The sequence below is a fragment of the Musca domestica genome, unplaced genomic scaffold (genome assembly GCF_030504385.1).
Source record: "Musca domestica strain aabys unplaced genomic scaffold, Musca_domestica.polishedcontigs.V.1.1 12, whole genome shotgun sequence".
In the NCBI taxonomy this organism is placed as follows: Eukaryota; Metazoa; Arthropoda; class Insecta; order Diptera; family Muscidae; genus Musca; species Musca domestica.
This window is the reverse complement of record NW_026712155.1, coordinates 4,658,880-4,717,876: the sequence shown is the minus strand read 5'-3', so window position 1 is coordinate 4,717,876 and position 58,997 is coordinate 4,658,880. Positions and strand designations below refer to the sequence as shown.

The following is a 58,997-nucleotide window of genomic DNA, read 5'->3' as shown; positions in this document are numbered from 1 at the left end:
AGATGAGTTTTCCAAGAAAAATCTCGTTAAATCTCCCTCCACTCCAATGCCATTCATGTCACTTGGACTATTTGTGTTCACCGCCAATTGTGGAGAATATAAACGCATGTTTTGAAGTTTCTGAGATGGTGACATGGATCCGTCATCATGCGCCACACTCTGCACAGGTGATGAATATTGATGCTGATCGTTGGCATTTTTGCCAATACCTAATTTATTACATGATTCCACAACAATGTCATCAATGGCTTTGGTCAACAAAGCCTGATGTTCATTTAATGTAGACCCAGGCGATTGGGTTGGTGGTAATGGTGTTGTGGCCGGTGGCAGAAGTTTATCATTGATTGCGGAAATTTCATTGCTGGCTGGAGAATTTTGTTGTAACGAATGTTCGTGTTGTTGCTGTTGTTGTATTTGTAAATTATTTGTATTTGTTGAATTTTCCAAAAAGGCTTTTATGAAATTCACCGATATATGATCTAATGTAGCAGCTGCATCATTGGCATTTTCGGGGTTCGATTCTCCATTGCCCAAGGGCTGACATTTGTGGGTCCGCTGTGACACCTTGTAGCGAAAACTTTTCTGACAAAATTCACATTTATAGGGCATAACGCCGGTATGTATCCGAGTGTGCACAAGAAACGAGACACGTTGACGAAAACTTTTACCTGGAAAGAGAGAAGTTTGGAATTTGATTATTTTAGATTATAAAGATATGATTGATTTTTTTTTTCAATTCTAAAGATTTTTAAAGAAGTCCGATCAAGAAAATATATGGTCAGTTAAATTTGGTGTTTTAAGTTCATGATAGGTACTGTCCCCTCTGCTAGAAATTGACCTTATGATTTTCAAAGTGTTACTTTCTAAATGGTGGAGGGAGGGTCTGGCTGAACTCAATTATTTCGTACCTATTGCCTTTAAGTCCTTAAAAATCTGCTTGCAAAATTCATGATTTTTGATGAAGCCCTTGAAAAAATAGAAGATTTTTTGGTAGGACCATTTTGAAAGAATGTGGAGAGATTAAAAATGCCCACACTTTTTTGACAAGAACTCTTAAAACATTCTTTTAATCCATCTTTTTTTAAGTCAGGGGTTCCTCGAAACAATTTTCGTTGAAAATCTATGATTATTTCCTGAAGCCTCGAAACAATTTTCGTTGAAAATCTATGATTATTTCCTGAAGGCCGTAGTGAGAGAGCTACCAGAAGGAGTAGTCCACTATATCGTATATTCACACCAGATCTTATGTTGGTAAAAACATGGGGAGGTGCTCTTTTGCATTTATTATACTCTACACCGCATAGTGGTAAGGGTATTATGTCTTTGTGCATTTGTTTGTAACAGGGAGAAGAAAGCGAGATAGACCCATTGCTACTTTTGAGGATCTCCATAGAATGACTTTCTGAGTCGATTTATGCCTGTCAGTCCGTCTGTCCTGTATGTATTCGTCAGCAATGATGTTTGATACCAGATATCTTATAGAGCTCGGAAATGCCTTTTCCAAATTTTATAGAAATCGGCTAAGATTTGGGTATAGCTCCCATATATTACTTAATCCGATTTCAGGTTTATTGTGCAAATAACGACTAATATCAGCCCAAATGGAGTGAATTTCGGGACGTCATTTTTCATTTTGTGGAACTCGGTTCCGATATATATTTTTAATATAAACCTTCTCGTGATATCATGTACCCTATAGCAATGTTATTTGGTATAAAAGATTAAAATGTATCCGTCCAATTTAGTGAAAATCTCTTCAGAATTGGATATGGATATGAGACGTGCGAAGTTCAAAGAAAATCTAAGAGTTAAAAGCGTTATGTGGGCGAGGCACGCGAATTAGTCTGATATTTTCATGTTCACTCCTGATTTTAGCCTATTAGAATCATTAAGACCTGCGAGGTTTGGAGTATTTCGGAAAATCCCTTCCCTTCATACATAAGTTTTTGAAATAATATCCCTTCACAAACCCTACTAATGGACGGACGGACATCTCTAGATCGATCCTAATTACCCCGACTCGGATAGCATCCAAATAGACATTTGGCCTAAAACACCCTCATTATACACCCTGTGACTATATGCACCCTCTGTGGCTCAGGTTTTTTAAGTCTATATCTTACCACAAACATCACACTTAAATGGCTTTTCACCACTATGGATTCTCTCGTGGTTGTGCAGCGTTGAGAGTTCTTTGAAAGCTCGACCACAGGTACCGCAGACATGTTTCTTTTCATCGCTGTGATAGAGTAAATGCTTGTGATAGGATTGTTGAAAGGTAAAGCTGCGACCGCACGTCTCACATGTATATGGCATTTCACCTAATTCAACAAAAAAAGAAGATTATTTCTGTAACCATTTTGAAAATATTCGAATAAGTCAATTTCACCTGTATGTAAACGCTTGTGTTTCTTCAAAAAATATTTTGTGGTAAATGCTTTCGAACAGACATCACATTCCCAGATTTTGGGATTATCAGAGGATGATGTATTTAAAGTTATGGTGGTGGTGGTGTTGTTGCTGGAGGTGGGAGCTATGCTGGAATTCATTTGTGAAGATTTATCTTTGTCCAAATTGCTGGTGTTACTCGTTGTATTCGCTGGCATGGAAGGACACTGGTTGCTGTGATTAAATACTAAAAGTACATTGGATGCTGGAAGCGCAGTGGAATTACTTATGGCGGCTGCTGGAACAAACTCAGCCGTTGGTGTAATGTTTATCAAACTCAAATTCCCCAAAGATCCTGAGCTGTCTATGGAAGCGGCCATGGTTGGCAGGGTTGAGGAAAACACAGCCGATGCGGGTAGTATTGTTTGAGGTAAATTATAGATATTCTTTTCACTTTGATTTAATGAGTTATTACTTGTTGTAGGCATATCCTGCGACTGGCCGGAACTTGTGGACGCTTTTATTTGCTTATTCTCTTTGTGACGTATTCGCTCACAAATATCCAATTTGGGTATATTATTTACATAGGGCAAACCCATGAGATGTACCACTTTCAAATGTACCCTCAGCGAACCTTTCATTTTGAATACTTTTGAGCATAAATGGCATTTGAAATCGGGTTCCGTTTGCTGGGGATTTGCACTGCAGTTGGCGGATGATGGAGTATTGTAGATGAAGTTCTGATGCACCAATCGAACATGCATATCCCTTAACTCTGCATTGCGAAAGGTGAATTCACAAATATCACAAGTGGCCAAGGATGTGGAGGTATCATTCACCATGACTCTGCCATCGGGGCCCACCAGTGTATTGGCTGCCTCCGTTAGCTCCGTTTCATTCAGTATGGCCACCTGTAATTTTTTACTAATTTTCTTGGTCTCCGATTTTCCCACCTTGGATTTTCTCGTATTCGCCCTTAATGGTGGGGGTGGTGGCAGCTGTTGTTGATTGTTGTTGTTGCTGTTGGCCTCTGTTGTGATATTTTGTTGTGGGGTTTTTGAAACTGTCCCCTCTGCCGATACTGATGTTGCAGATGATGGGGTAACCTCTTGTTTGATTTTTAATATTTCGTTGTTGTTGTTATTATTATTATTGTTATTGTCAGCTATTCTGGCGGCAGCGGTCGTCGTTTTTGTTTCCGACTCTTTGTCGTTGCCGTTATTGCTGGGGCTGTCATTGGCATTCATAATGCTCGTGTGACTAAACAAATGTATGGTCAATTTATCCAAACCCAAAAATAGTTCATGGCATATGGGACACGCTAATGGACCGTTGGCAGCCTTGATCAGGCTACAGCGCAAGGCATCAATGCTCGAGAAACTGGTGCGATGGCACAATGGACACAGCACTGACATTGAACACATTTTAGTTTGATTTGTAGTAATTATTATTTGAAATTAAAATTCCGATATCACCACCTTTTTATTAATTAATTATATAATTTTAATATTTCCACAATAATTTCGTTTGCAGTGTAGTTTTCACTTCTCCATTTTTCTTCCCCGAAAACTTTTCTTTTAACATTTTATTTCATTCGGTTTTTTTTTTGCGTTTCCATTTCAAAATTCTTGTTCTTGTTGAATTTTTATCTTTGGACCATAACTCACGGCGTGTTTTCACAACAATTTATCGTTTTTAAATGAAATGCCTAGCATAATTTTTTATTTTCAACTTGAAATGCATGAAAAATCAACAACATTAACATTCAATTTTTGTATTTTGTTGTTTAGTACAACGAATATTGTTTTATTTTTTCTCAATATTCTAAAAATAATACAAAACTTAAGTACATATTTTCTTCTTCGCGTTCACTGTATTTTTTTCGACACAACACAACCGAAGATCGGAATCATACCAACCAACCAGCCCACCGTTAACGGAAAAAATAATGAAAAATCCATTCTCCTTGCAGCAATTTCGTTGCTCTCTTCATCTACTTCGATTATTTGGGAAAATGTGCAGAGCATTTTCCTTGTTTCTTTATTTCGACTCTTTGGCAATGAGAATTTGTGGTGGGCAGACAGCCGCCACCTTTGGGCCTCCCATTCATTCATTGAATTTTCCTCTCTGTCAATACACGATCATCTGTGTAGATTCATTCGTTTCCACTCCTTGTTAGTTTGTTATTTTCTTGTATTACATTTTCATTGTTTTTCTATGCGTATTTATTTTATATACAATTCTAAGTTTTTCCTCTGCCATTTTTTGAGGTAAACAAAAGTCTTGTTCTTTTTATGAAACACAAGAAGAGGAGAGTGTGAATAGTTTTCTCATGCAAATGAGTGGTGAGAAGTTTCGTTTGAGAGCATTTGCTCTCAGCCACGAAACTAGTGAGGAGAATTTGTTTCTCAATTGTTTATCGAATAAAGGAATAAATAATTACCTCTCAACACTTACCCATTTATTAATACATCTTTTTTTAGGGGATGTACCATAAAGATTTTAACTTTATACCAAATCTTTACTATAGATCTAATGTAAATACAAATATTGCAACGCGGGAATAATTTCGCGTCGTATGATGATAAAAATGTTGGACCTTATTGGAAGAGTTTCCACATAGAGTCTCCCGCAAATCTTCATGGGAGGTCTTATGTTGTTTTACTGAGATATAAAGAATTTTAAAGAAAATCGTACACTGGTTTAAATATAAAAAAAATGGGTACAATATACCGGATATCCAATTCGTTTTAAGTTTTATTAATTTATTAATTTTATTTGACACTTATAAACCTTTGTGAGGACATATGTATTCTATTTTCACACTTGCTCTGATATAGACAAAACGAGTGGGATGTGTAAAATTTAAAGTGAACCGCATATTGGCTGTATCAAATTACACATGGTCTCTGTAGCCAAAAGTCTGAGGGTATAGAAATGGTGATAGACATAGAGATTGGAAGATGTTATTATACTCTCAGCCATATATCTAAGAGGGTATATATAATTTGATACGGCCAAAATGGGTCTCGCCGAAGTAACGTTTTTAGGCCATAGGTAGAAATCTTTTTCAGGACTGGTGTGCACGATAACTGTCGAAGGGAATATTCTACTTCGTCCAAACTTGAAATGTAAAAGGTCAACATATTCAAAGAAAATATATTTATATATAGAAGAAGAAAGATTCATCCGATGTTGGTCAAACTATTCCTAGTATTTGTATCACTGTTAGGTCAATATTGGCCTATCCTTTCTAATACCTCCATAAAAGGGGACCAAATTTTTGATTGGGCCTAATCCTTATATATCTATAAAAGACGAAAATGTTTGTACGTTTGATTGTTTGTTTTTAATTTACGGACTCAAAAACTGCTAAACAGATTTTCCAGAAAATGTCCATATACACATGGAACTTGGAAATGGAGATATGGCATTAGAATCGGAGGTGTCTCCAGAAGATTTAATTTTTAAATGCTTCAGACTTTGAATGTGTAAAGGAAATCTGTACAAAAATAAATTTGCCAAATTATATTGAAAACGATTAAGATTTGAATATAGCTTTCACATATATTTTCGACCGATTTCGTTTATTTGAAGAACCAAACACGATAGGTATGTCCGATTCCAATGAAATTTGGAATGACTGACGGAATTTAATCAGAAAATAAATTTGCCTCTCCTTCTCCACTGATTTTGTAGAAATTGTTAAAGAGGTCTTCAAAATTCGAAAAATGAAAATGTATCCTATCTAAAACTAAATACGGACCGATATAGCCCATTTTTTAAACCAAACATACTTCCTTAATAAAATAAATTGACCTCTACTTTAAATATACCCTCAGCAATATTGTAGTAACGTGCCTCATCGAAATAACCGTTTTAGACCCCAGGCCTCTTTGGACCAAATCTGTTTCAGGACATTTGGAGTCGATCTAGCTATGTCCGTCCGTCCGGCTGGCTGGTGCGCACGATAACTCTCGAAGGGAGTATCCGATTTGATCCAAAATTGTTACATCGTAATATTATTATCAAACTAAGATCGACTTCGCATATGGCAAATATCGGACCACTCCTTCTGGTACCTCCCACACAAAATGTCAACATTTAAAAAAAATAATTTGCTGCACTGAAAGAGAATTTTTGCATCAGTGCTAGGTCAGGTGCGAAAAATTAACAATATCGGTCCACTTTTGAATAATTATAACTCTTATAAAATGTGATGTAAGTGTCCGATTGACTTCAAATTACTGGAATCACAATTTTTTTATTAACCCAAGGTCTTGTACCTCCCCCACAAAGGGTCAAACTTTTTAACATCTGACTCCATTCAGATTTGGTACATCTCAATATTTCCATCAACTCAAGACCAGTTATAAAGATGGTATAGATTTCTGTTATGAGCCGCAATTGAAAATGCAATTTTCTTCTAGTTTTCAATTTAATAATTTATTTTCATCTGAATTTGTTTTTAAATTTACGTTTAATTTTATGTATATATACTTATATTATATATTTATTTTATATCGATATTTTTTATGTTATATAGACTGTATATATCGAAATGTGTTCCTTCAAAAAAGTTTATTTTATGGTCTCTGCATGGAAATTAAACTAAAATTAATATAGATCGGGTTGTATATTTTTTGTTTTGCTTTATATTTGTTGTAAGGATTATAATTATGTTATCAATTAGTTTATATCGGTACAGCTATTGCAAGTGAAATATCTCCAAGGAAATAAAAAATAAAAAAATATATTTTCACAAAAAAATGATAGCTAAAATAAATAGACTTGAAAATAAAACAAAATATAATTATTGAACAATAATTCATAGATATTAGTTGCTATTTTGTCTGTTTCTCCTATATATATCTATATATGAAGATAGGTTCTGAGCCGTTAGTAATATTTCATTTTCATTTTTATTTATAGTGAGTGAGTGAGTTTGTGTTGAGTTTTAAAATTAGGTTCTCTAAGCTTAAACGATTGCGTAGATAATTGTTACTAGAGATTGTATTTTATGTTCTTTTTCTTGTTGTTGTTTCCTTTACACTACAGCAATTGTATTAAGTATAGTAAAAGTCCTAAAATTATATATATTTTTTTATATATGCATGCATGTATTTAGATTAGTCGACACTAAATTTTGTTACTTTTCGGTACTATTGCTGATTTTTTTTTTTTTTTTTATTTTTGGTTAGAATATTTTTACGTGGCGGCTTTTTGAAGAAAAATGAAAATTTAGTCGCAAAATGAATAATTCAATTTTATACATTTTCAGATCCAAGCCCACTTTTCAGTAGTAAGCCTAGTCTGTAACATTTATCGATTGAAAAGTAGTTAAAATTTCTTTTGTTATTGTAACAAAAACGAATAGGTATGTCTGGTTACTTTTCCTGTAGTAATTGTCCAGCAATTTCTTTCTGAGAGAGTGAGGTAGTTTTATTCTCTTTTGCAAGAAAACTGTAAGAGAAACCAGACGAAATCCCTGCAAAACCTTGCAAGCAATTAGCTTATTTATCAAAACAAAGCAAAAGAAATTAAGAACACAAAAATTAAAAATGAATTTAAAAACAAAACAATTGTGCTCTCTTTTTTTCAAAATAAATATGTTTTAAAATTTCTTGCCCACATCACCCGAAGGAGAAGACGAAGAGTTGCAAGTGATTGCAAGAAAAAAATTGTCCAGCAAACTCTCAGTGAAAGAACTGTCAATATTGTTCTATCAAATCGCTCCATTCTACAGATCTCTTGTGTTACCAGACGACAATTTGCAACAATGGTTACAAATTTTAGGGTAACCAGACACTCCTAATACCTTAAAACATTTTTTTTGCTAACAGGATTGGGTTGATTCTATATCTTTCTCTAAGCAGAATCAAAAGTCGTTTATCCACAGGTCATTATCATTAGGACATCATGTTTCTGTCTGACGATACAAAAGTAAAGAGGAAAGAAACATGTTATTTCAAATGTGTTTTGGAGAAATTTCTTACTCTAAAAATCAATAATTTAAAAAAAAATCATTTGGAGTGGAATTTTTCTTTTCCAATAATATTCGAATCATCATTAAGAAACAAATATGTTTGGATTTCAAAAATAAAGTCGAATATTTGTCAATAACAAAAATGTTGCTGTTAGCTTTTATTCGAACATGGTTTTGTACTTGGATGCGTATACTCAATACGTCACTAATACCTTCGAGGCCATCACCGATCTTTAAATAAAACAAGAAAAAAACTGTAAGTTCGGTCGGGCCGAAATTTGAATACCCTCCACCATGTAAAACGAATTTGCCAATTCCCAAAAACAATAAAATCCGTTAAAAACTCTGTAAAAATCTTAAAAATGTCGCATGTAGCTGTTATATTAGGGTCTATACGACGAGATGGACCTGCATAGTTAACTTTTGTCATAAGCCATTACAATGTTCAAATGCGAAACTTAAAAAAACATCGGCAGTGAATAATGTAGCTATAATCGTCAAAATACTGAATATCGGGAGGTAACGTTATATGGGGGTTATACGAAGACGTGGACCTGCACAGACAATTTTCTTTCAGAGGCTGTAGTATCCATTATGAACATTAAATACCAAATTTGAAACATTTCCGGTGAATAATGTCGCTAAAATCAACAAAGAACCGAATATCGGATATCGAATATCATAGACTAAGGACCTAGAGGTCGCAGACTCATTGATACGCAATTTAACACTATCCAGCAAGTGATAGAAACCGAATTGCAGCTGTACAGGTTGAGATGAAAAAACTGCAACCAACTTCAGACAGCTGTCATTTCTAAGCCACTCGTCCGACAGCTGTTAAAATTATTCCAGTGACAGCTCATTATATTGTTTACAAGCGTACAAAAACATTTTGGTGAGAATTTTCCAGAAAAGAAGTTGATTTTTTTATATTTGGCTGGAGAACCACAAGTGGCTATCGTTAGACCACTCCAGCATTTAAATGTGAATAAATCTTTTGTGTCTCGTACCATCGCTCGTTACCATGATACTGGTAGCGTAGCCCGACGTCAAGGAAGTGGACGGAGTGGAGTGGAGCAACATCAGCAGAAATGATTCGAAAAGTAAAGAAGCGATTTGATCGAAATCTGCATCGCAGTGGCCTAAAAATGGCTCGTGAGCTAAACATATCGCAATATTCCCTTCGGCAAACATCGAAAAATGAGTTCGGTGTAAGTAAAGCCATTGAAATTCCAAAAAGTGCAAGAACTTACACCGCAACAGAAAGAAAATAGACTCATAAGAGCTAAAGAGTTGCTTCGCTTGGCGTAAAGTTGTGAATTTGGTTTTTTCCTATGAGAAAACATTCGCTGTCCAGCAACAAACATAATGATCATGTTTATTTGCCAAAGAGGTCAGCTGAAAATGTGCACCTTCGGTTGGCCACCTGGACTCAAGCGCCGGCCATGGTGATGAAGTGGCCCGTCATAACACCCGATGGTCGCTCTCCGCCCGCATTAATCGGCCGTGGCATCAAAATAAATGACGAATATTATCGCGAATATATTCTGGAGGGTGCATTAAAGCGATGGGCACGCAAACATTTTGGCCGCAGACTTTGGACATTCCAACAGGACTCAGCACGTGCCACCCAAGAATGGTTACAAAATGAGGTACCTCTCTTCATTTCCAGCGCACAATGGCCACCAAAAGCTTTGGATACCAATCTGTTGGACTGTTGTGTCTGGAGTATTTTGGAAAGAAAGGTTGGCACTAAAAAATACCAAAGTGTCGAAGACGTCAAGCAAGCGCTTCGCCGGAAATGGGCCAAAATGCCGCAGAGCAACATTCGGGCTAAACAAATTTAATGCTATTTCCGACATTTACATAATAGTTGTTTCTATCAAAATGTTCAATTAATCCAGTTAATATTTACACATTCAAATTCATTTCGATCCGCTTTTAGAATGTCCTCGGCAAACTTATGGCCTTTGTAAATTAAATAATTTCAAGAAATCGCATCTCACACCCCCAGCCAAAACCATAATATTTCCTAGCTAACTGTGCCCACATCCATCCATGGGGGAAAAATAAAAGTTCACATTCTTTTTCAGAATAATTTTCTTTTGTTTTAAAACATATTGAATTCTTATATTATTTTGCATAAATTGATAAATTCCATTTACAACTAAATACATTAATTTAAGTTTGAAGTATTTTTTATATATATGTATGTATGTATATTATATGTATGTTGTTACAAAAGAGAAATTGATTAATTTATAAAGCCACGTAACAAACAAAACGCTAAATAGAAAATTAAGAATAATGGTGTAAAAATAAGTAAAACTTAAAATAAATAAATGAATATGTATGTATTTTGTTTTAATTCTAAGTGAGAGAAAACCGGGGAGGTGTATGTAATTCAAATCAAACATTAATTCAGTTGTTTGGTTGAATCTAATTGTAATTTTTTTCATAAAAAATATAGGAGCTATAAACGACAAACAAAATATAATTAAATCGATTTTTTTCTTTTTGATTTGAGGAGAAAACAAGCGTAACAAAAATAAATTCAACTATTTGTTATTTTAGCGAGAAAACCAAACAAACAATAAATTGCATATTTATTTATTTATTTTTAGGGGATTTTTTTTTTTTTTGAATTTAGAAATTGGAGTTTTTACGTCGCAATTTTTTACTAAAGTAATTTATTTTACATGTTTGCGTTTATTATGGGAAAGGTATGAAGTTCTGTTTTCTTTATTTCTGAGGGGGAGGAGACAAAAATCAGCAACATGTGCCGGTTTAGTATAATTTAATATTATTATTATTAATTTTTTCCATTTATATTTATTATTTACTTATATTTGCTGTTGTATGTGTGTAGTATAACTATTATTTTAATATGTATAAGGTTAAATATTTAAATTTCATTTTCATAATATTTTTTTTTTTTGGGAAAAGGGGGGAATTGATTGGTGGCTGGTAGGATTTAATTTATGGTATGATTTTAAATTGTTATACTTTTTTTAATTTTTTTATTTTTGTATTATTATTAATATTTAGTTTTCTTGTTTAATATGTATATAGCAATTATAAATTTGCTCTAACAGCAACATCACCGTTTTTTAAAAACAATATGTAATTAAAAAATTAAATTAAAAAATTATCACCATTTCTTGTTGTTTTGTTTTTCTGTTTTTTTGTCATCTACTACTTTTACAACACCCAATGTAAGAAACAAAATCGATCATGTTCTCCATTTCTAATTTACCACAAAGAAAAAACGACGCGCTCAAGGCGACAGTGAGTGGTGTGTATGTGTGTGTGCGTTTCTCTAAGCCAGCGTGTACTTGATGCTGCATCATCCAACTGCTTTTTAAGACAAATGGAACGACATACTGCCCTCATTGGCAGCCACCTTTAGTTTTTGTCGCATCACTTCACGACTCGAATAGTCGGGTAATTTTAGATAATTTACACATGTCATTACCGAGGGCAAATAATCGTTGGGATTTTGATTTCCATCCAGGGTCTTACGTACTATAGTTAGCGGCGGTGTCAGAGCCTTAAAGCCACCGGTTGGTAGACGCGGTGAACCGGTGACAAATTGCAAAAATGCCCGCTGCTCATCACTGGTGTAGGTCGACAGTATCTCGTAGAGGAATTGTATGGCCTGTGACTCCTGATTGAAACCATGATCGGTGCGACAGCTTTCTTGTAGCATTTTGACATCCCATTTTTGGTAAGTGGCATTATTGCTGCCGCAGAAGACATTCTCCAGTTCTTCGGGATAGAACATGCGCAAACGATGTGTTGGGAATACGCTATCAAAGCCTGAAATAATGCATCAAAACAAATATAATAAGTAAATGGATTATTTTTTAATTAAAATGGAAGAGTTATTTAAATTTAAAAACAATATTTCCATTTCGGAATTTTGCTACAAGGTGAGATGAAAAAACTGCAACAACTTCAGACTGATGTCATCATTTCTAAGCCTCTCGTCCGACAGCTGTTAAAATTATTCCAGTGACAGCTCATTATATTGTTTACCAGCGTACAAAAGCTTTTTGGTGAGAATTTTCCAGAAAAAAAGTTATTCGTGATGGAAGTCAAGCGTGCGGTTATCGTTAGAGCACTCCAGCATTTAAATGTGAATAAATCTTTTGTGTCTCGTACCATCGCTTGTTACCGTGATACTGGTAGCGTAGCCCGGCGTCAAGGAAGTGGATAGAAGAAAACAGCAACATCAGCAGAAATGGTTCGAAAAGTAAAGAAACAACTTAATCGAAACCCGCTTCGCAGTGGCCAAAAAATGGCTCGTGAGCTGAACATATCGCAATATTCCATTCAGCAAATATTGAAAAATTATCCATTGAAATTCAAGAAAGAAAATAGACTCAAAAGAGCTTATCCGAAAGTAATGAACTGCCGAATTTGGTTTTCTCCGATGAGAAAACATTCGTTGTCCAGCAGACAAACAAAATGATCGTGTTTACTTGCCAAAGAGGTGAGCTGAAAATGTGCACCTTCGGTTGGCCATCAGAACTCAAGCGCCAGCCATGGCGATGGTGTGGGGCGCCATAACAGCCGATGGTCGCTCTCCGCTAGTATTAATCGACCGTGGCATCAGAATTAATGCCGAATATTATCGCGAAAATATTCTGGAGGGTGTATTAAAGCCTTGGGCACGCAAACATTTTGGCCGCAGACCTTGGGCATTCCAACAGGACTCAGCACCGACGCAGTCAGCACGCGCCACCCAAAAATGGTTACAAAATTAGGTTCTTCACTTCATTTCCAGCGCACGGTGGCCACTAAAATCTCCGGATACCAATCCGTTGGACTATTGTGTCTGGAGTATTTTGCAAGCAAGGTTGACACTAAAAAATACCATAGTGTCGATCACCTCAAGCAAGAGCTTCGCCGGGAATGGGCCAAAATACCGCAGAGTAACATTTGGTCAGCGTGTGACGGTTTCATTTGACGTTTAAAGGCATAATTCGTGTCAAAGGTGAACAATTCGAACAAATCTAAACTTATTTTAAAATTTGATGCAATTTCCGATAATTTTGCTTTCATTATGGCGTTTGACTTTGTTGCAGTTTTTTTATCTCACCCTATAAACTTATTTAATTTTGTTTTGTTTTCATTTTAATTCTCAAGTTTAGTTAAGATCTTTTTTCTGTTTCTATCATACATACCTTCTTTGAGGGCTTCAAATTGTTTCTGCACTCCTTCGACAAGGAACCAATATGTCACTAAACTAATATATTGATGTAAATTATGTACAGTTACTGGAGTATCTCGGCCGCCACGACACAGCTCGATATTTGCATGACCGGGCAAAACGAAATCTAACCCCAAATCGGCTATGGGACAACCATCCAAATCTAGTGTTTCAATCTGCAACACATAAACAAAAAGTTAGTAAATTGCATTTCTGTTGGTGCGGTGCGTACACGCCTACCTTTTCAGTCTTTTCCATAGCATCCAAACTAGTATCGGCTAAAATCATTTCGCGTTGATGTACCACGTCTTGCAGACGTACCAATGTTTGTTGCACCTCGGGAGCGACACGTGATAAATCTGCCAAACCGATGGAATGCTCTTCATTCAAAATCCAACGATAAAATGGTATTGAGAATGGTAGATCCAACTGTAAAATTGAACGGAGAAAAAGATTAGAATTGGCTCTTAGTCTTCAAAAAGCCTCTAGGTTCACACTTACCATACGACTATCCATAACAGCCTTGGCCATAAATTTACCCAAAAACTTGAATTTCGATTTGACCTTGGAAACATGTGGTAACTTCGAAGATTTTCCCAGGGGCAAGGGGAACAGGCCATGAGATGTATTTACATAGGTGACGGGAGGTGGCGTGGGGCTCACTTGTATCGTTGGTGTACTAATCGTGTTCACAGCTATTGGATTATCTAGCAATGGCATTGAAAGATCATGCTGCTGTTGTTGCTGCTGCTGCTGCTGTTGATCCACCACATCCGATTGCTGCTCAATAAGCATATCTAAGGCATCATCTCCAGCCTGTGGTGACTGTTGTTGGTTGTTGATAGAATTATTTGTGGCCACCAAACTGCTGCGTGTTGCCACACCGAAACTGTCGCGATTATTGCGACTTGAACTGCGCGTGGAGCCTGTAGTGGGGCTGGGTGTTGTTTGATTTGTTGCTGTGTCGCTGGTCTGGGTGTTGGTGTCCTGCGACTCTTCAATGTGTAATGTGGCACTTGTGGATTTGACAACATCTACAATGTTGGCAGAGTTTTGTTTGTAACTGTCGCTACCGTTCCACAGACCTAAATCGGTGCGCTGTAATTCCGCCGAGACCAAGGCATAGAATTCCAAGGTGGGACCCAAGCCAGTGCCGACCTAAAAAATAATAACAAATATATTAAGATGTTGTTTTTTTAGATCGCAAAGTATTCCAACCAACTCACCTCATTCTCATATTGTATTTCGAGCAGAGCCTTTGAATGTCCAAAGTCCTGTATCAAATGTTCAGCTTGTTTCAGTACATCCTGTCGGGATATTGCACGCTTACGACGATCCAAACGTGGTGCCACGCGTTCCGATGATTCAGCCGAATTCAAATCGGGTGTAGTATCCAATAGACGTTGCAATGCGCGATCCCGATCGAAACTTGTGGCATAGAACAGCAAATGCCTCGTCTCGAAGGGGAACAAGAATGGACAAGCCATACCGATTTGTGGCAACCACTGTGGCAAATTACCAGTCATTATCACCAGTGGATCCTGGAGCTGGCGATTAGCCTTGGCCGTTATTTTAGGATGAATGAAATCAGATTGTGGTATTATCAATTGGCGTACCACACAGCCGTACAAATGTTCCCAATGACGGTTCAAGGCATTAATGATACGCAACATACAGAGGGCATCGAGGGAGGCATCCGAAACGCTGGTAACCACATCGGCGGGCAGTGTATTGCTAAGGAATGGTTTAAGAGCGGACACGACATTGGGCGCAATGCCCTCATGCCATAATTCGGTTTTCTTGCGCAACAGTTTCGACGAAGACTTGCTGCTCTTTTTGCTGCCAGACGCCCCCTGCCCACTACCGGACGACGAGGCAAGTACTCCGCCGTTGTGTGCTGAAGTGGACGTACCAGCACCAGTTGTATTGGATTTGCTATTGCTACTACTGCTGGATGCACCTGACCCGGTTGGTTCTTCCTCAACTGGTCGGTAGTAAATTGTGTGCTGTTGTACCCATATACTGGCGTTTCCTAAAAAAAGTAAATCAGAAACATTAAATCCTCCTCTCCAGAGGTAACCAATCACGTATCACATCATACCCAATGGTGTTTCCGTATCTGTATCGGTTTCAGATTGATCATTGACCAGTGGTGAGAATTGTTTTACAGCCTGATACACGGTCATATTGTAGGGCAGCGGATGGTCTCCGATCAAGAATTGCAGTTTGTGCTTGAAACCACTTTGTGACATAACCACAGCCGCCACATTGTCATCCATATCCTCTTCGGAGTCTTCGTCCAAGTCACCTCGAATGCCGCCGTAACCGCGCACCACCAGATACCGTTCAATGGCCTGCACCATGGCGAGGGGATCAATTTTTACAGTACCACCCTTCCATTGGCGCAGGTTGTTGCAGTCCGGATGACGTTGAAGATTACACTAAAAACAGAACAAGACCCTCCGTTAGAAACCATTTCAAATTCAATGCGTACTGACAGACAACTAACTCACCTTCAGTTGGTGTGTATTGAAAAACTTCAAAGCACTTGTATTCGAACGACCTCCTCCGGGTCCAGCAGGGAAGTCGTGCACTTTAACGGGGAATTGTTCCAGCTGGGTGACACAGGCGTTCAGCTTGGCCACAAAAGCAGCAAATGCTGTGGCATCAATACTGGGTAAGTGGCCTACCTTGACCAGCGTTTCCAATGGCAAACCGGCAAATACATGCATAAATGCCCGTAGACGAGCATCACGATCGACCAGGCCCTCCTCGGAGGTCATGAAGTTCAACATTGCCTTTATCAAGCCCGAATGGTTCACTTCGAAAGGTGAAATATCACTTTCCAGCAGAATGCTCTTCAACTCGAAGAGGGCTTCCAAAATATCCGGGAAGCTGCCACTCAATTTGGCAATTACCGACGTCAGACGCTGCAGGACATTTGTGGTACCTGAACCTTCCGTGCCGTTACTGGACGCCTTCGACTCTTGCGACGCATAACGCTTGATAAACGATATGGCCTGCTCACGTATCCATTGGCGGGCTTTTTCTCGGTTACCAGCTGCTATCAGATTGGCCTGTGATATACTCTTGCTAATGTTTTGGGCTGCCAGCGATGACGAACAACCACCACCAGGCATGGAGTGACCAGCACTTGAACCGGCGGCATTATTGCTATGGCTATGATGAGAACTTGTACTACTGCTGCTGGCTGATGAATCTTTGGTAAAACCTGAGTTGGCGGCTGATGATGAACTGCTACTGGCGTGGTGAGATCCCTGGCGTCCCCAACGAGCTGGGTTGAGCGAGGCCAAAAACGACGATGTCTTCGAGGATGACTGTGAGCTGGAGTTGGACGAGCCATGATGGCTGCTGCCACCACTAAAGCGAACTTTACTCGATGTGCTGGGCGTGCTGCGACCAGCATTGGACGACGAACTACCAACCGAGGTTCCACCCAAACTGGTGGCCCTTGTTAGCAACTCGTGCACGGTAGACGATGTGCTAGTTGCGGTAGCGACATGAGAAGAGGACTGATCTTCTTGACGAGATTTCGACCGGCTGGTCGATTGTGATTTTCTTTTCGGTGGGACTTTGCGTTTCAACATATCACTCATTTTGTGTGGCAAAACGGATGACGAAGATGACGATGAGGAGGGTGGAGTCGATGTTGTAGCTGCCACTCCTCCATGTGGAGTTGTGGCCATGTTGTGGTATTGCGTATGCTGTTGTTGGTTTGCATTGCCCATTGAGGATGGCGGTGGTGGTGGTGGCTGGCCATAATGCACCGTCGTCGTGGGTGGTGGTGGTGGAGGTAACTGATGGTAGCCCACATACTCGGTTCCCGGTGGTGGCAAAGGTGGCTGTGCTGCCTGCTGTTGCGCCGTAGTGTAAACGAAATAATTCGGGTGCGGCTGTGGATGATGCGCCACCAAATGGGTGTGTGGTGCCGGTGCCGAAGAGCTGTAATGATATTGAACTTCTCCGGGATTCTGATGGGCCGGGGTGCCACCACTTGTGTTAATATTCATAGCCATGGATGAGGGCATTTTCTGCCCTGGAGAACCGGACGAACCTCCGGACGACGAAGTGCTTTGCTGAGCCGCTGCTGCTGTCAGAGCATTCATGGCATGCGAAAAGGTCTTCATGGTGTACGGATGTTGCTGGTGATGTGGTTTCGATGTATTTGGAGTGCCCGAGGCGGATGCACTTCCCTGTGACGGTGGCACATTATCCATAAAGAAGGGATTCACTTGCAGACTGGATGCCGAGGCCGGCGCACTCTGTGAACCGCTGGCGGACATATTTGTGGCCAAGGGTTTGGGCGACGGATTAGAACATATTGGATGGTTTGGATCTGTTAGTTGGGTAATTTGATAGATGACACCTTCGCGACGGAAATGTGTGCCAAAGATGTCGGGTAGCTTTTGCATAAGTATCTCGGCCATTTGTAGAGCACCCACCACAATGCGCAAATCATTGCTGCCAAGCATGCCAGCTATGTGACTGGATACCAGTTGGTATTTTAGAACTTCGCTTAACAGCTCCGATGAGGCATAGTAGACCATGCGTAGGAGAGCTCGCAAGCATTTGTAGCGGACATTGGGACCGGCCGATGAGCTATAGACTTCGTAGAGGACATTAAACAAGTTCTTTATGAACTCTGCAGCCAAACCACGTTCCTCCTTAAGGCAAGCTATGCGAGCATCAACAGAAGCTCGTCGCTTTTGCGATGACGATGATGACGACGAAGACGTGGTTATCGGCGTTGTACCTCCCGTGGCTGTGGCCGTTACAGTGTTGCTTAGAGCCGTTATGGCAGAAGCCACCGCCGAGGCTGACAAATCTTGACCAGCAGACGACGAGGTTGTACTACTGGTACTCGGTGGTGGCCTATAATTTGGATTGATTTTCCTCTGTACGGGTCTGGTTGTGCCAGTGTCTTCATTGATCTGCTGCATTGAATGGAAATCCACGGTGTATGTGCGTCCCAAGGTGCTCAAACTGAACTCATCCTCGGAATTTAAGTGTGCTGCCTCGATCATGCGTGAATCTATGGCCGAATAATTGTGCCAGGTGCCGCGATCATCTCGCCACTGCCATTGAACTTGATCGTGAGTATTGATGGTGGGACGATCCAACAATGCATCGACCACAAATATACCGTCTGTGGGCAGTCGTGGCATCAATTCGCCAATCAAACATGTGATCTCATACAGCTCCGATGGCGAACGTGAGATTAAATCCACGTGAGTGGAGGCTGATTTGGGCAAAGGATCTGCATTCCCCGTCAATAGATACAGTAGTGTAGATGCAATATCACTCTTCAGCAAAGAAATGGCCAAGTCAGGACAGTTGGCACACATTAAGCTCAGCATACGCACGACGGCGGTGAATGTGCCAGAATTAAGTAACGCCGGTGTAACCACCAATAATTGTTGGCAATTCTTGAGTAGCTCTTTGCTGGCAATTTCCTGCAAACGTTTGGGATCGTGTTGGAAACTCTCGACGAGGCGGCAGAAGGCCGAACATACACTTTCCACACATTTCTTGTCTTGCTGGGCCAACAGTCTGGCCAGAAGTGGCAAACTTTCCGAGACGAAATGAAACTCTTCATTGTGCAGATTCAGACAACAGTTGGCGGTGATGGCCAAAGCGGCCCTCTGGGCGTTAATCGAAAAGAAATCCAAATAGGTGAGGCAAGCTGAGACACCATTGGCTTGTAGTATGGCCTTGTTGTGACGTCTTGACAGAATTTCCAATGCCGTCAAACTCTGCTCGGCCACATCCATGCACTGGATGACCTGTAACTTTTCCAGAAATACTGGTACAGCATCCACCACCGTTCCCGATGAACGTGGCAAGGCTTCCAACATATAGGCCAGAGCACGACAGGCATTGTTCATAATATCGAAATTATGCTCCATGCGCAAGAGGGTTATCAATGCGGGGACAACTTGTTTTATGGGGAAACCGGCCAAGGTATCCTCATTGCCCATTACCAGCATTTGACACATTTCGATGGCGGCCTGTAGCTGTTGACTTTCGTCATGTGACTGCAGACCTTGGAGCAGTTGTTGCGCCTTCGATGTACTGCTATTGCCAATGGTGCGATGCAGAATGTGTGTCATGCGGGGGCCCAATGCACCGAAGAGATGTGGTGGCAGACCGCGAGCTTCCAGTAATGCCTGCAGTCGCCCCACCTCGCTGTCATCGCTCTCTGAATCGCCATGAGAATTGGCACTGTTGGCGGCGGCATTATTTGATGACGACGTTGTGGTGCCTCCTCCTGCCCCCGTTGCTGTTGTATTGTTAACACCACCTCCGCTATTGGCAGCCGTTGCGTTGGTGTTGCTGGCGTTGGCACCGGTTGCTGTAGCGGAGTTGTTGGTAGCTGAAGACGTTGTGCCGCCCAAGGCGTTGGTGACGCTTAACGAGGCTGGAAAAGAGAAAATGGGGAAATTAGTATTTTTGGCATTGGCAATTATTTGGGTGTCACAAAAGGTAATACTGCAATTTGCAATTCAAAAAGATTACTTTTGAAGCTGAATTGGAGCGCTGAAATTTCGTCAAAAGTACCTTTGGCGAATAGTTCAAACTTCAAATGCAAAACCTTTGAATTGAATATTCAAAATTATTTAATTGAATATTGTGTAAATATATATGTTTTTTTAATTGGTTAACAACACCCTTCACCCAAGAACGATATTTTGTTGGCATTAGGCCAAGCATTTATTGAATTAGTATTGGAGAGGACATTTTATAGAGAGAGAGAGAGAGAGAGCAACCGAGTGGTGTTTAACTCAGTTATGTGGATCAACTATATAAGTCGCAAGACGTCTAGCCACTTGCGTTTCATTATCCGAAAACCTACAACAAAAACTAGTGATGACCAATTTTTTGTGTAGCCTACTTTTCGGGTTCGTTTTTTAGGCAATTTCCGTATATACAGGGTAGTAGTAGAAGTGATATTAATAAACAAGGGCTCTAAATACAGTATGCTAACTAAAAAACAAAATAAAAAAATAAATAAAACGTTACAAAACATAATAACATAAAATCTACAAAATAATTTCAAATATCAAATTAAAAGTGAATCAATTTTGTATTAAAAATAATAAGTGTGCTGTCACCTTTTTCAAATTTTCCGTTTTTCTACAGTTAAAAAAGAATAATTGTGCTGCTAAACAAACATGTAAGTGTAGTGGTAAATTTCGAATATTTTTTTTTTGAATAAATAGCCAGGAATAAAAACATAATGAGAGATAAACATAATGAATGAAACTTAAAAATAAACCCTCACACAAAGGACAAAATTTGAGGATGATTTCGAAATGATTGGGTGGAGACGATGATGAGTAGGGGGAGGAGGAGCGGGTTGGAAGAGCATAATTTGACATTGGTTACCTGGAGAAGCATTACCTGTTTGTCCACCTGTATTGGACGCTGCTGAGTTTGCTGTAGGTGGCAGTTGTTGTAAGGCTGTTCCACTATTAGATGATTGTTGTTGTTGTTGTTGTGCCATTAAAGTATAGCTTAAGGCATCCGCAGAAGCTGATTTTTTTTCGATACCAATAATTATGATTTTGGATGGATTGAACATTGGTAGGCAAAGAGAGGACGTACACAAAATCGACAATGAGAGAGAGAGCAGAATATGTTTTTGAAGTATAACAACAAGAAGAAGATCGAGCGAGCGAGCAGTTTCATGAAAAAACATAAATATGTTTGATAAGTTTTTTTTTTCAAATATTTTTCAAACAAATCAATATTTAATGATAACATTTCAGAACAAAACAAAGAAAAAGAAACGCATGCAAAACAGAAAGTAAAATTATAAATTCTTAAGAGTATTTTGTAGAGGAGTTTTCTTTTGTTAGGGGAGGGATTGGATTATGACTTACTGTTGGAGGGAGGGGGCAGATTTGGAGGGGGCCATGAGTGTGTAGTTTTTTTTTTTCTTTCAGTATATGTATATACAAAAAACGAACCTGAAACCAACACCCGCTTTAAATACAAATGTACAGGGATGTTTGTAGGGCTTGTGAAGACTAATACAAAAGGCTCTGGCTGTTTAAAATATAAACCACCTAAAGCCAATATCAATGTTTTGACCTAATGACTTGAGAATTCCCCCCAAAATCCATATTATACTCCATTTCAATGTGAATTGGAATTTTCATTTCAATAACCCCCCACACGGTGGCTTTTTCTTTTCATTCCACCATCCCCCCAGAATGGAACATTCCACTGTAAAAGGAAAACAATTACAACCCTTCCAGCAGAGTCCCCCCTACATTTTTCTTCTTCTTCAAGTGTTGGCGATTTGATTTTTATTGTTGTCGTTGTTTCATTTCACTACAACCGAGAATCACACTTTGCAAAAAATTCAAACGTCAACACTTACCAGAATTGTTTGTTTTATTCGAATTTTGATGAGTGGCCAAGTGGAATGAGGTGGGGGGATTATTTGTAGATGGGGGCACGACGACGTTGGTGGCAGCACTTGACGACGATGATGTTGTACCCAAACCACTGTTATTTGTTGTCGAAGAACTATTTGTGGGACGATAGCTGTACAAAAAGCCCGGCTGAACAACCGTCGTACGTTGTTGCAACAGTGCGTGTGGATGTGTTGCAACCGCTGTGTGCAACAGGTGACTCTGGGGTGGCTGTTGCTGTTGTTGGGCTATGGCAACGACAACAGCACCGCCGGATGTTGCTAGATTTTGATGATGATGGTGGTGATGATGTTGAGGTGGCGGTGGCGGCGGCGCCTGGTTGTGGTGATGGTGGTGTAGAGACGGTGGTGTTGGATGATGGGAAACAGGTGGTGGTGCAGGTGGATGTGTGAGGTGCGGTCCTAAATGTTGCTGCTGCTGCTGATGATGCGGGTGAAGATGGTGGCCGGCGTTTACAGACTGCTGCTGGTTTTGCGCCGCTGCTACTGCTGCTGTTGTCAACAACTGATGGCCCACAACAACGGGTAGGCTGGCTGCGTTATTTGTGGCAGCTGGGCGGTGATTTGTTGAGCCAACGACGCCGCTGCTATTGCCACCGAGGCAGCTGCTGCTCGCACTGCCGTGATGTTGCTGGCCCTGCACCGAACTGACACAAGAACCCGTTTTGCTTCGTGAACTGCGTCTTAAGGTGTGTGAATTTTGTTGTTGTTGTTGCTGCTGATGATGATGAAGAGCACTGCTGGGTCCGTAATTGGTGGCGTGATAGACAAGGCCACCGGGATTTGGTGTGGTGTCGTGAGAAACGGGGACCGGTAGCGTAGCACTCAAAGTCAATTCTATTGCCGTGGGTGGTGGCGGTGGGTTGTGTTGTTGTTGTGGTTGCTGCTGCTGCAAGTGACCACCACTCTGTGTTTGATGATGTGTAAGATGTAGATTCACCGGTGGTGCTGCTGGCGCTGTTGTTCCTGTCTGAACCTGATGATGATGGTGTTGTTGCTGCTGGTGGTGATGGTAACGTGTTGTTCCGCCACTTTGGGTTTGTGCCAGTAGCGTAGCCTGTGATTGCCCAGCTCCTGGTGGTGGTTGTACCTGATAGATTAGAGGTGCACCATTTACCACGGCAGCACCTGAGTTATTGGCTGCCGCAGCCGCGGCTGCTGCTGCTTGATATGAGTTCAAATTTAAATTTAATATGGCAGCCGATGAAGCCGACGTTCCAGCTGTCTGATACGTCTGGAAGAAGTGAACTTGCTGTGGTGGCGGTTGTGGAGCTTGCAAATGAGCCGCTGTCTGATGATGATTTGTGTAGAAGGTTGGTCCTGTGGTTTGTTGACTTAAATAATGCGTATGAGATCCTTGTCCTTGGTGTTGATGTTGTTGTTGCTGTAGCAAATGAGCTGTATGATGTGACGACGGCTGCTGCTGCTGTTGTTGTTGTGGGAAATGGTTTGAAGTTGCGGCAGTAATTAAAGTGGGATGATGTTGCGACGGCTGTGGATTGCCGGTGCCAATGCCGTTCGTTAGTACCCCGGGGGCTGTAGTTAATTGCGGTGGTGGGGGTGGTCCTATAACAACACCGCCACCACGATTTAATAAATTATGGTTGAATCCGGATCCTCCAGCAATGAGCTGGGGTGTCACTCCTGTTGAAGTACCCGCTGCTGTATGTGCTGGTCCTCCGCCAATAATTGTTGATCCGTTGTGGTTCCAACCGTTGCCAATGCCACCGCTTCCTGTTCCTGCTCCAACTCCGACTCCGCCTCCTCCGCCACCGATGTGTACACCTATATTGTAATCTGTATTATTGCTAGCTGTATTGGTATTAGTGCTTGCACTGCCACCACTGCTGCGTGTTTGTCGTGCCCCCAGATTCGGGGCTCTATTGTAGCCCGTCGTTGTAGCTGTTTGTTGTGACGACGTAGAAGTAGTAATTTCTTCACGGGTTTCTACTCCTACGACCACCTGAGAAGTGGTGGTGTTATTGTTATTGTTGCTTGTGATGTATTGGCTGGAGCTGGTGCGACAGTTGCTCCGAACTTTGAGACCACCACTACGCTTAAAACGATGTCTTTGTTTGTGTCTCTGTTGTTGTTGCTGGTGCTGCTGCTGCTGCTGCTGCTGCTGTTGTTGTTGAAGTTGTAGTTTGAAATTTTCTTGATTGGCTTGCTTTAAAGTGTTACGACGTCGTCGTTTCAATAAACGTTTGCGTCTTTGTTTGGTTGGTTGTTCTAGTTTATTTTTGTGGTGGTTGTTGCGTTGTTCCTCTTCCTCGACTTCGTCGTCGTCGTCGTCCTCTTCTTCTTCACGTTGATTCAGTGGTAGTGGTTGAGATTTTTCCTGCTGATGCTGTTGTTGTTTTTGTTGTGGCCTTTTACCTTGATTTGGAATTATTTTTGGGGAATTTAGGGTGTCATTATTATTTAAAACACACAGGTGTTAGAAATATATAGTTTTTTTTTTGTTTTTGATTTTGGGTTTTTGTTTTAGTTCAATTTGAAATTTTTAGGTTATATTTTCTTGGTACAAATTAATTGAAGGGAAACATGGGAATGACATGGACAGAAATTGTGCTGTAAATTCTCTTTTCTATAAAAAAAGATGTTCAGTTTTATAAGCAAAAAAAACAAACATTGAATTTCCACTGGTTTGAAGCTTGAAAAACCAATCTTTCGGTATAATCCCCAGCAGAGAAGATGTGAAGCGATTTTGTCAATTTTCCACACTTGGCATATGCGTGATTGGAATAAATCGTTAACTCGTTTCGCCATTCTATGTGATTTATTATTTTTCAAAATTTTACTCATTTGTCGGGAGGTAGCGTAAAACTGGACCGATATGTGGGATATATCGGGATATATTTTTACACCAATTCATGTAATAATAGAAGGGAAATCTGACGATAATTTCCCAATTTTACCCCTTTTGGTGTTGGTAACAGAAGGAGTGGGCAGATGTTGCAGATTTATGCACCTGCCTGATATAAATAAGTGCGAAATTTCAGTTAAATCGAAATATTCCTCAGTTTGTATACCCTACAACAGATGTTTTCGGGGTATTTTAAGTTTAATTGGGCCAAAAATTATGTGACACCTCGAAATATTGGTCCCCGACATATGGATCTTGCTTTCTCGCCGAGCTGAATCGATATAGCTATGTATGTCTGCCCGTCTGTCCATGTTAATTTGTATTCACTCTACAGGTCGCAATTATGACCAGATTCTCACGAAATTTAACATGGAGGTAGGGCTAGGGTCAGAAAAAGAAACTTTTTGGAGATGAACGCATAATATTTAGGGTTTCAAATGGGAGATCGGACAATATTTAGCGGATAAAATAGACAATAACTTCTATGTAAAAAATACGAAAATATCCACTTAACCGCGATTATTGTTAATGCTAGTATCTTTAGGTGTTCAAATGGACCAAAAATTTGGAAAAGATACAAGGAGGAATGTCTCTCGCCTTCACTGTAGATCCAGTAATGAAATATAAGAACGTATGAAGTTAGAATTTAAATGCTAGTTCTTTAGATATGATTGTGCAAATATTGTGGAAAAGGCAACGTCGGAGATCATGTAAAGTATACATTTTGAAGATCAGCGTAAAATTCTATATCGGTATAACCGTGCCAGACTGTCGGTATCTCCTTCTGTTGAAGTCCCAATAAAGCTCGATTTCTAACCGATTAAACATTTCGGGTTCTCAGTAGGTAGTTTATATACATAAAAGATAGTATCTAGTATATAGGTCTAGTCCCCAAATAATGGTTCTTCCAAGAAATGATGGATGTTTGGCCATACGTCAAGTTTTTACATTGGAGAGGGTATACAATTTTCCAAATTCGTTCTTTCGTTTCGCTTTTTCAAACGTTTTTTTTTTTTTCAAAATTGTCAGAGAGGAAGTTGTTTTAAATAACTCCTGGGAAAATATCTTTAAACAAACCACCTAGCCAACCGATGAGATTTGTTGGTGGTTCCTTAGGAAACTTCAGAATATATGGGGCTTAAACTACAATTTTTTTAAGGGAAAACTTCAATTAATGTTTTAAACCCAAGTTTTAATTTCCAATCAAATCAAAAAAAATTTTTTTTTTTTTTTTGCAATTCAAACATCTTTAATGCTAGTCATAGAGAAGAGACACATTCATCAATCATGTCATGTTATCCACGTTTATTATAAATTTTGCCGAAAACAAAAGTAAAACAAAATTTTGTTATTAAATGATAAACAACTAGGTGACTTTATGCATGGTATATATGCTATATATAAAGGATGTATGGTATGTACGTATATAAATCCAAGAAAATTGATTAAGGAAAACAAATTATGGAAATTAACTCTATATATATATTTAATAATAAAAACACGATAATAGATTGAGAAAACAAACAGTCAGTGGTGTTTGGTTTCTTTTGATTGTTTCTCTTTTGATTTTATTTCATTTTTTTTTTTTTTTCAAGAAATGAAAATTGTAAAAAAACAAATCACTCAAAAATGCTTTTTTCCTCAAGATGTTTGGGTTCACAACACACACGTTACGTTATTACATCGTCTGCCAGAGCTGCCACCTCCGTTGTATAAAAAGTGTTACATTAATGTATTTATTATGTGGCCTAAATAAATAATATTAAATTTGTATTGAAGTCAGAAGCCTAGATGGACAAAAATCTCAGTGTGGTTATTATAAATATCCTGGAAATTTGTTCACTTGTGGTGGTTAGGGGGGAGGGGGCGTCCCTCTTACTTTTCTTACATCATTTAAACAAATTGAATTTGTCATTAAAACAAACAAATGCACGTCAAAACATGATTTAATTATAATAAAATGCAAGTACAACAAATTAATGCAATAATACAAACCAGGCAGTTGTTACAAAGAAATTAACAGCAAAATTAGCACAAAAATTAATTTCAAATCATGGCTGTTGTTGTTTTTGTTATTGTTTCTGTTGTTGTATTATTAAAATGCACTTAAAAGTGTTTTAATGTTGACTCCATTTTGGATTGTGACTAAGACATGAATGATGGTAGTGATGGTGGTGGGGTGGAGTGGAGTATAGATAGTTATAAATGTTTGTTTGGGGGGAGATATGACAAAATAAAGGGTATATGGTTGATTAATGGGCATGATGGGGCGGTAAGGGGCTAGTAGATCTTCCAAATAAGGTTTTTTTTTAAAGCTATGATAAGAATTGTATTTTTTTTTACAATGCAATAAGTTATGTTGTAGGACTTTTCTTGTATGGTATGTGTGTGTTTTGGGTGGAGGGTGAATGAGTAAATGGGCTTAAATAACATAACACAAAAACCTGGGGGGCAATATACAGGGAAACTCTGATATATAAATAGGGGGGGTACAGACAGTTTTCCAATAACGCCGCCATATACTATTTGACGGAAGGCTTATAATAACATTTTTGCTGTAAAAATCTGAAATTTTATCTAACATTTCGTTCTACACCTTGGAATTTGTTAGGTGGTTTCTTTATTCATTTTCCAGCGAAAAAAGGTGACAGCACTGTTTTACCGGGGTAATCTAAAGCAATTGTTCAATGAAAAGGGGAAGAGTAGATTTAACCTAAACTACATAGGGAATAATTTGGACCAAAAAGAGTTTTGTTTTCTGTTCATAAAATTAACAAATTAAGCTTAAATAATACTTATTTACATAAAATATTAACAAAAACATACGAAAAAAAAATATTAACAACATTGAAATATTCATTGATTTTCCATTTATAAAAATTAAACGCATTTGGATCGCCGAGGTAGCAAAATCAAGCCATGGTATTCTATCATAAAAGGTATATGACACACAGACTCACTATATGGTATGTAACGTTCGGTATGGTAGGAAAAAGGTCATTATAATAAAAAATCATAATAATAAACAATTCAGTACTACTTTTTAAAGTTAAAATTGTTATACATATAAAAGCTATAATTGTCTACATACTAAGGCCATGTAGTTGAAAATTTCTTAATTATATCACATCTTTGTAAGAGGCAACGAAAGCTCCCAGAATTTGCGCCACATATGCTAGATGGAGTCACGTTAAGGTTCTCCTCGGAAGCCAAATATCTCGGTACTGTTCTTGACCATTAACTAACTTGAAAGAACACCAGAAAAAAACGCGAAATCGCACTTTATGAAAACCGCATATAAATATATGGATTCATCAATCAATCGTAAGTCCGATTCTCACCTATGGAGCTCTCTTTTGGGAAATCATCTTTTAAGAGAAGCAGTGATAAAATTCAAAGAATCGCATCACTATTCATCACAGGTGCATTTCGGAGTACATACCAAATTGCACTGGACACTTTATTTTACCTAAATCCCTTAAGTTTATTTGTAAAAGAACAGGCAATCAGGTGCGCCCTGAGACTCAGAGAACAAATTGCACTGGACACTTTATTTTACCTAAATCCCTTAAGTTTATTTGTAAAAGAACAGGCAATCAGGTGCGCCCTGAGACTCAGAGAACTTGAAAAACATGGATCCGAGTCAAATAATATGGATATCGAGAACTCGGTGAAGCCACCTTTGTGTGGTTATGTTTTGTGTCTCAAAATCACGATATGGCTATAACAAGCTCTGCAGCTAAAGAACATATTCTGCATTGACAAACCAGGGACATTTGGCCAATCAACGTTCAGGATGGTGCAGTCTTGACAATCAATATAATTCATGGATTAAGAAAAACGTGGAACTAGTTAGGAAAGGTCCAATATCGAGTATGACGACTATAAGATACCCTACACCGGATATACCGGACCGAGTTTCACCATATGGTTAAATTTGGTTGAACATGAAAAAATCTATGCAATTTGGGCTGATATTACATATATGGTGAACAATAACCGTAAAATCTGAACCGATCTCTAAAAAATTTGGCAGGGGTATTTTCGAGCAGTATATGATGCTTTGTATCAAATATTATTGTGCATATTACGCATGTGAGGGACTTAAACACTAATTCGCATGAAAGATATATATGAGACCTATAGTTATATCTGAACCGATTTACACCAAATTCTGATGTATTTGCTTCTAGACTGAATTCGGTCGGATGTACCAAAATTCAGGTCATTTGGACTGATATTGGCCGTGGGAGTTATATCCAAATCTGATCCGATTATCACCAATGTCAATAGGGTTCGTCCTTGGGCCAAACAAATATTGTTTGGAAAATTTCATATCAATCGGAAAATAAATGCGCCTTGGATATTGTTCGCAAGAAAATATAGATGGACGGACGGAAATCGACTCAGAAAGTGATTCAATGAAGATCCTCAAAAGGAACTATGGGTCTATCTCATTTCCTTCTCCATGTTACAAATAAATGCAAAAATACTATGTGGTGAAGGGTATAAAAATCTATACAGAACATGAAGTTCAGGTGCACACACTACCCTATATCCTTCCTTTCAATTGCCCGTCAAGCCTATCCCAACTGCTTACTGAAGATTTATGTCTCACTTATTAGCCGAGTTTATTTTAATTTGAGTTAAACCCATATACCTCAACTGCTACTTGATAGAAATAAACAACAGTGCCAGGAGTTAACACATATTCCATTAAAATTTGCAACACTTTTGCTCCCTTCCGTTACACAAAGAGAGAGGTATGTGATAACCTTTTAAACTATACAACTCCAGATGGAAAAATCCCCATGTTTTATGACAGCAAACAACAGAGTTAATCCATGACTTTGTTTCTGTTCTTGTTGTTGTTGCTGTGAAACCAGTAATCTGGCGCCGTTACACATTTCAATTTAAATATATTACACTGTGTGTGTGTTTGACGATGATCTGTTTAATTTTTTGCGCACAAATAATTGAATATTATATCTTAAAATTAGGCCTTTAATACGTGACGACAACTTATTTGTTGATTTGAAATTGAGAACAATGACCCAAGAGCAATGACACATCGAGTCTTAAATGAAAAGGAAAACACACAAATGTATCTCCAAATATATAATTAAAACAAACACAACAGCAGTGTGACAACCACTCACCACATCTACCCAGCTCCACCTCTCTATAAACGGATGATATGTCAATGTTGTCACAATAAAAATTTGCATTATTTTTGTCATTGATTACCACAACCTCAGACCTTCTCACACCCCTTTACCATCCCCCAACCAGTCAGCCAATAAATGACAACAAACATCTTATTGACTGGTTTACATCTACTGTTTATAGACGTCGTCGTGCAATGGCCCTTGACTGACTGACAAACTGGCAAACGACTAGCTCTCTTCCATAAAACCACGAATGTCAATGTAGGTATTTATTATTTTTCAACTGGAAATCAATTAAAATGACGATTGCCTACCTACCCTTTACATTTCCAACAACTAGGACGCGACTAGACCGACCGACAGACAACACAAAGAAAAATCAATGAATATTTCAATTAAAGAAAAAATAAATAAATAAATACATATCTTTAAACATATTAGGGAGGAGAGAAGAGATCAATACGCTGTTTGCATGTGTGTACACTTGTGGTGGGGGCCAAGATAGACAGACGGATAGATAGCAAGAGCAGAGTAAAAGTAAAATAAAAGAACAACAACAAAAATAAATAATATAAACAATATTCAAACAAAAAAAGGCATAATTCACATCACACACTTGGAGCACGGATACACGGACGGAATACACTTTGTTCTCTTCTTGTCAGTCGTTTTTAAATGAATATGGAATTGAAAATAAAATAAAAAAAACACAACACACAAACATACACAATTCAATACTGGAATGCATATAAATTTTATGGCAATAAACAAGTATTTGATAAATAATTAAATAAATACAGCACTAAAAACAAAACTAGAGAGCAAGATAGATAGATAGAAAGATAGAGAGAGATACTTGGTAAAATAAAATACAAACTGAATTGCTAAAAGGCGATCATATGAACGACCGACCGACTGACGGACGGACGGACAGACAAATATACAGAGAACAAAGAAATGTATCGTCGTAGTAAGGGGGAAAAAAATTAAAAACTCTTGTTGTTGTTGCTGGTCACAGGCATACTTTTTTTGTTCGTGTACGAAAAAAAATGTGACCACTGCAGCATCCCCCCTTAGGAGATGCTAAAACATAATATTTGTCTAGGTAGGTAAATAAACGAATTTGCTGACTTACCTCCAAAGGCAGCGACAGAATCTTCTATTTCGTCGGCAATATCTTCTTCCTCCTCTTCGATTTCTTCGTCGTCGTCTTCGTCGTCGTCAATATCCTCTTCGTCTTCAATGTCTTCGTCGTCTTCCTCTTCGTCGCCGAAAAGTTCAATTTCCTCGTCGTCGACGTCTTCTTCTTCGTCGTCCTCCTCCTCCTCCTCTTCAACAACGTCGTCGTCCTCGCCTTCGTTGTTGGCAGAAGGCTCGTCGCCGTCGATGCCAATGATATTGTTACCCGTCTCCCCTAATTCGTCGTCGTCCTCCTCCTCCTCTTCTCCTTCTTCTTCGATAACTCCCTCAGTATCGTTATCCCCAATGGAGTCAATATCAGCTGTTAAAACCGCCAACAATTCTTTATCGAAATACACCGAATTGGAATTGTTTGAACGTTCACCTGTATTATTGGAGGCGGAGGCGTTGTTGTCTCCTACAGATTCGGTTAAATCTTCTTGAGAATCGTTCAATTCGCTACTCAAGTTATTCAAAAATGTTTGATAATTTCTGAGATTTTTACGATATTTGGAGATTTTATCCAAATGCAATGATGTGGGTGATGTTGCCGAACGGCTTGTGGTGGCAACTGACGTTGATGACGCTGATGGCGGCGGCGGTGGTAGTATTGAACCTCCTGCGGCGGCTGTTATTCCAGACGACGTAGATGGTGATTTTGTGTTTAATTTAGCTTTGTTTCCCACAACTGATAAGAAGTTCTTGTTATTGTTATTATTGATGTGCTGCTGTTGTTGTTGTTGCCTCTTATCACCGCCGCTACATTCACTTAAATGCTGTTTTTGTTGTTTTTTCTTATTATCACGCCTCGACAAAGACGACAATGACGATGATGATGTACTGCCGCTGGCGGTGGAACTTTTATTTTGATTTCGATAATTCCGCTGCCTGTGTCTTGACGCTCCAAGGGACGACTTGAATTTGTATTTTTCTGCGACTTTTGTTTTTGTTTGCTTTTTGCTTAGCTCACGTCGTCGTTGGCGCTCAGTTTCACCGCTGTCACTGTTGTCGGTGCTCTCCTCCTCGTTCTCGTTCTCGTCTTCGTCGTCGTTATCTTCAGCAAATGCAATGCTATTCAAATAACCAGTAGTAGTTGCCGAAGAAAATGCTCCCGCACCGGCTGCACTTGGTCGCTGTGCGCTATTGCTTCTCTTCTTTGTTGTGGTTGTCGAACGACTATGACTGACTTTGCGAGTTTTACGATAATAATTCAATAAATTGCTCTTGCTGGTGCTGGTGCTGGCGCTGTTGCCGTTGCTGCTATTCGGCTTTGCCTTTGTTGAACTGCGTTGTGTTACTGCCGACGAACTGGCTGGATCTATACACGACGCTATTGCCTTTGTGTAGCGCCGATGATTGTTGCTGCTGTTGCTGTGGTTAATACTAATCCCACCACCACCACCACTGCTGGTCGATGGCTCTTCGGGTGAGACAGTTTTCGAACGAGTTCTTTGTGCTACACAATCACCTCGCCGTTGTTCCTTCTTGCTCTTTTTGGGTGTAGAAAATTTACTGCCACTGGCGGCACTGCTGTTTCCACTTGTTGTCGAAAGTGGCGTCGATTCAATGTCCTGTGAGCTGTTGTTGTAATTATTGTAGCGACGTTTCTTTAAAGGCGATGATAAATCTGTAGGATGTTCACTACTACCGGTTGAAGTTGTTGTGGCTGCTGCAAAAGATAAAAATAAAACATTTGTTATATATATATTTTTTTTAAAAATCTATGTTTATAAATTGTGGTGCAACGAGATTTATAATTGTTTTGTTTACAAAATATTTGAAGCTAAGTAATTCAGCTAATTGGGCTGTAATGACTGTGGACAATTTCAAGGTCAAAGAAAATACTGTAACTAACCACCCCACGGCTAATTCGTTTATTGTATTTTAAAGTTTATAAATAAATGAGCGTAAAACAACTTCAATTCCCAATTCAATGTGTGAAAGCATGGAAAGTGGAGAACAAAGACACTGATAAGACATAAAACTATCAACTTATTACCAAAGAACTATTGGGTGGTAGATAACAAAGGCTAGACAAAGGCAGGCACATATGATAAATGAATGGGTGGTTGTTTCGATTAGAAAACCTGACAAACACTTGGAAATATAAAAAGGAACAGACGCGTCATTGTTACTACGACTTTTAATTTAAAATTCAAACTGTTGTAGAACTGATAAAGGGGCCAGGGATCCTATTTTTTATGTAAGGTCAGTTTCAAAAAGGGAAAGGGAAAAATAGGTCGCCTATCATATTTCGGAATGTGTTTGAAAAAATAAAGGTTATTTAAAACCTAAAAGATACTGACTATCGCAGGCTTTGTCAAGATGAGGAAGAGATAGAATCTGCGGAACACGTACCCTGTCAGTGTCCAACTCTTTTTAGAGCCAGACAGAAACTCACGGATAAGCAAACTCTGTATGATCTGTCTTTACTCTCCAATACTGAGCCATCTACAATTCTTCAGCTAGCCAGAAGACTAAAATTGCTAAAGACAACACGATAAAATTTTCGTGGATACTTCTGCTCAAACATATGTAACCTCTTTATCTCTTCATTTCCTTTGCTTTCACTCTAATCAGGATGATCACAATAGACCAGCAGGTCTCCAAATGGAGCGGTTGCTAAGCCACTGTGCATCCTTTACCTTAACCAAACCTACATACGATTTGAGTATATTATACATTTAAACGAAGTATCAAATTTGAAACAAATTGAATACCCCTTTCGAGGGTTTTTGTTGACACCAGCCGGCCCGACCTAAATCGACTCCAGTTGTCGTGGAAATATCTTCGTCAAAATAGACATAGGATCTAAACCCGGCCTTAAACTGGATAAATGAGAGGGGGTGCCACATGTCTCTAAGACATTATGGCCAACACTCTTCAGAGAAAAACGAAATCGCATATCTCCATTGCGAAACTTGTGCTGGGAATTAAAACAGATCACTGCAAGGTAAAAGCCATGACTTTCAGGCAGGACGATCACATTGATTACTACAGGCTTTGTGAGGACGAAGGGATTCATAGATCGAATCCGAATATTCTGAAAAACATTTCGTCCAAAGAGACATGGGGTCTAAACCCGGCCCAAACTTGGGAGAGAACAAGATCTCTGTAGACACGGGGAGGAGACTGAAAATGTTGAACATTTGCTGTGCCATTGTCTAATACTGTTCGGTGTAAGGCCTAAGCTGAGAATACATAAAACGCTTTTTTGATTGGCTTAAGTCATCGGCTGGCTTCTTCGGAAAGAACAAGGAACGTAGGACCAAAATCGACCTAAGTCAACCTAAAACTCCTTTGTTCCTCTACGAAGAAGCCAGCCGATGACTTTAGCAAGTCAAAATAGCGTTTAATGTATTCTCACCTTTACACATAAGAGAGAAGTAATTAACGACGATCTGTATTTCTTCTCCCAGACAGAACTAGTATGACTCTTCAACTGACCAGAAGATTCAAGTGGATAAAAAGTCGCGATAATTGAATTATTCTATATTCAGAAAGAAACTTTTCTTCCCTTTTCTTTTCTTCTTTACCCTCACCATTGCTCTATTTATATTTCAATTCTTCTCTTCTATGTCCTCGTTATTTTCCTTTCTTTTTTATTTAGGATGAACGCAATGGAAAATATGTCTTCTAGGGAAGCGGTTGTACAAAAAGTCAACTGCTCATCCTATAACTTTTCGATGGACCATTTTTTAGTCGTTTCTATAACCATAAGGACGAAAGTATAATGCTGCTCTAAAGGTGTTACGTTTGTCTAAAAAATGTGTTTTTAAATTTAATGACTAATAATTTTTCCAATAAAATTGATATGGGATCACTATGAGAAATTGTATTTTTAGTACATGTTTCTATTGATTCTATGAAGGATACAACATATGGGTTCAGAATTACATTATCCCAATAAATGAACCTCAACAAGGCATGGTCGAAAATGATTATTTGTATTAATAAACAAAGCCAACAGTTATGCTGATTTCGTTTATGCAACAGAAAATAGGGAAGAAAGAAATGTTAATAACATCCTGGTTTACTTTGTTTCTTAAGCTCCTTTTTTGTGGTCGTTATTTGGGTATACATTGGGTGTTTTTCTAAATAACTCCAAACCAAGAGAACCTCTAATCATGGTTCCTTTCTCCTTTCGAATACAAGGTCTTCCCTACCATTTTCTTCGCCAATAGATAAATGTTTTTTTTTTTTTTTTTTTTTGTAGAATACAACGACAATGCCATTGAGCCTGTCTATTTTAGAACAACAAAATCACTAACTTTTAAATTATTAAAAAAAATAATCCTATTACTCCTTATTCACCAATGAAAATATACGGGGTGATCTCATTGCAGACTGGACTCTGGGTTTATTCCATTAAGCAAATTTCTATCCTAACCCATATTGTACATAGTATCGTATCCTTTCCTTTCCATTCCACTCCACGTGTATTGTTTTTTCTTTTGTTGCTGTTTCGCATTAAAATATCAACTTTAAACATGAAATGAAATTAAAAATTCAAATGAATTGCAAACATAGATGGAAAATATGAATGTTAATAATTATAACAACAACAATAATAACAACAATGAAAAGCTATATAGCAGGTACCTACAGTACATCTGTATGTATGTATGTATGCATATTTGTATACTTACAAGTTGTGGCCTTTTCAACGTGGTGATGGCGTTTACGTTCTACACGATTTGTGGGTGGCGGTGTTATGGGCGAAGTTGGCGAGTAGACTGCCGACGATGTTGAAGCGTTTAATGTTGAGTTACGTGATGAGGCACGTTTGTTGGCGTTAGTTTTGTTGCTAAAATTGTTGTTGTTGCTGTTCTTTGTTTTCAACAATGGTGATTGTTCTTCTTGGGGCTTGATATGGCCTCTGGCAGAAGTGCTACCACTACCAATGCCGCTACTATGGTTGTGTGAGTCTTGATGTGTTGCCGAGGAGCGTGACTTGCTGCGTGATTTGCTGCGAGAACGTTTATCGACAGCTATACTACTATTATTATTATCGAAGGAGCAGCGGGAGGGCGATGAGGAGGCTGCTGTTGCAACAGCACTTGAATTGTTAAGGTTGCCGACGCCGAAGGACTGTTGTTTGTGTGACTTCTTTTCCTGTTGACGACTACGCTTCGATTTGACCTTATTGATGATGGGAGTCGTCGTTGGTGTTAGTGGTGTTGTTGCTGTTGTTGTTGTTGTTTTTCTACTTGATGATGCATGTGCTATGCTGTCGTCGTGCCCCTCCGTCACTGCAGAGAGCGATTGAGTACTAACGGACTCGGCCATAGACGACACTTACACGCACATTCAATCCCACTAAACATGCCCTCGTCCCAGTTTGTTGTAAGTTGTTGGTCAAATTGGAAAATACGCAAATTTCTTTTGGTCTATAATATCTAAATTTAAAAATTTAATTTTTCACTTATTTTCTGGTTGTGGCGAATGTTGTTGTTGTTTATACACTTGGTTCACTGATTCGATTATTTTGCGCGAAATCTTTTTTTTTTCACTTGGACTTTTGTTTGAATTTGAGTTTGTTTAAAAAGTTTTATTTTTGCTTTGCTGCGATAATCTAAAAGATATCAAGTTATTCAGAGCGAGTTGTTGAACTTTCTTGTTTTTTATTTTGTGGAAACTTTTTTAAAGTTTATTCTTTTTCGATTGTGGACTCCTTATGTCCATAATATTTTTTTATGTATTGGTGGGAGTTGCTCCTGTGTTTTTCATATTACACGAAATTCTGTAAATAAAATAGAAGGAAAAAAAGCTTGTTAATAATCGAAAAATATATAATGTGGATACAAAGAAAATTGAGAATTTTATAATGATTCAAAAAATGTTTAATGAAAATTTAGGCAATTACAACTATGCTTTGATTTTTATATCAAAGAATTCTACGATCAATAGGAAAAAAAGCCCCAATTCACACGAGTAAAACTCACTTTTTCCAAAATCTTTCCCTGTCTAATTAAGGACCAAGGATCATCTCAGCGAAAATGTAACTTATTCGGTATTTAAACGACCAAAAATTCCTAATGGGGTGAAATTTCCCTGTGTCATTCTTTTTGTCAAGCTTCTAGCTCAGAAGCCAGATTAATATTATGTTAATATTGGATAAGAAGGCTGATAAAGAGATTTTTTAATCTTCTCCAACTTATTTTTAGTACATAAGATAAGATAAGCCCTATTTTAAAGCATAATACTATTCTTAATGCAAGAAATGCTTTTTTCAAGACTGGCAGACTGGGCTTGGAAATTAACTGTTTTCCTTGTCACCAGCTTAAACCTACATGTTAACAATCTCGTTCCATTGATGACGAGAATGACCAATTCTTGTTATGTTGGAAGGAAAATAACACTAGGACTTTCTCGATATGTTAGGTTAGGTTAGAGGATACGCATTGTCCTTCCTATTGATGACGAGAATGACGGAGACCTGCTTGTTCATTGTGAACGTCCTGATTAGAGTGAAAGGAAAAAAATGAAGAGAGAGATTAAGATTATGTTAAAGAAGATGTATCCACTAAAAAATTATCGTGTTGTCTTTAGCCATTTTAATATCCATGTTAGCTGAAGAATTGTTGACGGCTCTGTATTGAATAGTCTTCACGGAGGTCTCAATCTCTAGAATAGTTGACTCGGAGCCACTTCTTACCAATTCATTTGTAGCTTCATTGCCAGAGATGTTACTGTGACTGGAACCCAGCAAAGCTTAATAAAGGACTTTCCTATTTCCAGAGCAATCCTGCACTCCAGGACTACAATATTTTTGATGATGGATGAATTTAGCGCTTTTAGGGCCGCTTGACTATCCACATATATAGTCACCGGTCCATTTAGTCCAACTGTTCGATTCATCAGCAATTCTACGTCTTTCCTGACAGCAAAGATTTCTGCCTGGAATACGTTGCAGTCTTTATTGAGTTTGAATGAGTTCCGAATATTCAGGTTTTCGCAGAAAACACCTGCAACCGTTCCAATTTCCATCATAGAACCATTGGTATAGATAGCTATACCGCTCAAAGGAAGAGTGGAGAGGAGAGGCCCAAGTGTCTCTGCTAGGTATGTGTATGTCCAGTATTCCGAAGTCTAGCCTAGGTGATATATAGTCACTGATCAAAACCCGACCCCCTATGTTCTCCATATACTTCATAATGGCCAAATGTCCAAATAATTGACTACTCCATTGACCAAATTCCATTACTCTCAGTGCACATCTCGCTGCTTGTTCCTCTACAAATAGACTTAAGGGTTTCAAGTTAAGTAGGGTGTCGAAGACAGGTTTGCTTCTGAGTGCACCTGTAATTGACAGTAATGCTACTCATTGGACTTTGTCAAGTTTTTTACTGAGGGCAACCTTCACCAGAGAGTGCCACCAAACAAAGACACCATACGTCAAAATCGGACAGACTCATATAACCATATATATGACTCATATAACCATCGGTTTCAGTCCCCAGCTCTTTCCTATGGAGTTTCTACAGGAGTAGAGTGCTATTATTTTTGAAGATCGCAGAGCTTATGTCGGTTAACCACCGCGAAGCAACGAAAAATCTCATTACAGCTACTTCGTTTGGAACTTGCGACTGAACACCCTTCCAAATACGGGAAATGAGGATGATATGCCAAGAAGAGGACCTTCATTGTATATTTTCTGCGAAACCCTCATAATTCTAAAAAAATAGGAGGAAATATTCTGTGGAGGCTTCCATCCTTGCTCAAGAATAATCGTGCTTTACACCAGATATATTTTACGAAAGGTAAATGGAATTTTATGGAATCTCGAAATGTGATATTAGATTACATTTGGGATAATAATAGAGAATATGTAACGGATATTTGGGCCATTGACATTCGCTTTTTTTCGAGCGATATGTTTCACACTACATTCAAATGTTTAAGAATAGCCCAAGAATTTTTCCATGTAAATACTTTAAAAATATTCACTGAATCGAATGATAATAATTGTAGCACGTCCATATATGTGTGTGTGCGTGTGTATGTTTATAAATAATCAGGGTGTTGGATCCTTCTAATGAAACGACACAGACGACTCTAGACATTTTGTGCTGGGTTGCCCTTATTATCACTTGTATTTGTGTTCTATGTCGTTCATTGTCGTCTGCCGGTCGCTCGCTTGTTCGGTCGGACGGTCATTGTTCACATTCATCCCTGATGACTTAAATTCCTTTGTTTCGTGCAAATTGGAAAAAAGGAAACAGATGAATAGTTAAATAGCACGTAAAGAATGAATGGACAACTGGAAGCGAAGAAACCAACAATGGCACACCATGATGTTGATAGGTGGTACTTGTCTGTTCATTCGTTCCATTTCTCTTGGGCTAAGGGCGCACAGGCAAAACGAGAAAGTACCTGATGTCCTTTGTCTTGAGTGGATTACTTTGGGAATGGTTGTTATGGCTTTATGTATACATGGGTGGAAACTATAAAAAAGAAAAGGAAACGGATCCCTTAAAACAAATACATTGAGTGGGTTGTTGTTGTCATTTTGAACTTACACTTTTCCAATATGAGTTTGGATTTATTACTTATGAAAGATCTCTAAACGATTTTCAATTGAGGTTACCAAAGGTGTTGGCAGAGTCACAACTTGAATTGAGGTTAAGAAACTTGGTTTCACTGTGTTGCTTCCTGTGTTATGACAAATAACCGTACACGACTATTATTGTTCTTCAACGTCACTTTTTTCTTTTAAATTTAATAAATTTAACTTGGACAATAACTTCCAATCTTTCTCCATTTCTTTCGTTTGTCAAATGCCAATGCCCATGTAAACAATTGTTTTTGTCTCTCTCTACTTTCATATAATTGCTCTGGCACTCTCTGTCTGGCCTCTCTCTCTCATACTTTACTGTTTACTGAAACAGCTGATTTGATGCGTTACATTACGTTCACACTGACAAGCGCATTTGGAAAACGAAATATCCTAGGGCCTTTCAAATAAAAATCAATAAGATGAGTAATGCTGACGCTGCCAAGTGATTTTATGAAGAAAAAAAAGGAAAAATATAAATATTTTAACAGTTTTTAAACAACCCTTGATTTTATCACAAAAAAATGCAATTAAAGATAAAAGAATAGAATTTAAACACTTTAAAATTTTCATTACTTTAATTGTTGTTGAATCACAAATTTGAAGTTGTTTCGTTAGCACTTGAAGTGGAAATGACAAAGGGAAATAATGAAATGAGCAAAGAACCGTAAAGGATATTCACAGTCAGAGTGTGAAATAAAATAATGAGAGACAAAACGTAGAAACACTCGAAAGGGAAAACACCACTCAATTTGCCCCAGGGGTGGAAAGTGTATTTCATAGAAAAAAATCACTCAAAATATATCACAACCGTAGAAAGACACTCAAACAAAAAATATTAGTTTCTTTCGCGTGGAGTCATGTTTATTCTTGTACAGGTGTTTTAATTCCACAATATAAGAAAAGAGCATTTCCATCGAAACATGAAAACGCGTTAGGTGGTAAACAAACTCTCGAGTTATGACATTCTTTGAGAGCAGCTTGAAAGTTATCTTCCATGAGAATATATAGTGAGCGAATTGGTTGATGAATGTATAACTAAGAATATAAACAAGTAAAAAACATTAAGTTAGGACGGGCCGAACTTTTAAAACCCTCCACCAATTTGTAAAGAAAAAAATTTATACAAGTACCGTATACCACCGAAGCTAGAACCAATTATGAACTACAAATACCAATTTTCAGACAAACCCGTGGAAAAATGTGTCAAAAACCATCAACATACCGAATATCGTTGAGTACCGTTATATGGTTAAATGAAAAAATGAGAAAAATCATATCAGACACCTTTAAAATATATAAGAGAAATAGGCTCATTATTTCCTTGTACATCAATGATAACATTGCTTTTACACTAAGAATTCCGTTTTGGAGTAGTTGTCGTTCTAAAAATATTACAATTTCCTTTAATTGTAACATTTGTAATATCTTAAAGGTTTATTTACCAATATTTACATCGTAAACCCCCCCAATTGAATGTTGTAAACCTCCCACCACTTACATTTACAATTTCGTAATGACATCTGTAATTGCCAACCCTGATAACGAATTATGAAAGGGAGAGGCTCAGAACAAAACACTCTGGAGTGTGAGCATGAACTTTACAGTGAGTGCTCTCAAAAAAATGAGTGAAAAAAATCGAAACACTCAGATAATTACACATAAAAACAAATGGAGACAAATAAACATGTGTTAAACAAAGGGTGAGCGGAAGAGAGAAACTGCACTCAAAGTAAATTACAGCAAATCTATGTGAGAATGTTTGCAGCAACTCTCTGAGGCAAACACACACACACGTCCACACAGAACAAAACATTGAGACAAGAGATGAAAACAAGTTGAAATCAGCTGTTTTCTTCTTCGCTCTTCGTTCGTTTTATATTCAATTGTTTGTTTATATTTTTACTTCCCCTTGTGTGTTGTTGTGTTCATTTCATTTCATGTGCTCTGCTGTTGTGTTGTGTTTATTTTCGTATTTTTTTGACGATGTTTTACTTTGATTTCTTTATTCGCAGCTGATGTGTGTATATCGTACATACCCACGTACGTACATATGTGTGCATGCATGTAGGTATGTATATAGAAATAAATATAAATGATATATGCAGCAGCACATGAAACCAGCAGTGTTCGTAAGGTATATATCAACTCGTCGTTGGCCGTACGTACAAATGTATGTATGTATGTATGCTTGTGGTTGGTGCTTGTTTAGATGATTGCTTGCTTGCTTGCTTGCTAGCTAGCTAGCTGGCTGGTCTGATGATATGTAGCATTGATTGTTTGTTGTTCACCACACATTGTAGGAGATATCTATATATATACATATATGTATGTACATATATATATGCAATTATGTATTTATACACCTATCTATATACACATGTATATAAACATGGGCTTTTGATTTTCGAATGAATATGCCTGCTGTTGATTTAAGAAATCGAAAGCGCACATCCAGACACACACATACACAAAGTCTTAAACAAAATTTGACACCAGACAGTCATCTCAATCTGGTTATTAAAGTAACCACCAAAAAACCATTAAAGGAATGGCTACACAGTTCCAATGATTTTATTAAAACTAAAATTCGAATTGTTAGAACTAAGTTATCGCTCTAATGGAAATGGAAAGTCAATCCGCCGCGCATCTATTACAGATACTTGTATGTCCCAACTTCCGTTGGACACATTTTTTCGTTATCAGCTCTATCATTGGCGTAGGTAACCTTTGCAAATTTTCGCACACACAAAACACACATACAAAAATATTTATACAAAACTGCAACTGAGTTAGCAACAAATATTGAAAAAAAAAACCAACTACACAAAAAAGTTTAGCTTTTTTGTTTGACCGTCTTTTTTGCATTATTATTTTTTGTGTGTTCGTTTGAAGTGCTGTCGCAGCAGCATTATGTCAGTTGAGTGAAATCATGAAAACGCAAGTCAGAACAATTCACATTTAGCTTGTATTGTATAAGCTAGCTAGCTTGCTAGAGCTGCTGATACCCACCTTGGTAGGTGTGCTTAGGAACAGAGTAAACAATAATAACAACAACAACAATAATAGAAATAATAATACAACAAAAATAATAGTTTCTCATTTCATTTGTAAGGCCACCTTGAAAAATATTAATAAACGTGGCGTCCACCAAAACAATTGCATTTTTATTTTCATAACGAACCGCAGCAGCGCAGCAGCTACCAACCTACACACGAAAAATGTAGGTATTTATGTCAGGAACAAATGCAGTTTTGTTGTTGTTGTTGTTTAATATATCAAAGTGAAAATGTTATACCATTTTCTCTTCCGTACAAAGAAAACGAAACAATAAATAAAATATTTAAAGAATGGTTAACGTCAACAATTATCAAAAGCTGTGTTTTCCACGAGCCATTGGTGAGAATATGTGTCATCATAAATATCTCATCTCTGAATAAGGGAAGTGTAAGTCGATTTTGGCTTAGCGACAATTGAAAAGAGCAAGGGCCCGTTTCTGTATGTCAAAATGAAAGGGAATGCAAAAGAAAGGACAGAACACTTGCTGTCCTTAAAGTGTCGTAATCTCTTCAAACTTTGGACTTAAAACATCTTCCTTTACAAAAAAAATATAACTTCTACGTTATCACAAAATTACCATCTATGAATTAGGGATACCTAAGTCGATTAATTGATTAATTAGGGATACGTAAGTCGACTAATTGACAATATCGACTATTAAAAAGGTCATTTTTTGGAGTGAAGATCAAACAGAAGTATCGCATCCAGGAGAAGTCACAGTTTGGTGCGGTTCAGAGATCAAGGGGTCGTACTTGTTCAAAGAGATACTGCGAGTCTTAACGTAACTGTGAAAGCTTTAAATGTTTCTTCAAAAATAAGTAGAATTTTATAGGTTTTCCTAGACGCCTATAGGAGGTTGTTATGTTATGGGTTTTTTTTAAATTTTTACAAATTTGAATAATTTTTCATTAAAAAATTTTAATTCCAAAATTGGCTTGACAGTTCTCATTGTCCCAGCAGCTGTGTCGATGCGGGTGCCTACCATGGAGCTTAACTTGCATGACATGTGAGTTCAACAAGATGTTGCCACTTGTCACATAGCACGCGTAAGAGGTGAATTTGAATATTTTAACAATTTAGCCGCTAGATCGTACCATCTTAAAACCATTTGATTCATTGGACGCATTGGAGGAAAACATTGAAGCCTTTATTCGTGATTTGCCTGGGAAATGTTAATTATGACATACGTAAAACGCTTATTTGGCTTTCTTAAGCCATCTACTGGCTTTTTAGGTAGAGTTTTGGGTGGACTTAGTTACATTTTGGCCCTAGGCTCCTTTGTTCATTTCCTAAGAAGCCAACCGATGACTTAAGCTTAAATAATAGCATATGTATACAAATTTTGAGAATATATCTGATAATAACGACTTGTGTAAACTCAGTGTTAGCTATTCAACAGCTGGTTTTAACAGTTTATTAAATGTGTTCATAATAATAGCATCTTAAAAGGCGACGTGGGTATTTGTCCGTTGTCAAGTTAAGTGGGGTACACACGGCCAAATAATACAGGTGGTAGTCGCATCAACACAGCTGGGGCATTGTACAAGCAACTGTCAACAAAATTTTGAATTCAAAATCTTAAGAAAAAATCATTCAATTTTGTCGAATTTAATAAAAAGCACATATAATAAAGGGTTTGGAATGGTATTGTATAAAAATGTTTAAAATTCAGTGTATGTCCGCAAAATGTTATTATTTTCGATATATCAATGTACACAAATGCTGAGGAATCTACCTGTATTTTTCTATTATGGGAACACAATATGTTAGATATTGCCAAGTTATTGCTAGAATTGAACGGAGCCAGAGGGACCATGATTATTTTGTTATAAAAGATGGGAGTGCATAAAAAGAATAACAGAACTTTAAAGAAGTTTAAAAAATCAAATGGCAAAAAGTGAAAATGACAATTTATGTGCCATAATAATAGGGTGGAACGCTTTTTAGATCAATTTTTTTTTTCAACAATAAATTACATATTTTGTGAAACACATGCTGCCGCACAACACTTGTATTTTTGTGGTATTTCCACATACAAAAATATGGAAAAATCGCAGCCACATCAACAAACCAACCAGTCAGTCAAGCATAAGTTTTGTATTGGAAGATATTGCAGCAGCCAAGTGTAGACAGATATAGAGATACAACAAATGCTGCGAATTCTGCGCTGTGGTAATTGTTTTGACAGGCTTTGCGAATCACGTTTACACATGGGTAGGTAGTTAGTTTCTGTTATAGTAGCGTTGCTGAATAATGCAAACGATTTCACTGAATAACCGAGAAAACCTGACTGACGCTGGTGGCTAGCGGTGTTGAGTTTGATTTGTCAGTCTGTCAACCAGGCCACTCTAGCTGGCGTTATTATAGCTGTGCTTTAGCTGAATGTCTTGGCAACCATAATCAAAAAATGAGTTCAAGGCCGTTTATGTGGCACACCACCACCACTTTAACATGGCAACAGCAGCAGCAGTAGTAATGACAAAATAAAATCACTACCTCGAACGATAAGAAAAAAGAATTAAAGAACTATTCTCAACTCAAAAAATCAACCAACTATACGACGGCGAAATATGTATTCCACCAAATGAATTCAAGAAATCACCATCAAAAAACAGCATTGCTTCTTAAGGAGCAGCAGCAGCTAGATTCAGAATAAAACATAATTTTTGAACCCTCCTTTCTCTCCTTTGATGGTAGTGGTGGTATCTCCAGCACAATACAATACAGCCACCACCATCACCACATCATTAGCATCTCTCCATTTCCAAGCAACAGCAGAGCATTAAGACAGCCATGGAAGTTAGCACAGACCGACCCCTACGATTTGCCAATTCGCATAATCGTTCATATCTTTCCATGGTGATTCTCTGCCTTCCGCCAAATGCCACAAAAAAAAGAAAACATTAAAGTAGGAAGTTCGTGTTGCTTGCTAGCAAAAGATTGAATGTGGCGAAATTCATTTCGGGGAGGTTTTGTTGTTGTCGTGAAAGCCAACTCAATGGAGAGAATATTTGATGATGGCAAACAAAAGTAAGCAAAATAAATTTTCGGATAATTGCTGGCATAAACTTGACTTGAGAAAAGTTTGCTTAAAGAGCTATATAGTCGTCAGGCGATTATAGCATTCAATCAATTGCTTAAATTCGAAATTAAAGGGTCACAGTACACAGGACAAAAACATAAACTTACAACAGTGTAGCTACACACGAATAACTGTGGGGAACAAAATGCGTAATCAGAATAATTCCCCAACAACAGACACGTACATACCGATGTGTGTATGTATGTAGGATACAAAATCAACCATAACCATGTAGGTTCGTACGTATCTACACGCCCGACCTTTTATGCAAGTCAAGTATAGATCTGGCCATGCAGCCAGATACTGGCTGAACAACGCACCAAAGAAGGGGGGTGTTCTATGTTTGGGTATTACGCCGAGTTTATTGTATTCCTACATTTTATCTTGCTCTTCTTCTTCTTCCTCCACTACTTTGCCACATTGGCCATCTGATACTGAATCGCAATTAAGTGTTTAGTTTTGTGCCTCAGCACCACCACGGCTATGGTGGTGGTGGAAGGTAGAATATCAATGGTGGCTTGCTTGCCTGCACTGACAATTGTTCGTCCGCCAGTCGTCGTCATCTGTGTAATGAACCAAATGTCAACCGTCATACGTGCTATAGGTGGGAGTAAGTAGAAAAGTGTTCGACCTTTAGTATGAATTCAAATTATAACACTACCCCGGGTTGAACGGGGCATTTCAAGCATTAAGGGCTGCACATTTTGGTCATGCACCGATCCTGGACATACCTAGAAACTCGAAATATTTTAGATAAAGGTGATACAATAAGTGATCCATCTTTTTAGACTTTAATTTCATTGACGACAGAAACGCTTGGACAGCTTGTGAACCTCCTCTGGATGGTCTGGCCATATACACAGACGGTTCCAGGATGGAGGAAGGCATCGGTGCGGAGATTCTCACAATCAAGAAGGCATCCGAAAAGGTAAGATAACTTTGTTGCAGCATAATAGGACCATATACGTCGATAGTCAGGCGGCCCTTAAATCCATCAAGTAAATTGTCATCAAATCCAGCGCCATTCTTGTAGTACGTGAACTCATTCTGTTTTGTTGGGTCCCAGGAGGCGAAACCCCAGTGGCAAATGAACTGGCTCACGAATTATTTCGAGGTGGTCGATTGATCTACCGATTGATGAGACTGTCTACCGATTAAAGAGACACTATTAGATATTTTTCAAAAAGGTTTTCATTGAAGAGGCTGGTACCAGTAAGGTATCTAGGGCACTCTGACCGGGAAACTAGAGAAAAATAACCTGCTCTCTACTCTCAAGTGGTAGGTCCGATCTAAGAATTGTGGTGGATATGTTGACTGGCCAGATATCTGACCTCTATATGGTTGAAGGGAGAGACGATTGAACATCAATCATGCAGATGTCTAAGGCTGTCAAGCAAAAGACATGGGTTGTTCGGCAGGTAGGAGATTTTAAACTCCAACGTTGTTCTCAGACGTAGATGCCATCACCATCCACAGGTTTGCTAAGAGCATATCATGGCTAGAGAATCCATCTCTATATCTTCTTTCTATCCAATTTATATCCTGCCGCCGAGTGAGGCAGCTGCCGACTCTAGTGTAGCTGCACATCCTGAAATCTAGCCTAACCCAGGTCGGAAAATAGGAATATAAATATTCACCTCTTAAAATGTGAAAAAAATCTTAGTTTTATTGAACTACAGCTAGGCCATTTTTTTCTTTGGGTATCCTTACCTTCTGAGGTATTGAACCGAAAACCGAAGTGCTCTGGATGAAATCCGTTAGTGCTCTGAATAAAAACTGGCGTTTTAATCGTTTCCAAAGAATCTGAGTTGTTATAACTCAGGCCCTGTTTGAAATAACCCACATATGTGATAAATAATTGAATAAGCTCTCATTCAAATGAACTAAGAACTAGTTATTTTCCTTCTGTGAATGGTCACTGTGAACTATATGAACTACAGATCTTGAAATTGAGGAAAGCATATTATCATAAAATGCACTTTGTAAGCAGAAAGGGTTAACAGGTATCGAAAATTCGTGATAATGGCCGACAACAGTAGTCACCAGTTTTGCAGACACACACAAACTATTTGTGTATACTCATTTTGGGAACACAAGAGTTGGGGCTACTAGGATGCGACCCTCACCATCACGATTTTCTGTCACCATAAACACTGTGTGAGGCTGTTTACATCCACTGTGCTGCGTTGACCCTTTTCAGTGTTTTCTTTTTTTTTTCTTGTGCTGGTGGTGTTGCTCTTGTTTTTCCTTTTCTTTCATCTGTGGCTGTGCTGTATGTATGTACGCAGAGCACAGCCATGCACACAACAAAACACTCACACACACCGACTACGACGACTTCTGCTCGTTACAAAAAAAAAAACAAATGAGACAAGCAACCATCCAGCTTTGAAACAAAAAAAAAAAACCAACAACATTTTCTCTACCTCAGAGGAAAACGACAATGAGAAATGGATCCACAAAACCCAATCAAATAATGGGGAGAACCGAAATCACAAAAAAGAAGAAGAGGAAGAGAAGAAAACAGCAGCAAAATTGACTGAATATTTTTAAACTAATGAAAATTCACCCATTTAATTTTCATTTGTTGTATTGCGTTTTATTGGTTCAAATAAAATGCTAAATATTTTCCCGAAAAATGCCAACACCTCGATATTTTCGATTATATCATCAAGATTTACACAAAATTGTATTCAAAAAAAGAAAATAGTGCAAAAAATTACATACTTATGTATACCAGAGTCTCAGTCAATATGTATTTAAACCCAAAAAAAAAATCTTAGGCTGGCTGTTCGTATGTGTGTGCACGTTCGGTCAAAAGCTTAAAATGGCAGCAGACCAGACCAACCGACCGATGATGACAAAACGTAAAGTAGAATCTTAAAGTGAAACAAAAAAATTCAAAACGCAGCACAATTTCAGTATTGAGAAATAAAAAAAAAAAACTAGAAATTTATGAAATTATTGGAAAAGTTAACGCCTCAAAGCAGAGAAGACAAAATACGAATGCCTGCCTGCCTACTCTTCCGTTGTTTTTTTTTTACATAACTGTGAAAAATAGTAGATATCCTTGTGAAAGTTTTGTGTGTATATACCTTGGGTTTTCCTCCGACTTTTCCACTAGCACTTTGTTATTTTATCATTTGTTATTTTGTTTCTTTCACAGAATTTTTAAATATTTTCCTTCATTTGATTATTTCATTTATTTCTATGGAGACATTTGGTATTTAATACACTATTTAATGATGGTTGAATTTTTGTTGTTCTCATTTTATTTTTTCTTTCTTCTTCACATGTATAATTCTCTCTCGGTTTGTATATATTTTTTTCTCTTTGAATGAGTATTTTTGTTTGATTTTACTCTCTCTCAAGTTTTTTTCTTTATGTTTTATTAAATGTTTATCCGAACACTTGAACACTTTCGAGGTTTCCACACGCAATGCCAAATCAAGACTGCCAACGCGAATCCCAACGACTGTCAGATGAGCACAAAACTCGTGGTTCGCTTTGTTTACAACTCAATGGCATGTGAGAAATTGAGTGCAAAGTGCCAGTTGGTGGAAAAACACTCGCTCGCGTATGCGTAATAATTTGAATTGGCATTTAACTTTTGGCCAATAAAAAACAAATCAATTGAAATAAATTTATAAATATAATTTTAACAAGAACTATATTTCCAATTAATATTGTTAGCAAACCTATTTTACTGCCTAAAGCCAGAATTAATTTAAAGAAGAAAAAGAAATGAATTATGAGAGCATTCTCACTCATTGTTCTGTGTCATCGTCGCAAGCAAAGAAACAGGGTAAATTGAATACAAGAGTGGACCGTAATAAATGCAAACGATAAAGAATCACGATTTTGTGTATTCAATGAATTTTTAATGCGATGCTCCATGAAGTGGAAAAAATGACACATTAAAAATAAAGTCAAAAAAAGGTTAAAAAGTAAAGTTGCGCTGTAGTTGCGTTCAAAACTTTGACCCTTTGTGGAGTAGGTACCAGAAAAATGTTCCGATCTCTACCATCTTTATAACAGATCTTGTGTTGATGAAAATATTAAGACGTACCCAGTCTGAATGGAATTGGATGTTAATTTCGTGTTTCCGTTGGACTATTGTGTCTGGAGTATTTTGGAAAGCAAGGTTGGTGACGCTTTCATTGGCCGTTTGAAGGCCATAATTCGTACCAAAGGTGACCAATTCGAACAAATCTAAACTTATTCTAAAATTTGATGCTATTTCCGACTTTTTTTGCTTTCATGCAATAAAAATTAAAAAAAAATGTACAAAAAATATGACGTTTGACTTTATTACAATTTTTTATCTCAGACTGTACTATAAATCCTAAAATAGAGTTTCTACATTTTTCTGAAGATTGTGTTAAAAAAAAAAATTCCCATAGATCTTAAAAAGTAATACTTTACATAAGCAAATAAAAACTCATCCCGCCTTCCTATTTTTGAAAGCGTATCAACCTAATATCTTGGTCACTCAAATAGTTTTTTCCCTTATTTACTTCTGAGTAGAACTGTTTACTAACAAGTGGAACAGTACCTAACCATTTCCTTTTTATTCCAACTGGATTGAATTTTTCCTATTTATCTATTTTCCAATTAGATTTTTCGATGACTATCCAATACTAATCGATTTAATTCACATCCCTTACTCGTCGTTTACATTGTCAACTGTTAAATATTTTAATTGCGTATTTAAATTTATTATATACCTAAGAACATTTTTTTAACAACGTAGCCACAAATTATTTACAAAACATGTGAGCAATATGTCTGTGCCTAGCCTATTAGCACTCAATTACATGGCACTTTGAGTGAAAACGTGTTTTGTCTTTTCTTTTATATACCTCCACCTATCTGTATAGCAAGCAGCAGACAAGGCAACGACAATATTCCAACACAGAACATGCTAATATCCCTCGTGTTTTGTCAACCCTTCCAAATGTCGAAATGTGTGTTTAATGTGGTTCTTTCTCATCTATCTAGGCATTTCCCAATTTAAATACAGTGGGAGTCAAAAGAAAGGGGTATGTTTATATATTTCATAGGGAAACTTCGGGTATAGTTACTAATAAATCAATCAAGGCCTCCATGGCCCTCAGTTTACATGGTAGCTGGAAAAGGAAGTGCAAATATTCCATGTACAGGGTGAGATGAAAAAAACTGCAACCAACTTCAGACTTCAGTCATTTATAAGCCACTCATCCGACAGCTGTTAAAATTATTCCAATGACAGCGCATTGTATTGTTTACAAGCGTACAAAAGCATTTTGGTGAGAATTTTCCAGAAAAGTTATTCGTGATGGAAATGGAAGCGTGATAGTGTGATTTCTTTATATTTGGCTGGAAAACCACAAGTGGCCATAGATAGAGCACTCCAGCATTTAAATGTGAATAAATCTCTGTGTCTCGTAACTTCGCTCGTTACCGTGCGATGCTGGTAGCGTAGCCCGACGTCAAGGAAGTGGACGGAAGAAAACAGCAACATCAGCAGAAATGGTTATAAAAGTAAAGAAGCAACTTCATTGAAACCCACGCCGCAGTGGCGGAAAATTGAGTCGTGAGCTGAACATATCGCAATATTCCATTCAGTAAATATTGAAAAATGAGCTCGGGGTAAATTCATTGAAATTCCGAAAAGTGAAAGAAGTTACACAGCAACAGAAAGAAAATAGACTGAAAAGAACTAAAGAGTTGCTTCACTTGACCGAAAGTGGTAAACTGCCGAATTTGGTTTTCTCCGATAAGTAAACATACGTTGTCCAGCAGTTTGTAAACAAACAAAATGATCGTTTTTACTTGCCAAAGAGGTCAGCTGAAAATCTGCACCTTCGGTTGGCCATCAGAACTCAAGCACCGGCTATGGTGATGGTGTGGGCCGCAATAGCAGCCGATAGTCGCTCTCCACTCGCATTAATCGACCGTGGCATCAGAATAAATGCCGAATATTATCGCGTAGATATTCTGGAGAGTATATTAAAAGCCTTGGGCACGCAAACATTTTGGCCGCAAACCATGGACTTTCCAACCGGATTCAACACACGCCACCCAAGAATGGTTACAAAATGAGGTTCATCGCTTTATTTCCAGCGCACAAAGGCCACCAAAATCTCCAGATACCAATCCGTTGGACTATTGTGTCTGAAGTATTTTGGAAAGCAACGCTGGCACTAGAAAATACCAAAGTGTCGATCACCTCAAGCAAGCGCTTCGCCGGGAATGAGCCAAAATACCACAGAGCAACATTCGGGCAGCGTGTGACTGTTTCATTTGCCGTTTGAAGGCCATAATTCGTGCCAAAGGTGATCAAGTCGCACAAATCTAAACTTATTCTTAAATTTGATGCCACTTCCGAAATTTTTTACTTTCATTTAAAAAAATGTAAAAATTATGGCATTTGACTTTGTTGCAGTTTTTTATCTCACCCTGTATAGCGGCATATCGTATTCCAAAATTAATAGAAAAACTTGCTGATTACAGCATTACGAGTAGTGTCCTCCGCTTATTGTTGTAAAATGTAACAAACTCCAATCTATTTCAAACACTTACTGTATATGAATATTCAGTGTAACTTTGAAACTAGCCACCACACAGTCGGAACAACGTAATACATATCTGAACAGCGTATCAAAGTGATTTTTCCACTTTTATCGCCAACCATTTCTGAGTATTTTTTTTTACAAAAACTGAGTGCTTTTCATCATTTGTAGCTTACCTGAAAATAGAAAAGAAGACGGAAAGAGAGGAAAAATTAGATGTGAATACATACAAACGTAAATAAAATAAGCCAATGTTAAACAAACGGAACGGAAAAACTCAACTACTGCTGTTGTTATTGTTTTTTAGCTATTGTCGTTGAGGGCCGGGGCGATCAGCTGATCGTATATGGCTGATTTGGTGGTGGAGGACTGGTTTGGTTGTTTATATTTGAATTAGTTTCTCGATTTTCAGCTGTTTTGTTCATTTTGATATATTTTGTGAAAACAACAAAAAAAAGGGGCACACTCCCATAAATGTACACACAAGAGCGAGCGACGAGACATGCTTCCATATCTTTACACTCATAGATGCAGTGCTTCGAACAAGGGGGGTAATTTCTGACAAACTTCGACTGACTGGAGTGTGTTGTATACATATTGGAATAGAACGCATTAGCCAGCAGTCTATCAGACAGACAGACAAAAAGACAGACCAACCCGCCCGAGTCGCATAAGGTATTGTTATAATCAAATTGCCATATGACGACGTCTGACTCTGGATGTAAAAAGTGATAACTGCGAGACCACAATGAATGACTGTTACAACGTTTTGCCCCTAAGGGGGAATTATATGCCGAATGCCAACTGCTGATGCTCTCGGGCAACAATAATTCTAATTGTTAAATTTTTGTAAGTTTTCTTTTGTGATACGGTGGGTTGTTTTTATGTCTCAAATTCATGTGGGTTGTTTTGTTGATGTTTTATGTACCCATCAACTAACTATGTATACCTACACCCATTTTTATTTACATCCAAATATATGCCTACTCATATGTAAATATCGAATTTGTTTAAAATACATAAGGGGATGTCACGAACTATTTCGGCTCGGTTTGACACCATCTGTAATGCAATTTGCAACCTAAGATAAAAATTATGAGCTTTTGTACGGGAAAAATTACATGTAAATGCGTTATGAATTAAAAAAAAAAAACAAAAATGATGTTGAAAAGCTATTCCACAATTAACCCGAAAGACATTTTACGTTCTATTTTGATTTTGTTTCAAAACAAATCTCAATATGAAGTACCAGTATGTTCTGCATAGGAGGTATTCTAAATATCTTTGATCGATACAAGAGGCTTTTAAGTATCAAATCAACTTTTAGTCATCTATAGCTGTACAAACCTCTTAATCCCTTTAAACTTTACAAGCCCCATCCCTACATGGTCTTAAAGGAACTAAAAATCCTTATTTGGCTATCACATACAGAGGTCCTCTAAAGGTATTTTATAAAAATATTAATTGGTTTCTGAGACTATAAGTAAACAGATTCTTCTTTTGATGGAAACGTTTTCCAAAGTTCTTTTACGAATCGAACATCCTAAATGCAGACTGCTGTCATTTCTAAGCCACTCGTCCGACTCCTGTTAAAATTATTCCAGTCACAGCTCATTATATTGTTTACAAATATAATGAGCTGTTTCGGCAAATATTGAAAAATGTGCTCGGGATAAAGCCATTGAAATTCAAAAAAGTGCAAGAACTTACACCGCAACTGAAAGAAAATAGACTCAAAAGAGCTAAAGAACTGCTTCGCTTGGCCGAAAGTGGTGAACTGTCGTATTTGGCTTCATCCGGTGAGAAAACATTCGTTGTCCAGTAGCTTGCCAAAGAGGTCAGCTGAAAATGTGCAACTTCGGTTGGCCACCAGAACTCAAGCGCCGGCCATGGTGATGGTATGGGCCGCCATAACAGCCGATGGTTGCTCTCCGCTTATATTAATCGACCGTGGCATCACAATAAATGGCAAATATTATCGCGACAGTATTCTGGAGGGTGTATTAAAGCCTTGGGCACGCAAACATTTTGGCCACAGACCTTGGATATTCCAACAGGATTCAGCAAGCGCCATCCAAGAATGGTTACAAAATGCAAAAGCAAGGTTGGCACTAAAAAACACCAAAGTGTCGATCCCCTCAAGCAAGCGCTTCGCCGGGAATAGGCCAAAATACCTAAGAGCAATATTCGGGCACAGTGTGACGGTTTGATTGGCCGTTTGAAGGCCATAATTCATGCCAAATTTTTAATTCGAACAAATCTATACGTATTCTAAAATTGTATGTTATTTCCGACATTTTTTGTTTTCATTCAAAAAAAAAAATAAAATAAAATAAAAAATGTAAAAATTATGGCATTTGTTGCAGTTTTGTTATCTCACCCTGTATATACTTTGTAGGGTCTATCATGAATATTTCGAGGGATTACAAACGGAATGACATACCTGCCATTGAATGGTGGAGGGTATAAAAACGTTTTTATGCCTTTTTCGGAATTTGGAACTTTTGTTAGATAGGTACCAAAAGGAGTGACTTAATATTTCCCATCTTCGATCTACGTTTGCTAAAAATATTTAAGAACCAGACTTTACTTAATTCAGCCATTATATTTTTTTCTTATTATCTCCTAAAGAAAAGTCAGCACTATAACTTTAATTTTTTCCCTTGGAAAACCATTCCTTCGATCCTTAAATGTATTCTTCGTTATAACTGTTGTCTCAATGTACCTACCTACCTATAGACGGAATTGTATTTAAAGCCTTGGGATTGGATAAACACATAAGAGCTGCTCAAATTTGGAGGGTTCTTCTTCTTTGTTTTCTACGGCCGTCGTATAACACAGAAGCTGTCAGACGAATAACAAGTGAAACTAGTTCCAATGTTGAGCAAAAACAAACCGGAGGCTATGCCAACGAAACACTCCATATGTTGTGTTTATATGGGAATGGAACAAAAAATACAAAAAACGAAGAGCCAAAGGACAGACGGACAGTAACGAATGAACGAACTCATTGCCAGCCAGCCAGCCTTTAATCTTTTTTGCCTTTCGATGAAGTCAATACTCCAACAACTGGTTGTTGGTTGTCATCGTCGTCGCCGTCGTCGTGTGGCCAAAATCTTGTGTTAATGCAGAGTAAAATACAACAACAAAAACATGCCAAAGTAGAGAAAAAGAAAATATGAAAAATACCTACAACAAAAACATAAACATAACAAATCAGAAAATAAACAAAAATACAAACCAGTCGTCGTCGTCGTGGTCGCTAAAACATGCAACACAACAAAACCGGACCCCGACCAAAAATCCAAACCTAAGGGCCATTGAATAGCCAGCCATCGAACAAAAAAAAAGGAAAAGCAAAAACAAATTCCAAAAATAACAAAACTCCAAAAAAATAAATTGAAACCATCTTCCACACTGAGTGACTGTTTCGCGAGTGTGTGTGTAAGTGTGTTTGCATTGGGAGCCAGTCAGTTTTTGCTGTGTCCTTTTTCCTTTTTTTCGATTTTTGCCTACTCCAAAATGGCATGAACAAAGAACATGTTGATAATAACAAACAACACCCAATTAAAGAGACGGCCAAAGTAAATGAAACAACACAAACTAAAGTGCAGCGAGAGGGAATCACAAAACAATGGAAATGAAAATCAGAGAGAAAACGGGAAAATCAGCAGGAGACGATGAGTGGTGATTATTTTGCCGTTTTAGTTATCTGCATGAAATAATCAGGAACTAATAGGCAAGCAATTTCTAGCTGAGTATTAAGGCCTTGGCGGAAAATTATCAATTCTAAAACCTAGTAATCTTTAACTGAAATGTCTTCATAAAACCGGAAAAAAAAGGAAATTCTTGAAGGGAGGCTATTTTACAAAAAAAAAAATTCTTTTAGTGATATCGATCGAAGCACAATTTTATGGTCGGAGACCCCATAAAGTACATATGTACATTTATGACCAACCTTAATTATATATGGATTTGTCTGTCTGACTGTATGTTGAAATTACGAAAAACAAGCTTAAAAGTATCCGTCGGTTTTGCCGATGGATGCACACCGTTGCGTTAATATTATTCAGACTGTTTACCCTTTATGGGTGAGGTTCCGAGGTAGTGGGCCAATACAGGATGAGATGAAAAATCTGCAACCACTCGTCTGACAGCTGTTAAAATTATTCCAGTGACAGCTCATTACATTGTTTACAAGCGTACAAAAGCATTTTGGCGAGAATTTTCCAGAAAAAAGTTATTCGTGATGAAATTCAAGCGTGATAGTATGATTTCTTTATATTTGGCTGTAAAATCACAAGTGGCTTTTGTTAGAGTACTCCAGCATTTAAATGTGAATAAATCTTTTGTGTCTCGTACCATCGCTTGTTACCGTGATACTGGTAGCGTTGCCCGACATCAAGGAAGTGGACGGAAGAAAACAGCAGCTTCAGCAAAAATGGTTCGAAAAGTAAAGAAGCCGCGTGGCAGTGGCCGGAAAATGGCTCGTGAGCTAAACATATCGCAATATTCTATTCGCCAAATAATGAAAAATGCGCTCGGGGTAAAGCCATTGAAATTCCAAAAAGTGCAAGAACTTACACCGCAACAAAAAGAAAAAAAAAAACTCAAAAGAGCTAAAGAGTTGCTTCGCTTGGCCCAAAGTGGTGAACTGCCGAATTTGGTTTTCTCCGATGAGAAAACATTCGTTGTCCAGCAGTTTGTAAACAAACAAAATGATAATGTGCACTTGTGAAAGAGGTCAGCTAAAAATGTGCGCTATACTACTACAACAAAATGAAGTTCCTCGCTTCACTTCCTGCGCACAATGGCCACCAAAATGTTCAGATACCAATCCGTTGGACTATTATGTCTGGAGTATTTTGGAAAGCAAGATTGGCAAACAAGCGCTTCGCCGGGAATGTGTCATAATACCGCAGAGCAACATTCGGGCAGCGTGTGACGGTTTCATTGGCCGTTTGAAGGCTATAATTCGTGCCAAAGGTGACCAATTCGAACAAATAAACTTATTCTAAAATTTGAAGCTATTTCCGATCTTTTTTGATTTCATTCAAAAAATAAAAAAAAGTGTAAAAATTATGGCGTTTGACCTTGTTGGAGTTTTTTATCTCACCCAGTATATCGTTTCGCTTTTAGGTAAAACCCAACTGACCACCTGTTTTTTTTTTTTTTTTTTTTTTTGTATTTTGAAGACTTTGGTCCCAATTTCCAAAAAAAAAAAAAAAACAGCTATAATTTGACATTTTATTGGATAGTTACACTCCTCACAAAAAAATATTCAATGTGGATTGGCTTTTTTGGTATTGGTTCCATATAACCCTACCTCCAATTTTTTGATATTTCGATGGAGTTTTTATCCCAATTTCCAACAAAATTAGCTGTAACTGGACGTTCTTATTTGGTAATTTAAATTCTCTCAAAAAAAGTTTAATTTTGGTTCAAATTTTTTGTATAGACTCCATTTTCGGTTTTTAATGTTTGCCTTCCATTTTCCAATTTCCAGTTTCAGTTTCCTTTACATTCAATTTCGTAGGAAAATTTGTGCATCGATCATTTCAAAAAAAACTTTCAAGTTGTATCCACTAATCTCACTATGTCCATTATATTTTCATCGAAAATCATGGTTTAGTGGTTTCCAGAGTTCTAAGGGTACCATTTATGAACCATTTATGGTATTTTTCTCGGTAAGAATTCAAGCTAAACATGTGATCTTCATGTATAAAGTCATTCAAACTTACTACAGCCGACTCATGAGAGCTGACTAGCTATACAATGATTGCTACTTTACTGCTCTGTTCCAGAACTGCAAGAATGTAAAAGTTTTTACTACGATAACGGATTTGTCTTTTACCATATCGAAGAGATTGCAAAACTAGTAGATTCTTGCAGGTACTGGAAGGCATACAGGTCCACTCAGCCCTTGTATTGCAATTTTGTGTCCTAAAACAATTATGCGATGTTTGATAACAACGCCTTTCAGTTCAAGTCCTTAGTAAATTGAAAATTCTGAAGATATTAGAACATACTGAAATCACATTTCAGATCCTCATGCCGTAGGAAACTTGATTGGTACAAAAGGATGGGAGGGCTTTCCAAAATATTAGGATGTGGGTTTAAGAATTTTAAAAGCTTCATTTATGCGAGTTTTGAATACTAACCGCAGAAAATTGAAGATTCTGAGTATAATAGAACATACTGAAATCACATTTCAAATCCTCATGTCGTAGGAAACTCGATTGGTACAAAGGGTTCAGAGGGCCTTCCAAAAGTATGCTATATTATGATGTTGGTTTAAGAATTTTAAAACTTAATTTAGAGATTAAAGCTTAAGGCGAAGTTAATTTCATATCCCCACCCAACTTGTTTCAAAAATCAATAATTCTTCTTCTAAAAATGCTAAAAATGTCCAATCCAAGTCAAACCTCTACGAGAAAAAAACACTGTGATTCCAGTATCCATGAAAAATCTAGCGGCTAGC

General features: G+C 37.9%; 2 protein-coding genes across 5 annotated transcripts in view; both read right to left on the bottom strand.

The window, feature by feature from the left end:
• Nucleotides 1-4,333, bottom strand: part of LOC101896835 (zinc finger protein 271) — a 4,441-nt gene extending 108 nt beyond the window's left edge. The window contains exons 1-3 of the mRNA XM_059118106.1: nt 2,390-4,333; nt 2,124-2,321; nt 1-668 (exon numbers count right to left, since the gene is read on the bottom strand). The exon at nt 1-668 is cut by the window's left edge and continues 108 nt beyond it. Coding sequence (XP_058974089.1) covers nt 1-668; nt 2,124-2,321; nt 2,390-3,812 — 2,289 coding nt within the window. The 5' untranslated portion in view covers nt 3,813-4,333. The remainder of the gene's footprint in view (nt 669-2,123; nt 2,322-2,389) is intronic.
• Nucleotides 4,334-10,472: 6,139 nt separating this feature from the next.
• LOC101892182 (E3 ubiquitin-protein ligase TRIP12) lies at nt 10,473-49,453 on the bottom strand. 4 transcript variants are annotated; one of them, XM_059118105.1, is made up of 12 exons: nt 49,058-49,453; nt 35,913-37,006; nt 31,220-32,932; nt 21,997-24,426; nt 21,012-21,143; nt 16,103-20,028; nt 15,691-16,030; nt 14,816-15,621; nt 14,091-14,747; nt 13,830-14,018; nt 13,564-13,765; nt 10,473-12,193 (listed from the first exon to the last, which is right to left on the bottom strand). In XM_059118105.1, the coding sequence occupies exons 2-12, from the start codon at nt 36,550-36,552 to the stop codon at nt 11,736-11,738; spliced, it is 11,493 nt and encodes a 3,830-aa protein (XP_058974088.1). In that variant the 5' UTR covers nt 36,553-37,006; nt 49,058-49,453; the 3' UTR covers nt 10,473-11,735. The 4 variants fall into 4 exon arrangements, with proteins under 4 accessions (XP_058974088.1, XP_019893991.2, XP_019893993.2 ...); XM_020038432.2 differs by lacking the exon at nt 21,012-21,143; XM_020038434.2 differs by lacking the exon at nt 21,997-24,426 and having other exon boundaries at nt 11,542-12,193; nt 49,058-49,446.
• Nucleotides 49,454-58,997: the final 9,544 nt, after the last annotated feature.

What these genes read in the sequence shown, in the direction of transcription:
- LOC101892182 (XM_059118105.1), bottom strand. Translation starts at nt 36,552, where the DNA reads ATGGCCGAGTCCGTTAGTACTCAATCGCTCTCTGCAGTGACGGAGGGG. An exon ending in CGTTGAAAAGGCCACAACTT is followed by an intron (nt 32,933 to 35,912) that starts GTAAGTATACAA and finishes TATCTTTTGCAG; the next exon opens with CAGCCACAACAACTTCAACC. An exon ending in TTCTGTCGCTGCCTTTGGAG is followed by an intron (nt 24,427 to 31,219) that starts GTAAGTCAGCAA and finishes TTCCAAATCAAG; the next exon opens with GTAAAAGGCCACAACAAAAA.